Source organism: Chlamydotis macqueenii, chromosome 5 (assembly GCF_036417535.1).
Source record: "Chlamydotis macqueenii isolate bChlMac1 chromosome 5, bChlMac1.mat, whole genome shotgun sequence".
Classification (NCBI taxonomy): domain Eukaryota; kingdom Metazoa; phylum Chordata; class Aves; order Otidiformes; family Otididae; genus Chlamydotis; species Chlamydotis macqueenii.
Genome location: NC_141560.1, coordinates 10,223,641 through 10,295,543, shown reverse-complemented (window position 1 = coordinate 10,295,543; position 71,903 = coordinate 10,223,641). Strand labels below are relative to the sequence as shown.

Genomic DNA, 71,903 nt, shown 5'->3' with positions numbered 1-71,903 from the left:
AGCAATGAAACCACAGGCACTGGCTCCTTAGGCCAACCTGCTCCCACTCAGAGGGGGACCCAGTCCACCTGTCTTCTCAGCCACATAAAACCCAGACATCTGATCTAAGGTGGCCACCATGGCTTCCTGGAGATAGCCTGCCAGGGGGCTATTAGCTGATCTGTTTTAGAGCTCTTAGGATGGGATAACTGCTCTGTGGGACAGCTTACAACTCTCCTGGCTGCTTATTCACCCCATTTACTAAAGAGGGTAAATTCCTCTAAATGAAGCTCAGCAAAATACTTAGAGCACTCTGAATCCACCTAACTGTTCAAAGCAGACGGAGGGCAAATTTAGCCCATCATCCCACAACACAGCAGCCCTTGCTTGGTGGGGAAACCCTCTGATCCTTCCTCTCATCCCAGCCCTTGCAGGGAGCCCAGGAGGTGACAGGGGCTCCCCAGTGCTCAGTGAGGGCTTTCTGGAGCTAGAAGACCAGAGAAACAGCACAGACTGAAGGAAATCAGGCTGTATTAATTTATCCTGGGATCTCGGCTCTCCCTAAATCTGTAGTCTGTACAGTTAGCCGCAGCCTGCCTGCACGTTCATATAAATCAAACCCGAATGAAATGTTGACAGAAGAGCCGAGTTTCGTGCACTAATTCAAGAAGCAGCCTGGGTGAAGGGATGTCAAGCTACAGTGCCTCAGTGCTTCCTTCCTCCAGCTCCCCGTTTCACCCAGCTCCCCCATTCCAGCAGCAAACTGGAGCACAGCCAGCCTCCCATTACACAGGGCAGGGTGTTCTAGGGCGACGTGTCAACCCAGGCTGCAGGCCAAGGCTCACATGGAAGAAATGTAAAACCCCCGTCCCCAACGTGCGCTTGCTTTGTGTGGGCGAGGAGCTGTCGTGCATGACGTGCACGACGCACACGTGAGATGCCAAGCAGACAGGCCAGCGCTGTGGAGAGGGTCAGTGCTATTTCAATGGCTGCAAGATGTTCTAATTATAGTGTTGGGAAAGCTGGGAGCTGCCAGATTCAATACGGGAATAATGTGGCACAGGAGCTGCAAAGACACTTGTTGTTTTGTTCTTGGTTGCTTAACTCAGGGACAAAGCCTTTGAGGAAGGAAAAGCAACTTTGAGGCTATAATTGAGTCCCAGGAATTCTGAAAATATATATAATTAGACACAGAAAAAAAAATTCAAGGCAGCCTCGTGTTTATTGCACTGGCTCCATCTCCTGTGCTTTTGGCACTGTGGTTTTTCAGCTGAGCTTCAGCCAGTTGACAGGGCTGTTAAATAACCTTCACCAGGATAAACAGCTGAGGAAGCCCTGCAGCTCACTCGAGCACAGTGCCTCTGGTGGGTGTTGCTCTTCGAGAGAGTTCAGGCAAGTGCATGGCTTTATATATACAGAGATATTCCTCTCCACTCCCTGCTCCATACTCTGCCCTGCCTCACTGTAAAATTTTTGCAGGGTTGCTCTTTGGTGTTATGGGATTTATAGCAGCATTTCCCACAGTTTTTATGCTCTGATTATTCGTGGAGTGCTCTCCCTGGATAGTTGTGAGCTACACAGCCTGCAGAAGCCTTCGCTTGAAGCCTCTCAGAGCAGTCACCTGCCCCAGGTAGCAAGGGATTTGGTGGGAGGTGGGATGATCAGACCTCTCCAGCACTCAGCTTCGCTGCTGGCTTGCTGAGTGGCCCTGGCTGAATCCCTTTGCAACCTGATGCCTCAGTTTCCCCTTCTAACAGATGGCAAAAGCAGCACAGAGCCAGCTGGGTGAAACACTCTTAGGCTTTGATGAGCACAGCCATCCGCAATGGGAAACGCATTCCTCGCTGTCACTAACAATCCATCTCCTGGGACTGCTGCCCACTCCTTGCCTGCACCAGCTTTCCCCATGCCTTAGTGGTCCAGGGTCTCCCTAATTGCTTTAGAGATCACCATGCCCCTACCTCGTACCCCCACCTCCCCTGTGCTTCAGCCGCTTTTCCTCCAGCTCTCTTTTTCAGAAGCTCAGTAGGGCATATGACCTCCCTTTTCTTTCTTTTTTCCCCCAGAGATTGCTCCCCTTTAGATGTCAGCTGCTGTTTTCAGTCCGGCAGCCTGGCACACTCTCTCCTGTCAGGGAGCTGCCTGCTCCTCCTGGGCAGCTCTGAGCCCAGCGGTACCAAAGGGCTGGCTACACCCTGGGCGCATCAGGTGTCAGATCCATCAGTGATTTTCCCCAGCTATTCCCACCTAGGAGAATACTTTTTTTTTTCTGTAGTAATGCAAACATTCTCACTATGCACTGTAATTATTTCCTTTTTTTCAAAATTCAAGCAATAGGAAGGAGCCGGGAACCAGCATCTGAATTAATGGCAAAGCACTGAAGAAGCATTAAGGACACATTTTGATCTATTTACTCTAAACCTATTCCTCAATCAGGGATCAATCATGTAAAATCAGAGACATTGTAAACAATACGCTGTAAATACAGCTAAAATCAAATGCACTGATAAACTTTAATTTTGTCTAAGAGTGGATTTAGTCAAATCCAGACCAAATTTGTTCCAGGTGTAACTCCAGTAACAGCAGTAAACATTTCACCAGAGAGGAACTCAGCTCATTTTCTCTTCCTTACTGACAAACAATTTATGGAAACTGCAAAACTGCTGATGCAAGCACAAGTACAAGAGAGGGTGCAAATGCACAGCAATCCCCTCTCAGTGGTCACCATGGCTAGAGTGCTTTTTTCCACTCTATTTACAAATTATTAAACATATTGACCACAGCTTCATGTTTTGAAATCAAGAAGACAAAGAATCCACTTTTATTACTTTATTAACCTTTTTTAATTTAACCTGGTAATAAAACTACTCAACTGTGTGGCAAAATCTCGATTAAAATTTGCCTTAGCTCCAGGAGCCACACAGGCAAATGGTCCAGTAGTTATCTAAGTTGGTTTCCCAGTAAAAGCTTTGCTCTGCTATCGGATTCTGTTATGCGGTACATAGATCCCTGCGTTACAGCCAGCATCATTTCAGGAGGTAGTAAGAAAGCTTTCGGGCTTTCCCAGTGATTGCTTTGCTTTTCTTTCACAGCAATTACAGTCCCTTCATTTAATTTCAATGGAAACTTTAGTGTTTTAGACTTGCCCATGTAGCTGAATGCTCATCTCTGGATCTTATTTCCAGTCCTCAGGAGGACCGGTTTTGATGACCTAGTCTGATTACAGCATCTTTGACAGCTTTAAAGGAATTTGCTCGGGGGAAAGAGACAGCTGCTGCTCTGATGAAGGATTTTTCTGAGCAGGCCTCCCAAGCTAGACATGTCAGTATGAGATGTTGCCTACGTTTTTCATCACGGCCAACAGGTACGTCTAAAAAAAGGTTTTGTGTTCTTGCCTGCATAGGCTAGTGTGGAGGGAGCTTCTGTCATAAAACTGCTTAACCTGCTTCTGTCAGAACGCTGCGGCTTCTTGGCTTCTCTTCCCTTCTATTGTATATTCAGCCTCTCTGGAAACTTTGGGCCAAATCTGTAGTGTGGTGTAAACTGGCATTGCTGCTTCAGAGGAGCTGCAATAAAATCTGTTAACAAGCTTTTTAGAATTGGATCAGTGTAAAAGCAATATGACAACCTGTTCCTCTAGAGCTTGTTTTGCTATTAATGTTGACCACAGGGTAGACAACATTTTGGATCCCAAACAACCCACTTTACCTCCAGAAAGGAGGTCTGACCTGCTTAACGTTGTGTGGATCAGGAAAGCTCTATGTTTCCTTCCTAGTGTATTCCCAAACCCAGGAACTAACCTCCGCTTTGCTCCTATAAAGCACCCAGAGTGAATGGCTCATTATTCAGGCAGGAATGTTCTGCAATAAAAGGTTTTCACAAGAACCTGGATTTGCAAAGTTTTACATATGTATCCTGGAACAGCTACTTTACTTTTGGGGGAGCAAATAAAGAGAAGATTTCAGATAGGAGGGGTTTGGCTGCACATGCCTAGAGGCAGAGCTACTACTGCTGGGCAGAGCCAAGAGCTGGGGGAATTCATCCCCAAGACATTTCCAGCCTTGGTTTTGTAAAAGAGACTCTTGTGTAAGCAGGTGGCTCAAAGGACTGAGGACTGCTTGGTACACTGAAGTGTAAGCTTCTCTCCAGGGCCAGCCCATTTCCACTACTTCATGCTGCCCCAAAATCCAACTCTGAACTGACAAGAAAAGGTGACAACCACCAGTTCCACCTGCTCCAAATTCTCCAAATTCCTTTTCTCTTTCCTCTTCTATGTTGCTTATTTATGTTGCACTTCCCCAGAGGAAAAAAAAAAATGAACCAGTGCCATTTTGCTGCCTCACAGATGTTTGATTACTCTTTCATAAATGTGAAGGACATGAAGGTCACGTTTCTGAAATAGCAGTGGGGAGCACAAAACAGAGAGTGTATCATGGCAATGCAAACCCACCAGCCTTGATTAGGCTGGTGCTTGTTCTCCTTCTCCAACACTGATGCTGCTTCACACTAGGTCCTCCTGAGAGATATGACAGAGTCATGGCTGCCGGACTTGCCTTCCTATGGATTTGTTTGAGGAAATTATCTCCTCCTCTAGTCTCAGATGTGGTTTTTGTACATGCTTTAGCTGAGGGATATGTTTCGCATCCAAGGAAAATAAGCAGGCTTGAAGAAAGCTTGTCTTTCTTGTTATACCCACCTATCTGAAACAGCAGAGGCACTCAGCACCTGGTTCACCCATTGCTCTCTGGCAGCAGGATGCAGCCAAGTCTGCAGCGTTTCCTGCCACCATGACAGATTCCAGGCAAAGTCACCCAGCAGACCCTGAAGGAACCCAGGCTGGAGGAGCAGGTAAGGAGTAGGCTGGCTACTGGGCTTAGAAATGGGAACCAGGTGTCTTTGTGCAGAGATGGGTGGATGTGAGGAAAATTCATTTAAAGAGAACAAGTGTGAAGCAGACAGATTCTTCACTTCTTCACAAACAGAGTATATTATTCAGAAGATTTTGCTGTGCATCACTGCATTGGGAGTGCCAAAATGCTGGAAATTCACCAGTTGTAATAAGCTAGTGATAGCAGACCAGGCAGTAGGAATGTGACAGATGAAATTACTTGGTCTTTTGGCAGAAGCCAGTAGAGCTATAGCTCAAGAGAGCAGAGTGCCAACCTTACAGTCAGACTGTGCCCCTCAAAATAATGTTACTTTAACCAGAGGAAAATATAAATTATTTTTCTAGTCAGATGAGAAACTTGATATCTGTGTTTTGTGATTAACAGCACTTTGCCCCAATCTTTGTATTTCACATTACTTTACTTAACCAAAGAGAAAATGTCACTGCACATGCACTAACAAATTTCCATTCACTGCAATATTGTTTCAGGGGTGTAAGTAGAGAGGCAGCTTGACCCAAAGTACCCTTATAGAGATAAGTTTTGCTCATTTAAAGGACATCTATCAGTCCCATAGATGTGAATAGCAGAGGTGAAATCCTGTCTGAATTCCGCATGAAGAGCTATGCATTGGAGTCAGTGGCATGCCTGGTTGTGGACTGGGGAACAACCAGGTATCCTTTTCCTTTCTTTTAGAAATGTTGCACAAAAGACTTGTAAAGAAAATTTATCAGTGAAATTGAAGGCAACTTTTCTCTAAAGAAGTCATATTGCATCCCTTGCTAATAACTTTTTGATTTGGACTTTCAAATATGTCCATAAAAGAAGTTGACACTATTTCTCAGCTCTGGCACAGTCCATGCAGAAAGTGACAAAGCTTGCCAAAACCAAGGGTGTCAGGAAAAGGTGTTTCAGTTCTACAGCCTCAAGGCAGCCATAGAAGCAGGCGAGGTCTTCTTCTGGGAAAGAGGAGTGGTGCCATCACCTTTTCATCATTTTCACTTTAGAACTGGAAAAAGCCTTTTGGCCCAGTGTGTCCCAAGAGGAATCTATTTTTTTCCAGCTCTCCAATACACAGGGAGAAATGCTAACACTAGGTAGAGAACAGAAGAGTACTCCAGTGTCAATACTTCTCCCAGAAATGCTTGCTGGAGCAGGTATAACACATGAAAGAGAGAATGCAGGACACTGAATCAGCTCTCTGTACCCAGAGGTTTTGCCTCTGTCAGGAAACAGCCACATAGCCAGAATCATACGATAGTCCAAGAGCCCAGTTTCAATTCTCCTCCGTTCACACCCTACTAATTCATCATCTTCATAGCTGTCCTGTGAAGCTTACTCCTTGCCTTTGCATTTGTCTAGCTTTAAAAGAAAAGGCAATGTAATTTCCATTGTTTCATTGAGGAGACTGATTGAAAGGCTCATACATTTGAGATGATGAAAAATATGCTGATGAAAATGTGCCACATCAGAAAAAGTGCATTTGTTGAAGCAGAGATGATTCTGACCAACATATTAATTTAAGCTGAGAGGTTTCCTAGTCCAGGACCAAATTTCTGATAAGAATGAAGGAGCGAGAAGTGGGGCGGGGGGGGGGGGGCGATAAAGGGCGGTAACTGTTACAGGGCAGCTAGTAACAAGCTGCCTCCTAGGTGCATCACATTTGAAGGATCTGATCTAAACCTGCCAGGGATCAGAGCTGGACCCCAGTTCCACACTCTCCAGTAAAAGCCAAACCTGCTTTCAGCTGCCCCACTGTAAGACACAAATTGTCTTGGTGTGAGCAGGACCCTCCGACACTCCTGCAGGCATGCCAAAGGATGCTTTGCTTTGCAACGAAATCATAACTTAAATCTTCAGCTTGTCTGTGCAAAACATAACTGTCTTTCAACCTGACATCTGTATATCCTGATGTCCGCAACCATTCTTTCATGTGCTGCCTGAATTTTTCCTTGCTCCATTTCCTTGTCTCAGCTTAAATTGAGATGCAATTGAATATAGGCTCCAGGAGCATTTGTTCAGTTTTGGAAATTGTACCAATTACTCTTTGTTAAACCTGCTTGTTTCACTCTGAAAACACCAGCCTCCAGGGCTTGCAAAGGTGGAGGAGAGAGATACGCTAATTACAAGAAATTAAATCCAGAACAAATATCGGCATTAATAGACTTAACATTAATGTAAAGTGGCTGCCAATCACAGTGGGATTTGCCAATTGCTTTTTATGTTCTTCATAACCCAGCATTGCCATCCAAACTCTTTCACGCATATTTTACTCATTGGGGCTTTTCTCGCACTTCAATCTGCTCTTTTCTCCATTTTGTCTGTTCTTTAATGTCATTAATCTAACCTAATCCCCTTCCAAGGTGACTCCAAATGGAGCTCAAGAGCATTTACATCAGTGCTTTCAAATCATCTTATGCAGCGATACCTGCATCTAGGTGATTTACGGTTCCCTTGGCTTCTTCCCTTCCCATTGCCATTAGTCCCACTTGCTGCTTTTCTCAGGACCAGTTTGGTTTAATGGCTACCAGGTTTCTAAAATCTGCTAAGGACAGACAGCGGTTCGCAGAAGTCAACAGGACCTTTTTTTATCTGGGATTTAGACAAGACCATTAATTCCCTTTTTAGGCTATAGCCAGCAGTCATCCTATCTTGAATTCTCCTCAGGTCAAAACTCACCTGGGGAAATGAGGAATCATTACAGAAAACCCCAATCAACATAAAAGGGAGCACAAAGTGATTACTGCTAAAATGTAATTCCTGAAGATAATTCTGTTTTGGCTGTTTCTGAGGGTTTTCCTTTTCATGCGTTTTTTGCCTCCCTTTCTTTCTTATGCCAGCTCAGCCATCCCCTTGCTGCCAGTGAGTTCACCCTTTTCATTCATCTCATGGCTAGTGGGAGCCCTTCCATCAACAGTAGCCTGGATACTTTACGCAGAGATTCCTGTTCCACTCCTTTTTGTTCCTAAAATATGACGAGTGAATGATAAGAATGAGCTCATTCACTCCAGCCCCATCCATCTTCTATATCCCACATCACCAGGACTGGCTGATGTGGAAACAGTGAGCCAACAGCAGATATTAGCATTTGGTTACTTGGTAACTCTTATTCAATCAATACACACTTTACATTTTAGATCCCAGTGGCAGAGTGAGCAGAACGAATTAGAAAACCTCAGGTGGAATAAACCTATGGCTTATGGGACATTTCTAAAATAAAAATGCATGCTGAATCACAAATAATAGCTTGGCTGTAATCTCGCGAGTCTAATTATGAAATGGATGTGGAATCATTCTGTAATTATTTAGAAAGTTCATTTCAGCAGCCCAGAAATTCTATGTTTACTGTATATCGTTACAAGTACTATGTGGTGGTTTGTAGCATTTTTTCGCAAAGATGCATGAATAAAAAACTGAGAGAGATCCATGCCTTTTATAAGTCAATGGATTCATGCCAGGGATGAATTGAAACCAGGTTCTTCCACAGAGTTAAATAATTTCTAGCCCATCACGATAGAGCAGAAATCAAAGCCGGAATGTTCTCACCACAATGCAAAACCTTACTGCACGTTCTGCTCCATTTTGATGTCCTTGCGTTAGAGAAGAACTCAGTTCAAAACCAGTAGAAACCCCTGCATGCTGTGTGTTTGAAACTGGTGCCACAGCTCCCTGAAGATGATCATGACTCAGAAGTACCTGCTGTGTCCACAAATAAAGCCAGGGCTCTGCATTCAGAAACAAATTCTATTGTGCTGGATCAGATGGCTGCATGTGATATTACCACGCCTAATCTGATTTTTGCGAACAGTAGCAATCCAGGTCTGCAGTTCCTGCATAGATGGCCCCAGGTCTGCCTGCCTGTATCAAAAGGGAGCTTACAGATCTGTGTGAATGTGAAAACTCCAAGCACAGGCTACTAATACCTAACGGGCAAAGAGAAGGTCTCACTGGGAGAATAGACTTGTGCGTCCTTCATGGAGCACCACAAGGACCGTCGATGTACTTTGCACTGAACACTGCCCTTCCTTGGGGCAAACACGCCTGGCTACACAGCTCTTTGGGCATCACAGGAATTAATTAATATACAGAAAGGAAAACTGATTGCTTTCAGCCTAGCTGGCTACACATACCAAGTGTTATCAGACCATCTGCCTATCCATTGCTCTCTTTATGCTTTGCTGTCGATCTTTCTTTTTCACCAACTCCACAAAAAAGCCCCATTTTAGAGTGACCATCAGATGCGAGATTAACTGTGACCCCTCTGATCATGGAATACACATGGAAACGCACACTCCAAAGGGCTGATTTTTGTCTTGAGGTTGGAATTCATACAGTGCTTTCCTCCCTGGAAGGTCTGAGGAGCAGAAACGGTGCTGTATGATACCTCATGGGTGTCCCACACCTTTCAGCAGTAAATCTGTTTCTCCAGAGTCAGAAAAAGGAAGAAGGCACACAGCTAATTATGCTCTGTGGGTCAATTTGCCTTTTAATTTCCCAATGTATTCCCTGACTGGTGGAAAATCACTCTTGGCAAACAAAAACCTTACCTTGCTGCCAAAAGGTGCGTCTCTAAATTATTAATCAAGAGCACACAGAACCACGAAAGGTGGAATATTGAACAAAGGCTCAATTGACACTCTGGAAGTTGAAGAAGATGTGGAAGACTCCCTTCTAATTTATTTATTCCTTTTCTGTTCTGTTACCCTGATATGCTGCTTCCAGTTACCACTGCACCCTGCACTGTATGGTATTACGTGATTTTGTTTTCAGATTGTTGGAGATAAAGTTACTTCATTATTAATATATATTCACTGTGCATATCCATAAATATTGAATATATACGTGTGTGTAAACCTACTGGAAGTGTTAATAGTTAAGATAAACTAAGTCCATTATCGCAATGAGTGACTATTTCTATGACCCTATTTGCAATAAAACCAGATTCAATGATATGAGAAAATTGCTAGGTTTCAAAATAATTGAACGAGGCCAGATGAATCCTCACAAAGGCATCATTTACAAAGTACTTTGCTTGTCAAAAATATTTATTCCCGCAGAAGGAAATGGAAAAAGAGTTCATATGGTTACATAGCTATCCTCTGAGCGTAAAATTGTTTTATCATGTTATGTTTATTTCCTAGACATCTTCCATTGGGGTATTGCAGGAAAATACTGGCTGTGCAGTTAGTTCCTTTGTGTGGACTGTTCATATTTATTCACTGGGAAGTCAATCATGTTTTGTTCAGGCTTGTTTTGTTTTTCTGCTGAGCAAACACTTAAGCAACCTTTTTCTTCTAAAAGCTTATTTGCATATACAATGTGCACCATTCAAAGTCTGCACTACACAGATAGTTGAGATGTTTTTGCTTTCCCTCCTACGTACCTTGGGAAGTAGCAGAGTTCTTCCTGAAAATTCTGGCGTTGCTCATTAAGACTGTAGTATATTATTTGTGCTTAAGTACTCCATCCGTAGTTGCAGATATTTTTAGCTTTTCTGCTATTGAAAGCCTGGATAGATTTTTACTATTAACTGCTCACAGAGAAATGCTGCTAAGCAATCTACAGACAAAGAATTACTCCCAGCAATTATCCGCTGAATAAATCTGAATAATGAGTACGTTCACAAAAGTCACTATCTATTTGTGAACAATTAGCTGAAAGAAATAGAGGTGACAATCATCAGCTAAATAATTCATTTATTAATTCTTTGTCCAGCTTTGCTTCTGACATGTGTTGGATGAAAAGAGATCAAAGCTTAGATAAAAAAATACTTTTAAAAAAGGGCAATCTTAAAGGAAATTATTCTAGCTTCCAAAGCAGAAATTATCCCACTATTGTAACTATTATTTATTACCAGTGATTTCAGAGGCTAGTGAAGTTATTTTCCTGGAATCTCTCACTTCATGCATTAAACTGCTTTTTATTCCTAATGTATATCCAATTTCAGGTTGTTAAACTGCAATCAAAAGCACTTAGTAGGAATGGATCTGTCCCTGTTATGAGATTTGAACTCCTGACATCTTTATCCACTGGAACTTGAGTGCCCAGGTAACTACTAATTATTCAAGCATTTACAACCATTACTATCAATATAATTAACACATCGTGGCATAAAAGTGAGAATGGCACTATTAAATGATCATTCCTAGCACTGGGATAGCAATCTTTCACGAAAACATTTATAAGCTACCTAATTATTTTCAAGCAAAAGAACAAAAAAAAAATTGTTTACATTTAAGGGGAATCTCTAGAACTGAAAAAAAACCTGGTTTCTAGCATTGAAAATGATAAATGTCGTCTCCATATGTCCATTTCTTGAATACAACAAACACCCTTGACTTTTCTGCAGGGTTTTTTTTTAAAGAAAATACGCAAAAGTTTCTGATCAATTGTTTAGAAAAATGTGAGATGTTTGTTTCAATAAAACCAGATTCCATGAAAAAGACAGGAATAAGGTTTTTCATTCAGCTCTAAAAGCTCATGAGCCCACTGCTGCTCTCTGCAGGAACAAGAGGCTGCACAAGAACTTCTTACGTGCCTTGCTGGATGATGTTAGTAAAAATAAATGAGACAATTTACATGAAGAAAGTCAAAGCTAAATGAAGACTGAAGTTTGACTTCCCTCTTCCCACTTCCATCAGTTTTGCTGGCCAAAGTGGGCAAGTAAATTCCTTCTTATATTAATTAGTAGCAAGTGATTATCACAATAGGAGGAAGGAGGAACCAGAGGAGAAGCTAGGACCATGGTTTGGAAGGCTTTGTCACTTTTTTGTCTAGGGTATAGTATGAACAAAATTTTGAAGAATGACTTTTCCCCACCAAAAGCTCAGCTTAGATATCCTAAAATATCTGCTGTGAAACACTTGCAGGACACACCAGAGAGGAGATTTTGAGAGCATTTCACAAGCCCTGCAGCTGTGAGCCAGTTGCAGCATGAGGAAAAGCCCTCCATCACCCCAATGCACAGGAAAGAGAAGGTAAGATGCCTCTCTCCAGGTGGCTTTTAGATACAGTGCACCCAAGTGAAGAGCCCCAGGCCATCAAAATGTGGCCTTCTCCATGTTGCCACTGCTTTCAGTGCTGGAAAAGGAAAGGCTTGAGAACACAGACCTGTGCCGAGGCTGAACTGCAGGAGGGCAGCAAGGCTCAAAGGGAGCCTCCCCTGTGCTGGCCCAGTTTTCTCTGGGGAAGGAGCCTGACCCTTTCCATCTACTCATTCACCTCCCAGATCCCTGAAAAGATTAAAATAGTGAAGCCCACAGAGCTGTGTGCCCTCTGGTTCCCAGTGCAAATGTAAGCGTCTTGCAACCCTCACTCCACTGCGTAGGTGCAAAACGAGAGCCAGTCTGAGCATGCCATGGGAGAATCTATCCAACCACCTGGAAAATAACACAGAACTGGAGTACTTTAGACATGTCACAGAAAATAAATAGCTCCAGGAAAAGAACAACCAAAAAAAAAGCTCAAGCTTGTGCTTGTACAGACAGTAAACCATCATATTTCAGCAGTCATGGGAGGTATTTCTGACTGGAAATTGTATATTTGATGATGACCAGCCTTCAGCATTTGACAAGGGGCTGTTAAAGGCTCTTGAGCAGTAAATCACCTCTGTTTCTATCAATAATCTTATTATAATATCTGTGGAAATGTCTAATGTTAAAATCCCACTTTATTACTATAATAATGGATCTAATTTGTAAAACATATAAAGTGAGGTCATAACTGTACTGGAGGGAGATATATGTGATCCCACTAAATCTATATAATTTCCTGATAGCTTTACCAGCATATTTTGAACAGGAGAAGCAATCCCACTTGCAAAATTTTTGAGATGGGAATGGTTTCTGGAGAGGAGATCAACATGATCATGGAAATGCAGCAACCATGATAAAAACAGCCTCGACTTCATGTTTACACATATAAATATGTAGGTGTTTATCTGTTATTTGCTCCATTCAGCCCCTTTCCAGTTGCCAGGAAAGCCCTGCTTTCCAGCTGCATAATCAGTATTATCACTGTGTGCTATTTTTGGCTGCTGAGTACATTTCAAGTAACGTCATCCTTCCCAAGCCAAGGCTGGCGTGAAGGGTGAAAACTCTTCTTTCCACTCCTCTGCCATTCGCTGCTGCTCCCATCTGCTCAGTGGCACTGCCTGCTCAGTCCTCGCTGCACAGAGATCTCCAGACAGTTTTCCCTGGCCCTTCTTGTTTTCTTGAGCAAGTGGCTATTCAACCAGAGCTTCGTGTGGCTTCATGTTGACATCCAGAGTACATGTCCCAGATATGTCCATCCCCACCTTCTGATCCTGGTGCAGAGGAGCTGCCGGTAAGTCCTCTCTTGATGGGAAATTGAGTCCTCCTGTCCAGCGCCCAAATCTTTTCACAAATGGTTTCTTTTTAAAGGCATACAGTTTCCCAACTAGCACTTCGGTCTGTTTCCAGCTATTGTCACAGTGTGTTAACACCAGGTTTCTGTCTGAGAGGAGAATGTATCATTTCTTCTGACACTGTGTAGCTTTGATTTCCATAAGTTATTAAAGTCTAGCAAATATTGTAAATGCTTCTTCCTTTTTAAGGTCTTCCTTGGCTAGGTGCTACCCAGCCAGCTGGTTGTTTAATGTTTTTCTCTTCTAGTGCGATGTTTCTGTGAAGTGTTTGGAAAAGCTCCTATGGACAAAAGTTACACTTGGAGTTATAAATCTCTTCAAATATAAGGTTCAGTTTCCTTGGCTGTGCCACAAGAGGAGCCCTCCCAGCTAAAGCTGTAAACACCACTAGTCCGAGCTGGGCATCTTCTGCTGTGTCTCCCTAAACCGGTTTCATTTTACACAGAGAGATTAAATATTCATTATACCAGAAAGTGTGTGCATGTATGTGTGTGGCTATAGCAGAGTGATTAGGGTACTCACCTGGTAGATGAGAGACCCTGTTCCCTGTGACTGCTCCAATTAATATTTAAGTATTTCATATTAAGTATTCATTGGAGCAAGAGTAGGAGCAGACTTCTCCCACCCCCAAGGGAGCACCCAAACACCAGGTTGTAAAGTCATTCATTCCTTTCTTTCTTTAGCTCAATGAATATTTAATTATTTGAGGCCAAACAAGACGGCTTCAGTGGCAGAGACTGAGATTCCTTGCTCCTACATGTGCATCACGTGCTCCAGTCGTAAGGGCATGCATGTAAGCGATGTGGACTTATATTCCCTTGAACTTTGAAAGAAGTTGAATCCAGATTTCCCATACCCTGGACGGGTCTCACAGCTTCTGAGCTGCTGAAAAAAAACCACAGAGCTCCAACCTACACTGTCCTCGGTCATGAGACAGAGGTAGTATGGATGCTTTTATGAACCCAAGCTCAGAGAAATTATCCTTACCAGTGATAAGTTAAGCCAAAATCTGTTTTATAAATCCCTCGGGAGAAGATATCAGAGCTGATGAACTGCCTCTCCTCATGGCAGTTCCTGCTGGCAATGTCGCATGCTTTTCTGAGATTATCCAGAGCGTGATGCGTAGGGAAACTTACTTATCCTCTGTGCTCTGGGGTCTGACACCCCCAAATTGTAGTTAATGGGACTTAATCCTGCTACTGCAGCCCAAAGAGTGCATGTGTAAAATGGTGATTGTGGGGAAAGTATCCAATGACAAAAAGTGTAGGACAAGGGTGTTTGAGTCTAAAAATGGGCAAAAGTAGCAGGCATTGAGGAGCAGAAAGATTAAAGCAGGAAAAAAAAACGGAGGAAGGAGTATGTGATCTCTGAATGGGGAAATGACACATGAGGGGAAAAAAGGAGCTGGGACAGTGACCAGAAGGAGCAAACAAACCATCTAAGAAATAATATTGTTTATTTAGCAAAGGAAGGAAAGGAAGTGGGGAAAGGAGTAGCGAATACGACTTTGATATTAAAGTAAAAATAAAATGTGGAGAATCTCTGCCACCTATTAGGTCTTTGAAAAGTTGAAAATTTGCCATCTACTCTCCACTTTCAGAGGACAGTGGGTGTCTCTGAACCAAGATGCTTTGGATCCCCTTCGGGGGTTTGACTGTGGGAGCATTCCTACATGGAAGAGGGATTTATTACTGTTATTGCAGCTCTATTTCTTGTCATTTGTCAGAATCCACAGCAATCTGATTCCATTATCAACGACTGAGTGTGGCTTCCAAGCAAAAAACAGAGCAACAACATAATTGTGATATCAAAGTGCAAACAAATTACCTTCTTGTACCCATCAGGACAGTGTCCAAAGCAAAGACTGCTGCATAGTCTCAGTTGTTGAAATGGAAACACTGCATTCAGAAGGCAGCTGCTTAGCTCGCAAGAACATTTCAAAGGTGTTCCCAATGATATGGTTCATCTATTTCATAACACATTTGTGTTTGTCTGCCCTAGGGCTGTTCAGCAGCCACCTTCAATAATTGTTCACTCCAATTTAGAGAAATCCTTTCTGAACACTTTGCTGTCTGTTACATTAATGAACCTTTTTGCTGAGAAGATATCTTTAGAATACTGAAGATCTATGACAATGAAGGAATATCCATATTGTCTTGCTATAAATATTACAGCAGTCTGACTATAAATGTAAAACCAGGTGTGTTTCGTATCATGTCCTTCGAGGGACATGGTAACATAGCCACAAAAGCTCAAAGCTTCACCCAGAGACATCACTCCAGTTTGAACGGCCATGTGTTTTGTGTTTTGATCAACTCTTTAGACAGATGACAGTAGCTATCCTCCTTCAATACTGAGGAAAAGGCCACCTGTAGACCAAGCTGTGGGGGAAAAGCGGAAAGCAGAGAGAAGGGTTCGATTTCGTGAGCCAGAAGAAGTCATTGAACATGGTATGCTCAAGCTATTAAGACTTTTGGCATGACCTTTCTAGCTTTTAACATCTACCCTGTCTGTCCACATTAGCTTTCCCATTCTGATAATGGTATTTATGATTTCATGTTCAGCAGGGAGCAGAGGACAGATAATTTTTACTCCATGCTCTGCACAATTGCATGTGGTCCATTTGCCTGCCTGCCCAGGGAGGAGACAAGCTCTCGCGTCATGTTTCATCGGCCTCAGGACTGTTCTCATGGTGAACTCCTGAGTCAGCCCCACAGGGATCATTGTAGACCATAGGTTTGGCTGAGCCCCAGGTCTACCCCAGAACAATGCTTCCACTCATAGAAAAGGATCTCAGACCCAATTTAAACATGCTTATGTCATTGTGGGTAACTAGGATGTAATGGCGGGGAGGGAGCCAACTGTTTCGTGTTTCTGAGCAGCATGCATGCCACGGGATACAATAGCAAAGGTCTGAGCCTAGCTGGCCCACTGGGGTTAAAAGCAGCCAGGATGTAACCATTTCTGCCACCGAGGGCACCCAGGGAATGATACAGCTAACATAACCTCTGGCCTTTCATTCATGAGTCAGTACAACAGTTTGCAGGTAGGTCAGCTGGGAATCACCTTAAGCAAAGGTCTAGCACAAGGATGCAGTTTGCACTTCTGCACGTTCTATATACAATTCTTAACCAAATAAGAACTGTCATTTCATTCTGACATTCACAAACTGACCTGACTAAGAAAAATTATGTTTATTGGTAGGGAACTAAAATTATATGGTTTTGCTACACGTCAGTCAGTAAAAACACAGGTGAGAGAATGGTAAAATTTCTGTGTCAGCTACCTGTTTGTACTGCTACTCAGCTTCTGAAAACAAGGCTTGGCATCTGCTGATGTGTCTGTAAACAGATTTCTCATTGATTTTGCAATATGTTTTTTGTGGAACCTCCTGATGCAGGAAGGAAAAGCTGTTTCTTGACATGGCATGGGCTTTCCCATCAAAACTGAACTCCTGGGAAGGCTCAGTGAGTCTTAAATTCTTCAAAGCTCGTCTGACTGCTGAAGAGCAGAATTTTGATGAGAGCTAAAAACTCCTTCAGCTCCCTGCCGGAGTCCATGCCCCCACATCCGCACTGGTAATCCTGCAGTCACTCCAGCTTGGAGGTCCATGTCTCACTGGCTCTGATTTCAGCCCAGCCATGATTGAGCTCCAGGGAGCTGCAAGGACAGAGAAGAGTCTGATTCTTTTCCATGAAGAAATGTCTCAACCCATAATTAGTATTCCATGTTGCAAAGAGTCTGTGATTTATATGTTTTGCTGTTTGTCTACACAATGTTTTTGACATAGAGGCTGGTAAGATAAAGGTTGCTGGCACTGCTTAAATTTTTCCATTCTCTGGACTTTTCATCCTGGATTGTGTCTGGGCCCTGGCTGCCAAGCAGACACAGTTCCAGGATATTGTTGGATGAAAGCAGCATCTGACAGTGGGCTTTGCTTTCTTAACTTATGTTCTTCTCTCAGCCTGCTGGTCCATCTCTTTTCCCTTCCAGTAATAATGTGGATTAGGGAGGTCTTTTTTTTTGCAAGAGCTGACTCCTGACCTCCCTGTAACAGAGGCAATCTCTGTGTCTGACCCTCCTCATACAATAATTTTTTCTCACTTTTCTGAAGTGCACCTACGTCTGCATGCTTGCATGTAGTGGGTAGATCCTCATCTGATACAAATCTGTACAGCCAAAAGCTGCATAAGGGGTGGCCCAGCATCCATAAACCATCAGGCAATTTCAGAGACACCGCTTGATGGTTGCTTTCTTATTCATCTGCTGCAAAGAGGCCTTTCCAGGCATGTAAGAACATTTTCATTCTGTTTTCTAGCCATTTCCTGCTGTGACTACGTGGTGGGTAAGTTGAAATTTCACATTACAACTCTGAGCCGTCCATGGCACTAACCTGAGTCTGCTTTGCGGCTGCTGGGATGCACTGTGCAAATATATCCTTTGTCTGCAAAGCATTTTGTACTGTCAGTGGCTGTTGCTTTTTCTTCTCAGCATACGAAGCACGAGGTCTTGATGAGGTCTAGTGCAGCATTTTAAACAAGACATCTAGTAAGACAAATAGTGGAAACAAAAATTAAATCCCTGAAGCTATTTTTAATTTAAATATGATTAAAATATTTTATGGCAATAGAGTAGGTACAGGTTTTTCACTAAGAGATGCAGAGAAAGCACCCCAAGCGAAACAATAGTTCTCCCTGCTGACTTTCATATGTGGGGAAGAGACAATTCATTTACATGCTGGCAGCAGGGTAGAAATAATAAAAATAATCTGGTTTTTATTTTTTGTTTGTAAGGATGTTCGAGGCCAGCCAGCCTCACAGACCCTCAAGCAAATGTGTGTATCTGGGTGTTCTTACAATAGGGATCATTTCTAGAGGCCCTGGCCAACACCCAGTCCTTGCTGTATGCAACGCAGTACGGGGAGAGGGGTACATACACACATGTATGTATACACACAGGCAGAGACGTAGTGTTGGGAGGCCAAAAGGAAGCAAATGTCCCCACATCCCCCAGCTGTTGCTATTGCCCAGGGAGAGGGGGATTGTATGCTCATGCCAATGGCCACATCAGCTAAGGAAATGATTGGGCTAGGAACAAGGTACTATAGGCAGGAAGGAGCCAGGTGGAAAAGGAAAGACCAGATATCCCTCAGGTGACAGTGGTAACGTGTGTCCAAGGCACACAGTGTGTGAACCAAAATCTCCTGTATCCTGGTCCAGTGCTTTTCCCAGACAAGTTGCTTTTTCCTTTGACTGAGCACATGGCTAGGGCTGAGTGTGCTGTTCCAACAAACAATTTAAGTAGCAAATTTAAGCATTAATTTTGTATTTGTAATCTACAAAAGAGCAAACTTGTATTTAAGCACATACTGGTACCAATGTGCTGAAGATGTTGTGAGCATAGCTCATCACTATTTCATGGGTGGCATTATACTTCCATTTTTTTTTCTTTCTGTTCCTGGACTGAACAAACTCCTATATTGAGAGGATATATGAAAAAGCCAAGTTTGCATTTGAAATCACTCCGAAATTTCACATGGAAAGTAACTTCTGTAAGATTGAAAAAGGCCATAAGCACCTCATAGAAAAAGGCTGATGTGAAAAGCTGTTTAGCTTCCACAGAAAAGTTTCACTATTACCAGGCCTTGTTCTTTGAAAGGCAGGCGGTCACCCAGTCGAGAACTATATCATGAGGGGTGGGAGATCACATAAGGGAAATACCAGCTTCCAAATCAAAGTCTGCAAAAGCAGAAGGCAGTGAGTAATTCCCTGGACAAATACCTTCAAATATACCATTCATAGAATAATATCAAATAAACAAATTTATAAAAATTGAAGTCTGCTTATGCATAATTTGCAAACAGAAAGAAGGGCTGAATTCAAATGAATAAATTGTTTGCTGCAAATAATTCACTCAGATCTATTATGGGACATTGATTTGGTTTCTGGTTAGCTATAAAAATGACTGCCTATTAACATTTTACCTTTTCCCCATACACTTTTTGATACAGTATTATGTGTTTCCTGCTTGGTTTTATGACTTTTACCTTCCTCTCTGTACATCTGTATGACAGTTTAATTGACTGCTGTGTATTCCAGGGCTGGCAGTAGAAGCTAATTTAAATATGTTACAGCTAATGTTGGCCCTTTACCCATAATAATACACAGCACATTTTTATCTCCTTATTGATTATGTGCATATGGCAGGAAAATAGCTGCACACTACGGGTTTTTATTCCGGCATGAATTTGGTTTTATACTACATGTTTAATACTGAATGTGCTTTATAAAATAATACTGATTGTGCAATGGCCAGGCAGTCAAACAGAGCAGCCAGATCTGAATCAAACTGGATCCCTGAGGCCCGTGGATGGGTACACAGGTGCCAGGGCTGGGGCACCACTTCGGCGGAGCTGGATGGATGTCAGCGAGCTAAATGTAGCCCATTCGTTTCCACATGAGTACTGTGCCTGACCCAGGGCAATTTAAACAGCCTTGAACTATATTTTAAAGGCAAGAAAAATGTTTAGTGTCCTTCTGCTTAAGAGCAAGTGCAGAGGATGTTCCAGTGTAGTTAGCACACCTAGCACTTAGAGGGGTTAAACCTGGCAGAGTTTTCTAAATATGCCTCTCAGTTAATACAGCCACATCTCGGTTCTTACTGTAAATAGCAGGAGCCCCAAACAAGCTGAGTTACCAGGGAAAGGACAGAAATCTAGATCTTCTCTCTTTTATGGAACATTTGTGAGCTTTAAATAATTAGATGAGGTAGATTAATATTCTCCTAGCATTTAACCCAACATTTAGCTTAAAGGTATGCTGGAGGGAAAGTTGAGATCATGCATTAGCTATGGCAATCCTGTTCTTATTGTATATAATTAAACTCTTTAAATGCTCCATTAGATGAGATCTTTTATACTCACCACCCTCCATCGGGAGGTGTGACTCACTATCACTTAACTGATGCCTGCAGAAGTTCTCACACCAGAGCCCCGTGTTCCCTGCTGTTCCTAGAAAAGTGGGACAAAGGCATCAGCAGGGGGTCAAATTTGGGAAGTGTTTAAGATGACACTAAAATAATGCTGCTTTCTTTTTTCTCCTCATCACCGTTCAGTAGATGACAGGTCATCCTCTGGATTGCCTGTGCTCCTGTGGCTCTCATTTTGTGCAGTGCTGATCCTGGCAGTGAGTCTCTACTACACGAGCATGAAGCAAGATGTCAAAGTCCTGGAGGAATTTCAATCCCGACTTGTTATCTTCTTTCTTCAGATAAGACACATTGCTCAGAAATGCTGGACTTGGTTTATGAGGCAGTAGCCATGTCCTCCATCCTGACAGACATCTCAGAGCACTGCAGCCAGCACACGGCAACACAAAGCTCCCAGTCCACTCCAGCCACATGCAGGGAATACATGGGCATCCACCTCAAAGAGGAAGAAAACCACCTCTGTTCTGCACTTCCCAGCAGCCACTTGCTCTCCTTTCTTTTTTCTTTTTTTTTTTATTTTTTCACATTGCTTGGCAGTCATAATAGTACCTAGAGGTCCCACCAGACTCATGCTCCATCATCCTGAACAGCAAACAAGTATCTGAATTTTGTCCCCCAAAGAGCTTATAAACTGCTGACATGAGAAGCAGAAATAGAGAGAGAAATACATTGATCTGTGCAGGCAGCAGCAAGCTCTGAATAAAAGTCTCCTGAGTCTCAGGTCAAGACTTTAAATACTAAACCATCTTTCTCCTCAAGTCTCCTAAGAGCTATTCTGCAAATATTAAAATAAATGTGAACTATTGCACGAACACTGCTCTGGTGGCCAAAGACAAGCTGCTATATTTATGCACCTGAAATGATTATTAGTAAAATCCTGGCCAATGGCTTTCTTGTTTCCCTTCGTAAGTTTTTTGTCCTCTATGGGCAAAAGCTGTTTCTTAATGTTTCACTTGACTCCCAGGTGTGAAAAAGAACATGAAAACTCATTTAAACAGTAAACAGTTATTTGCCTAACATAATAAATATCAGCACTGAATCCCAGGCTAATTATCAAATCAGTATTTTAATCCTCTGGGTTTGATCCCGTTCATAAAGCCCACCACCTGAGTTTACAAGATTTATGACAGTGCTTGTATCCACTCGGAGGTTATGCATTTATGCCTTTGTTGTTTATTTTTGTTTATGAAGGCGTGGGAGGCAAAGCCCCCTTATCCATCCATTGCCCCACCACAGCATGCACCTCTCTGAAGGGAATCCTTTTCATGGAGATCATGCAATAAATGTGGAATGGTGCTCTGGGTGTCTGAGAGGAGAATAAGTGAGAGCAAGCTTATGAGCTTCAGCTGTGTTTTCTTCCTAGACAAAACCATCACAAACAGCTTTTTAGGCCCTAGGTTCTTGTCAAGTAGCACCTGAGTTTGTTTGGTATGATAAGATTGACATCACAACCTGTAAGAGCTGAAGAAAAGGAAAAATAAAAAAAAAAAAGAGAAAGAAAACACTGCAGAGAAGATGGAAAAGATGCCTGCAAGACCTTGGCTTGAATTCCTCTGGCGTTGCAACCCACCAAAAAGAAAAGATGGTGATTTATTTTTAATTGAGTTTATCTTTTAAAAAGAGAGCCATATCTCTCTGTCCCAACAACCTTTTTCCAAGCAACCTAAGGACTTTAAGCAGGCAGAGGATAAACAGAAGCACGTTATTCATCCTTCTCTGGAGAGCAGAGTGGGCAGTGACTTGAGTCATTGAGAATGAGTCAAAAAGATTGCAGGGACAGAAAGAAGTTACTTCAGTTGGTTATTCTTATGTTCTTCCTAAGTTGTCAAACGCCACAGCAATTGCATTCAACACGCTGCCAGTCTGGGAAGCAGAGGCTGCTGCAGGAGGAGCATTCAGTTCAGGGGCTCTGTGCAAATGGCTCGGGTACCCCAACTCAGAGGGTGAGTTTCACCGCTGCTTCCCTTCCTCGCCCCTGTCTCAGCCCTGCTGATTAGGCAATAAAGAAGAAAGGTTTTAAACTTGTGTGCTGGTGAATCGCTGATGAAAATGCTTGGATTGGTGCATACATGGGGTAAGAGGGTCATTACAAATTCTCTTTTGATTTTTTGATGTTTATGATCTTTTTAATGTTCACGTTGAAAGTTTTTTTGGCAAATTAGTGGTATCCCTTTTTTGGCTCTGGACTGACACATTCTCCCAGCACATATCAACTCGCCCCTTCAAAACAGGAGCCTTTTCTGAAGGGACACCACAAGTCGTAGCATATTGCAATAAGGAAGTGAAGCCTGAGCTGACAAGAGCTGAACAATCTCAAAGAGCGAGAGCAGTAGAGTGAACCCTTTCACTATGTTAGAAACCTGGGTTTGGTAACTTTAAAACAAACCAAAGGGTTAAGGTAAAACTGGAACCCCTCTTAGGACTGTGAGGGAGGATGCGGAGGCAGCGTAAAGTCTGTATGCGTGCTCACCTCCCTGCACAGGTCCCCAGCAGACAGGCGTGGGACCACCTTTCACCCGGGGTCTGCTTTAAACGGAAAATGTCCACGTTCTCCTTGCTGGAGCCCAGCTTTATCAGTGTGAGTGAGAACAGCTATCGCATCCAGGCTGTCAGGGAAATTAAACAGAGGAACGGCTATTCTTGGCTTCTGCCTAGGCTCTGGCTGAGACAGTTTTGGACACGGGCAAAGGTAGCACTTGATTTGTCTGTTGAGATCTCACCATGGCCTTGAAAGACTTCCCGGGTCAAGATTGTTTACTCCAGTCCATCAGACATGTGGCAAGCTGCAGAAAACTAAAACAAATTTGCTACAAATCCAGAATTTTTGAAATAAATAAAAGCTAAAAGCCACCCCTGGGAGGGTGGTGGAGTGAAGAAACTGAAGCTGAGAAAGCCAATGCGTCTGTGCGAGTGAATGAAACAGGTCAATAACAAGGCTGGGCACAGGAGCAAAAATCCTAACTCCTGGGCCTACATTTAATTACTGCTGCACAGCTTCACTGTGGACTTACCTACTTTGTTTCCTGCTCACACTGAAGCTCTTTTCCCATTCACCCATCCTGCTTACACACACACACCCTGCATCCACCCACCCATCCATCCTTTTCCCGCTTTGGCCCTTCTTTCTGTTCTCTAACCATCACAGATCTATCCTCACTGCTGTAAGCTGGATGGGATTTCTCCTTGTTCAATTCTCTTTTTCTAGATGTGACATCTTTGTGAATACGTCAGTTTGGAAAAGCTGATAGGAGCTCTAAAGTTACCCAAAATCAGCCAGAGAGGGTAATATTTCCCTTGCTGGCCATGCTGGGTAATATTTCCCTTTAGTACAACTCCAGCGAATTGCCCATAAAGAGGTAAAAAAGGAGGAATATATAATTTATTACAAATGGTCGAGATGCTTACCTGAATCCACGCTGGTGCCAGTGTGCTGAAGCACTTTAGAAGTCAAGAGTCCTGAAACCAACAAGCTCTGAGCAATCATTTAATCCAGCTTGGAAATAATCATGTTTTAGCTTTAAAAGACTGAAAGAGGAGTGATGGGGAACAGGGCTCTTGCAGCAATTTTTGAAGCAGACAGCGAGTTGGTGGGCTTCCCAGGAGCAGTATCTGGGGTGACAAGAGTCAAAGGGCCAGAAGAGAGTAGGATGAGGTCTATGCATGAAAATGGGCTAGTGAGAGGGCCTAAGGGTACAAGTGCTGCCTAATATCCCTTATGCAATGGGTATTAAATTAATGCACAATGGGAACCAGCAGACCACAACAGTATGGGATAAGCGTTGTTTTGACAGCGTTCAGTACATTCCTGCAGCGGGAATGGCGGGCAGCTGCCAACACCCTCTCAGGCAGGCTCAGCACTTCAACAGCACCTGATTGCGCTAGCAGGCAGACCCATACTCATACGAGACGAGGAGACAGAAAAGGACACAATGAGATGACACTAGATTTTTTTTACATCAACCTTTTAATGCACTCAGCAGTAGCAGTGGTAAAAGGCAGTCTCAAAGACTAGTTCTAGTCCCACTCCCTCCCTCTATCTCTCCAATCCGCTAGTCTGGAAACAACAGAGCAGGAGAAGCCCATAGCAGCAATTTTAGTTGTCATTTCTGCCTTTTGCCAGCTGATCTCAAGGAATAACTCAGGAACCTCTAAGATAATAGTGTGGACTTGTTTCTTACTGATTTCTCATTCCAGGATATTGGGGACTTTAGACCCATCCCTGAAGATAAATGTTGATTTTACAAAAAGAAAATTAACCAGTTGGCATTTAGAAAATGAACCTGCCCATGCTGCCTGTGGTCCCCCTCTACATTTGGTAACAAGCTGCCTTTCAGCTGCATGCTGACATGGGAGCATCTTCTCCTTGCCTGCTATGGTATTAGGGTTCACTGCTGGAAAATGGTACCAAAAGGGCTCAGGCAGCTTGGGATGGCTGGCCATAACCTTGACCATACAAGTTGCGGCATGGAGATGGGGAATGAGTACACAAACTAAGATGCTAACCCTGACTTTGAGAACTATTTTTTATCTTGCATTACAACAATTTAAATTCACCTTCAAAAAACAGGCACAGAAATATTGACTTTTCAAATAATTTATTTCTATATATCACCAAATCATAAAAAGCCAATGCACTGTCCAGCAAAAGCATCAATATATAAAACACGTTAGCTCATTATCAGTAACGTTAGAGTGTGTCACTTATACTGAACCCAGTCCAGCTCCTACTAAAGCCAAAGGAAACTTTGTGAATGACTCTATTAGCAGAAGGATTGGAATCAGAATTTTTATTTGCTAGGTGTTTACAAAGGGCTATATTAAAATGCTAGTAAAAAGCTTCCCTTTTGAGACTGTATCAAAACAATAATAAAACTCACTCCAGTTCTGTTTCTGTCAGATGCATGCAGTTAAAGCTCCAAATTAGCAGTCATTACACTGCAAAAGACCATACAAATCAAGAGAGATAATATTCCAAACAGACCAGGCTCTGCCCCCAGCTTGTGTGGACTGGCGTGGCTCACAAAGCCAAGTCACATGCACCGGCAAAGGATCTGCCCCTCTACTCCTTTCAACAGTTGAAGAAATTATGCAAGAGCGTTCAGTTTTGTCCCCAAATACCCATGATGCGGGGACCTCTTTAGCAGCATAACATAACGGTCAGTCTAGACTCATACAAAGCTTTTCCCATATGGCTATAAGAAGAGACAGTAGCTCACAAATGCGTAAGTCACAGGACATACATTTCAGAGAGGCTGAAATGCTTTCAGGCTCTGCACTGACTTATAAGCAAGAAAGATAAGCTTCAGGTCTTTGCAGGTGGTACCACACAAAAAAAAACCCAAACCTTTTAAAACTATGGGTGTTAATGAGCTCCTTTCGAAAAGGGCTGGTCTACAAAGATTTAGGAACAGTCTTTCCTTCCCCACACCAGCCACAAGCTGCACAGGGCAAAGGGCCGGCTGTAGGGCAGCTGGATCCGCCAACGTGGAAAGAAAAGGTTTCCAAAGCAGCCCCTCCAAAGCTGGTGTCAATGCCAACACTTTCACACTAGATATCCACACAGCTGACTTAGGTGGTTCTCTCCAGAAGCCGAGTTCAGGCAAACACGTACTTCCAGTTGATGCTCTTCAGTTCGTGAAGCCACACAAGCAGGCTGGCAGCCAAGGCCGAAAGCGGCATCAGTGCTGCCAGCACAGGCACTGCCACACTGGGTCCCTCACATCACAGCCTGAAAGCCAGAATCCCTCATAGCAAACGCACTAACAGTTCTCCTCACTGCCTATTTCTATTCTGATTTATGCCACCCTCCTGTCCTCCTCAGCAGCCTTTGTCCCCAGTAGGAAGAGATATGAGAAATAAGGCCTGATCAGCTTGATGGTGACAAAGCCCTCTGTGAAGTTTGCAGGAATGTTTTTGCAGATGAAAGGATCCAGGGGAAGGAGATGTTAGTGGAGCTGTTGATTTTTGTTGCTGTTCTTTTGTTTTATTCATAAACCTTCAAGAGCCTCTTAGGAGCGTACTTCAGATCACAATATATTGATTCCTCAATTGTGTAGCCTGGGCTGAAAAATAGCAATGGTTTTATTCAGAGAGTACCTGACCGGAATGGCTCTGATGCCATCAGTCTGCACTAGCTGTGGGCCACAATTCAGTGGTCCTTCCCCTGGAAGGGTCATGTTCAGCACAGAGCTTCTCAGCATCATTTAGCAAAAGGTCTGCTTGCAACTCCAGAAGACTGGTTTAATAAGGAGACTGTCAGTGCCTTTTGAAGTCAAACATTGAACACTGTTTTAATAATGACAGTTAAAACTGTTGCAGCAGCCTGGGATGTGGAACGGGTTAACTGACACAACCAAGATCCAGTGTGTTGCAGGAAGATGTGCTGTATTTCAGACACAAACTATTGGACTTCACAGTGTTAACAGGGAAAAGTAATTCTGTCTGCTGCAGGAGTGTGGGAGTGAAGAGCTCTGGACTGTGTTATGTGGGATACCATGACAGACAATTTTCAAACATCTCCCTGCCTTAAAATCTATGGTTTAATGTAGCACTCTTCTAACTCCACCAGGTTCCTCAAGGGGCTGCTGGTATCAGCCTTGGGAACCTCCTAGAGCAACATGTCACCCGAATCAGGCCTGGTTTATGTAAAGGGAAGGGTTTGACATCGTACCCTAGAGAACCCACGTGATAACAGGGAAAATCTGCCTAAGAAACTTTTTCTTATTTGTTTTGACAAAAGGTAAAGTTTTCCATAGGAGCTGCAATTTTTTGCACATTCATAAACACTCTTCAGAATCTGTATACAAACTGGAGTCAAACTTGCTCAGATCTGCAAGGGGAAAGTAAGGAGGAGATAAAGTGTAGTTTGGTCACAGGACTCATTTCTATGAGAAATTACCCAAGATGTCAACAGTAACAATGCATCCTCATTCCCACCTCCTGGTGAGTTGTTTCAACCCTCACTTTGCAACATAGTCAAGCAGAAAGAGGGAACAAAAACTACTCAAATTAGGTTTCCACGATATACAAATAATTCAAGCTATTTCAGTGAGCAGGTCTTGCTGCCAAGTACTTTATCTCCTTGATAAACACCAGAGCCACCAGGATAAAACGTTGTTATTTAGGAATTTCAAGCCAAATAGAAGAGCTCCCACAGGAGGATTTGAGGGGGATCCAGGATAACACCATGGTAGCAGCATTGGCTTGTGTCTCCCAAGGCAGAGGGGGAGATTAAACCTGCGCCTCGCAGTTACCTGCCAGTGAGGAGGGCTGGGGAAGGACCGTTACAGGCATTTTAACAAGTAGCTCATTACTTTCTGCCACCTCTGTGAAACACAATGTTTCAGGTAACATATAACCTTTCATGTCTAACAAATCACAGTTGCTGGCTTTTTGTTTTGGTGAGAAAATAAAAATTAAACAAAATAAGTTCATTATTTGACCAACAAAAAGGGCTTTTCACACAGCCCTTCTTGGGTGCCTATGCTCAGTTTTTAAGAACGAGGATCTGACAGGAAGCTACTTAGTGTTAAATCCTAAATCCTTTTGCTATCTATGAAAACAGGATTCAGGCACTCACATGGATTCAGTTCGTTTGACTATTGTGTGCAATAACAGTACAAGCAGTTATAGCAGCCATGAGAGGTAGAAAAGTTCAAGCACTCAGGTGAATACATTCATGTTAATCTGTTTGCCATAGCAGTTCAATTACACTCTTTGGCATGGACAAAAGAAACTAAAGAGGAAGCATCGCTATGTAAATACTCTTCCCAACACCAGAATGGAAAAACACTATCAATTAGATGCCTTCACTGAAATAAGCAGTACTTGCTGTATATTAAGTGAATTGCTGTCTAACCTCTCAGAAACAAATGTTAAGTTTTCTGAGAGAGTGCAGTTGGGTTTTTCCCTTCTACATGAGGAGTACATCAAAGTGCTGTCTTCTATGCAGTTGTTAGCTTCAAAAATTATTGAGTGGAATTTTATCACTTCAAAAAAAAATTAAAAACTTTAAGGTCTATATCTGTTAATACTAAAATACAGCTCAGGTTAGTTTTCCTCTTTCTTACGGAGGACAAAAATAGAAACACACACTTCAAGGCATTAGGATCGTGAACAGAAATAATTCTAAAACTATTTCAATGCTCATGCGGCTCTATAACCATTTTCTTACTGCATGCAGGTGTGGAAACTCGCCAGGCAAAACCCGCCTCTCTCCCCAGATTGCCTAAGCATAAGGGAAGGACATTTGCGGCCTCCAAAGCAAATATTCCAATGAGATAAAAATAGGCTATTTCAATCAGCAAAGGAAATGGTCTGAGGCACAAATTTAGGATCTGGATACAGACAGGATTCCCATCAAGGATGTTCACACCCAGGCCACTGATTTAAAAGAAAAGACAAAAGTTTTGTCAAAATCCAGATTGGTTTGTCACAAAATACTGTAAGTCTTTGCCAGTATGAATTACTGTCTGGATTTTCATTAAATTTATCATTTAAATAGCAAAAGTGATTTTACATGCAATGTGTTTAAGGTGGGGGGGCTTTGGAGAAGGGAGGTGATAAAAGCCACATTCACCCAAACACCAGGTTTGTATGTACTTTCTTGCATTGAACATTTCACAGCTGACATCCATTCTGAATTTACACATCTGATATAGCATTTTCTGAGATGCATCATGTAGATTGATGTGTGATTTGAGGTTGTGCAGAAAAATAGATTAGGGGAAAAGTACTCCTCACTCATGCAATACAACTGTAACGTGTGTGCTCCTCTTCCTTGCAGCTCTGCTTCCATCCTGAGTACTACATAGGTTAAATCAGCAGCGTTCTGTGTTGGTGAGGGAAGGCCTTGAGGGAAATGTGACTCTGTTCCTAACAGATCTAATACAGGCTAACATCAGATCATGACCCAGAGACAGGGCAGGAGTTAAAACATCTGCAAACCCACATTAGAAACCCATCTCAGCCCTTTGGACGTTGTGCACCGGCCAGTGCTTTCCTACTCCACTCACATCGCATCCACATCCACCTCTGGATATCACAACCTATGTATCATTGCACAGATCCTAACACTAAGTAAGAAGGCGGCAGTGTAGAAAGTTAAGGCAACCTAACAACTACTCCAGCCTAATCTGCCTGTTAAAAGAAGAGCCTAGAACCACATGACAGAAGAGCAGTGGAATTCTTTCTGGCATATATCTGTGTACATTGTATGTACACACATACACAGGTACACCACCTCCCTGACACTGAATGCTTTCACGACAAGGTCTGTATACTCAAGCATCCATCACTGGTTACTGTAACAACCAATTTTACAAGGGACTATAGAAACATTGCCATAGCACGCATGTCTCCTTCAGGTTTTTTAGGTAAATCATCATGCTCTTATTTTTGTGACTCCTACTGAAAGTTCACAGCTGAAAGATGCCTCATGATGCAGTGGGATAAGAAGCTATGAGCATTCGTGCCCTCACGAGGAAATTCTGTTCTAAAAATGGCTTCAGTGTTTCTCCATTATAAAGATAATAATAAACAGCATTGATCTAAAAGCTCAGATAACACTTGTTAGCTCAGATTTTTCTAACCCAATGTGGACTGCTGGCAGGGAATTGGCAGGGAAATTAACCACAGATGGTAGCCAGGACGTGGGGAATAGATTCGCTGTAACAGAATAATTGTGTGGCAACACCCCAGTGCCTCAGAAAGCAGCATCCAGTTGCTTCCGACCAAGTAAGGCTCTCTCTGCATTACTAGCAACTGCCAAAACAAAGACTGTGGTTTTAGCATCACAGAGAAAATGGTGACTAACGAACTGCATCCCACATTCTCCACCAGAATGGCTCACAGCTTTGCCATGGGCAGCAGCAGGAGGGGCTGCATCGGTAAAGACCACAATGCTTTTTCCCTTGCCACCATGCGACGACAAATAAATACAAGTATAAATACCACACAGGGTTCTAGTTCTTAAATATACCCATTGCAAGAGTGTTCCTAGAGGCCTACTTTTGGAGACAGTAAATTAAAGAAGGCATGGATATATCACAGAAATGCAACATTTGATTCAGAGAAACTCCTACTGCAGCCACACTCAGCGCTGATTGGCAATGGATGACTAAAAGCAGAGGTCAGAAATGTACGAAAGAGAGACGTGTGACAGAGAGAGCATAGCTATGCATGTATGTAGGTGTGTACAAATAATATCGCTATTCTAACACATTTTCAGCCTGGCATCACCGGGTTGGCCTGAGTGTCCAAACTTTAGGAGAAGAGGTTGCAGAAAGCTAAATGCAAACAAAAAAGCCCAAGTGGGTCCAATAATTGCTTATTGCATGATACCCTTCTTCTCCTCAAGCCAACCAGAGAGCTTCTTACTAAACACTCTGCCTTCTCACCTGCCCAGGGGCTTCCTTCAAAACTAGGTTTGCTTTAAGCATCACTGATGCTTGCAAGCTGGGTGCCAGCCCCACTGCACCTGGTCAAGTGAGGGAAGATGAGGAAAACAGAGTGGGATGCATGAGGGACTCAGGAAAAAGCCTCAAACTCTTTTCAATTTACATGCCAACTCCAACAGCCAAGATGCCTGCATTCACAGGAACAGAAATTCAACTGGGGTTAGAAGAATTCACCCAGGTAAATGAATTAGAGAGTGTAAGCTTTGATGCCAAAGTTAGCAGATGAGTCTATACACACATTTGTGTTGGGCCAGACTTCCCAAAGACTGAAATGAAGTATTTCATTCCTATGGACTTTTACTTTGGTGTGGGATCCTGGCTGCCCCAGGTGCTTTAAATCAGTAAAAATCACTTTTTACTGATTGAGGTGCAGAACAATGAAGATAGTGTCAGGAAGATAGTGTCAGGAAGATAGTGTCAGGGTGACAAATGCTAGTGAAAATGCTAACCACAAAAGTCAACAAGAGTAGAAACCCCAGGACCAGTGTTTGCTCCTTCTCATGGAAGTGGAAAGGAGGAAAAGACCTCAAGATAGGAGAAAAGAGAGGCAGAAAAGAGCATCAGTTCTGGACAGCCTCACTGATGAGCAGCATCTTCATCTTCTTCTTCTTCAGAACGAGAGACAAGGCTTGAACCCTGGTATCTCAGAGCAAGCATGAGGAGGAGACACTTGCTGTCCTTTGCCTCCTGGTTCTTCAACCCCCTGGCAAGACCAGGAATGGTGGTCCCAACCCACATGTTACTTCAGCCTAAGCCTGACTTGGCACATACGTAAAATATATCATACAAAGCAGCAACACAGTTCCACATAAAGAGTGGAACCACCACCATTACATCCACTGATGTAATTTGTGGGAAGAGACACCACTGCTGAATCTTAAATTCAAAGTGTGACTGGAAGGAGAAGTAGTGTCTTTTACAGTGAGAGAAACAACTGGGGAAATACAGGAAACAGGCTGACTTTCAGGACCCAAGCTCTTCTTCAGGGTATGAAGGGGAAGGTCATGCCCTGGCAAAGGGCTTAGGTATCTGCAAGAGTGTATGTCTGATTAGACCAAATGGATTTTTAAAAGTACCCCAACAGTCGTGGTATCTGAATTTTAAATTTGTATTAACTAACTTGATCTCCGATTCCCGCTTCAGGAATTTCTCCTCTGATGTCAGTTCACAACAACAACAAAAAAAAAGCCACTGCTGTAAAACTTCCAAAGGAATTGCATTCCCTTGTGAGTAGAAATCATGCCAAAAAAATTATCTTCTACAGACAGCTGTGGCCAACTGGGGCTACAAGTGATGTTCACAGGGCTGGCTCACTGCTTAGAGCCTGTGCAGGGTTTTTAGCCCTAAACCTATGAGAACAATTTGGCTGTTAAATGTAATGTCAGATTTTATGCTCTAAAGTTCTTACTAATTCAGGGATTCCTCATGACTTCAAATTCTGTTTCAAGCAAATGCTTAAGCTGGTACTTAACTCTAAGCATTAGATGGTCCCCAGAAGACAACAGTAAATCTGTATGGCTATGCTAGGCTAGCCCCAGGCTTGAGCTCTGGCGGGGTAGAAGCTTGCTGTCTTCTCTCCCCTCCTTCCTGTTTACCAGGCAATACAGTTGTGCATGGTTTGCACTCGTGTTGCAATAAATTCTGTCCCAACTCAAACACAGCTGCCACTGGCAGTGTCAGTGTACTCCCCAAAAAAAATCTCCTTCAGCCTAAACTTAACTGCTTGCTTAAGTTTTCTGCTGAATTGAGGTCTTCTGTGTAATATGTACTTGTGAATATCTGCCTAATTCCAGCACAACTCTACTTCTCTGCCACGCAAATCTCACATTCATCTTAGTGAATCTTCTTAATTATCAGATCTACTTCTCATCTGATTCATCCACCTGATTTGTTGAAGCACTGTCCGAGCAAAACTGAAAGCAACAACGAAGTCACTAGTGAGCTTTGAGAAAATAACAGTTCTTCTCCCTTTTCACAGCAAAATTCATCAGCCCTGGAACTCCTGCCCACAAATGGGGAGAATGGACCCATTCAACACTGAACTACCTATAAAATAACTCAGCTGTTTCAGCTCCTTGTCATGTTTATAGATATATAGAGACACCTACAATGCAAATGTTTACAGTAATTTTGCATACCCTATATGAAATAAATATCACAAGCAAATTCTAATACTCAAAACTGAATAGTATACAATGTTAGGGACCAAATTACATTTATAAATGCACAAGCATAAATACTGCCTATTCAGCCTAATTTCTTAGTACCAAGCTTCAGTAATTGCTAGCTACACTATATTTCAGGAGTTGTAATACGTTAGTCATGCCAAAATCTAAGAAGAAAAAAAACCACAAAAATTCTCTGCCATCCTTCCATATGATACACAGTTTTCGACAGATTCTGCAATAATATAGTGATTTCACAAAATTAAGCAACACTGTCCAATATTAAACATCAAGCCTGGAACACAGGTCTTTATGTTCTAAATGAACTCAAAATCAGAGCAGGAGCAACAGGTTTGTCAGCACTGCATCCATACATAGCAAAAGCAGAGACAGTGAGAGCCTGCACCCGGACCAGAGCTGCACTTATGCAGAATAAAGTGAGAATAGAGGCAGATTTACTGGCAAAAGGGAGGAGAGGGAGAGAAGAGGAACTTGACACAGCCTCGGTTACAAAGGTTGTTGCAGAATACTTTGAAGAACTAGCCTGGACTCTGTAGCCTGGTCCTGTCAGCTCAGTTCTCAGAAATGGCCCCTGCCTTAAAAGCCGCAAGAGCACGTTACAGATTGTGCCTGCACAGGGCAGAAAGTTTGCTGTGCCAATAGCACACAGGGCCATTCGTTCTCTGCATCCTAATGTAAGTATTTCTGCAAAAAATTTCTCATGGAGGAGGTGGGTGATTCACAAGTACATCTCTTTTCAGGAAAGAAAAGATCTCACACACTCCATACACAGACTCAACTTCAGCTCACGCTACGAATAATAAAATCTGATCCTGCCCTGGAAATTTGCTTACACTTTAGATCATGCCACTTTTCTCATCTTGCAAAGAGGTTCGTGAAGAGGATCTTCCTAGCAACAGCTCCTTCTCATGGATCAGACTATCTAGGAGGTCCTCCTGTCTGTAGTTGTGATAAACCTTCAGGAAAGCCAGAATAGTAATTCCCAGCCAAGTCAGCCAAGCAGCCCAGAGACCAAACTAGAGAAGAAAAGAAATAATAATGAGGTCAGTACTGTATTGTAATAACAAAGTCAACTGTCCAGGTGAATATCAAAATCTCAGCCAGACCAAAACCCATGGAGGCACACCAAGTGACACCAATAAGGTCCTGGCCCCACAGTTTCTCAACTCTCTCAAGCTATTTTTATTAAAAGGAAGAACTCTTTATGGGCTGCAAAAACTGAAGCAAAAATGTACTAGGTATAGTAACAAAAAAAGAAATCTGTATAATCCTGGTGCATCCATTGAAGTTCCCATATCTGACATTCTGACTGGCCCAAAATTCTTTGAATTATTCCACTTTTGTTACTTTAGAGCTGCAATATGTTTTAAGACATTTTTCCAAAACTTTCTTCCCAAGTCCTTCAGGTGTCCCACTACCCCGGAGAAGTATAAATTTTAAGGTATTTCTATTCAAAATATTGTTGAGAAAATCTTACCAATTGCACTGGGGTAACTGGTTCACATTAGCATGAACTCAGAGATCAAGAGAAACCCACTCTAAACCATCCAAGTTCTTGGTGGCTCCTTTATAACTGTCTGGCATGAGATACCCATGCTTAATGGCTCAGATCTGCCATAGTTTCCATCACTGACTTGTCAGTCTCTCTTGCTTAACTTTGTTGAAATCATCACACTTTGATTGGTACAGGAACTTGAATGTCGACCTCTCTGCCTCAGAGGAGGCTCATTTGTAGTAAGGCTTTCTGGCAGAAATTCCATTTTAATTCTATGAAGCCTTTAGCAAATAAACATTAATTGAATCCCTGTATTTCAGTTTTGACATACTGCATTTTTAATTTTTTTAAAAAAGTAACAATTTAAACACTTCCAGACAGTAACACAGCTGTTTACTCTAATAGCCAATTTAGATCAGCAAGGGCCACTATTTTTCAAAGGGAGTTTATGTTTCTGTATATCTTACACACTTTGGAAATTATCTTAAGTATTTCTGCCCATACTTACAATTATCTCAGTTCACCAGTAAAGAATATTTTTGAGTTATTCTACCAACTTCGTAAAAAAGATATATTAATTTGGCTTTATGTGACCATATCTAAAGAACTGGAAGATCACAAATTGGACCTGGCCATTTAGTTTTCATAAACTCAAAGCTATAGACTGATAATAGGTTTACTTTGCTAAAACCTGCGCCATGAGCTGGCAGATTAGGAGCAAACGGCAAAATCTGCTACAAAATACAGCCTGGTCTTGGGCTAGCATCATATAAAGGGGTCTCTTTTATGGCATACTTCTGTCCTACGTGCAGATATGTCTGAGCTGGGTGTCTAGATGCCAGTGCTGACAACAAAGGCACAAAACTAGTTTGGGTCCAAGAGGCACAGCTACCAGATGTTATTCTGAATGGCAATGAAGAGTGCTGCAACTTTTGCAGAGCTCATCCTTTGGAGAAACAATAAATTTTCCATCATGATCAGTGGCAGAGTCAGGTTTTGACATGTCCGCATTCAAAACTATCTATTTCGAATTTAAAATGAAAATGTGCCCATCACTATCATCCTGATTCAGCACTTGCTGAAGTCAGTGGAAACATTCTTATTGATTGCAGAAGAATGGTAGTTCAGCTCCAGCAATCCCAGATCAATGGGCAAATGGCAAACAAGCTGGAGTAGAACCATGACCTAGACTGACCTACCTGTGCAATAGCAAACTGGTCGTAGAAAGCAGAGTTTTCTAAGTTCAGTTCAAGATCTATATCCTGTAATTCTTCGCAGCTGCCCAAGGAAGGCGTTAGGAGGGGAAAGAAGAATATTATTTTAGAGATTCCAAACAGGCAGAGAAGACATAACATGAAGCAACATCTTACATGTGTTTCAAACAATCACAGCATGTTCTATCAAAAAATATTCAAGTTATTGAAGTAACCATATTGCTTGCCAATCTTCTCTAAAACTAGGCTGAAAGAGACATATAATTACTTTCTTTTAAAAAAAAACCCTATAATTATGTAAGTGATAACACCAATCTTTCGTAAGTGGAACAGTAATAGTTATTATGACAACAATATATTTAAAACCCTCTTCTCCCACTAACCCAAGCCTCCCACACATACACATCGGGCATCACCCCAGCTTGGTTGCTTCACCCCTCAATGAAAAAAAGTGTATGAGCCTCTGTTACCTTTTGACTTCATCAGGAAAAGCCTCAGAAGAAGGGATTGTGTGGGTGTTTTTGTTTCGGATGCTCCAGCAAGGAGACGGTACTCTGATGGTAAGATAGAGGCTGCCTACAGATTTTACAAATAACTTGGACTTTTACTCGTGTGAAAAAAATCCCAGGATTTTGAGGTTGTCTTTCTACCTCTTGGTTGATTTCTGCAGCCTCTTCGCTCTCCTTTTCAGTGCTGTCGGTCATCTTGGGTTCTTATCCGAATATTCGATTAGACAGTTTTTGTAATTGAATTTTTAACCGAATATTCGAATAATTCGATTAATCGTTGCAGCCCTAAACAGAACATTTACTATGGCATTTTACAACATATGACAATGTGCAACATAAATGTATGCTTTAAATAGTACATTTATTTAATATCATATGACATAAAATGTCACATTTCCCTCTCTCTTCATTGTTATTTTTTGATAGGAAAAATCTACCTCAACTTATCATGTTTCCTATGAAGAGTATAAGCATCGTGGGATACAGCAGACCATCTTAGGAGCTGTACATGTTGTGCACTGTAAAAAAGTATCCACCATCCGTACTTTGCACTTACAAAGTACCTTCCATTCTGCTCCGCCATGAGGCCAGCATCATTATACCCGTTTTTGGATGATGGTGCGTTGTGGGACAGGCAGGATGAGTGACTTGCCCGCTGCCACATAGGGGGTCAGTCAGGAGCCCTGACTCCCAGTCCCCTGCTCTGCTCACAAGACCACACTCTCTTCATTCTTAGAACATTTCCAAATCTAGCTCTCCTTTGGAAATAATTTTTTTAAACTAATTTATTTCTTTTACTTATGATCATGACTCTTAAAGAGACCATGAAACATGATGGAAACCATACTTTTCTTTGTGAGGAACTAAATGCCAAAAAAGTTGTATTTGCTGGTTTTGTTCCAGATGAAAAAAATCTGGATTTCCACATTACAAATGCCTTTTCTCCTTTGCTCACCTTGCATGTAATAACTACAATTTGTAACACCACTGTTCATTTGTGCATATACAAAAAAAAAAAAGGAAGAAAATATATTCTTCAATACCAACCTATTTGGCATGCTTCCTTTTTCGGTAATTGCATCACACCACATGTTAAATCCTACACTCACTATAGTGCTAGCAATAAATGTGATAAACACCACAAAGGCGCTGATCAGCAGATTCAGGAAAGCATAAAAGAAAGAGCTGCAATAAAAGAGAAGAAAAATGTAACTCATAAACAGCTGAAACACAACATCAGCAGTCTCTCTAAGCAGCATACACTGGGCACAAAGATATCAGTTTCCATTTGAAACATATCTGCTTTAATTAAGAACACCTAATACATTGAAAAGCTATGGATTATGACTTTGAGTCACATTATCTTCATTTGTAAGTGCTTTGGATGTTGATTTTTTTTTTTTTCACCATAAGAGGATGGTCTTTAAATCATAAAAACTAAGTGGCGATTGTTCATACACAGCATGGCTTTCATTAGCTGTGATGATGAAAATCACCATTGTTAAAATAAATGTCATTAGCTCAAATTATATAGTAACTGGAGCTAAAATTATTTCATGACTAAAGTGATAATTGGTACCAAAATTGCCTAGGAGAGGGAAACTAAAAATAAAACAACAAAGTACTGATAGCTATAATCATTTTAAGCAATGTAACACAAGGTATTGCCATCATAGGACACGAATCCCAGTTTTATGGGCAATTTACAGAGTAGGCCAGCTTCTCTTGGGACTTCTCTGGCTTTGGTGTCAGTATGTTATTTCTGCCAGCTGAATGTCAGTTTACCTCAGCCCCATTAAGACTGCCCAACCAGAGCCAGCCCTCGGCACATGCTGTGTTTGCAGTGGTAGCAGGTGGCAGGTAGCAGGCTTACAGTGGTCCCATAAGTTCAAGGAATTGTCCACTCATTTTCCAGCCTTGCTGCTTAACTCCCTTCCTTAATTCTAGCTAGTGAAAATTTTCTAATCCTTTTCTTATTTATCTAACCAAGCCCTTCTCCTCATGGAACTGCTCTAGGTGGCACTTAGAAACCCTCAGTATCTAAAAACTGGACATCTACTCTAGGTTGGAGAAAGACTGGTAGCTCCAGGAGGATGAATATGACAAACTTCCCACCAGTGCCACTCTCATTATGCTGAGGATAGAAAAAGTCTATTCACCTCAGAGAACAAAAACCAGTCATTTATTTTCCCTGGTGGCTCATTAAATGAAAAGCTGAGAGGCTTTTTGAGTCAGTGTTTGAATCCTGGGAAGGTTCTGGGCTGAACAATCCTAATTTGTACAGGTTATATACATATGTGACATAGAGACATATGTGACCTCAGAAGGACTTTGTTAAAATGAGATGGGGAAACAATTACCAGTGGGGTTAGGAAATTTTTTCCTGAGTTAATGTGACTTTAGAGGGTTCTGTCTAGGTTCTCTCCAAAGTGACAGTCATCCCATCCCAACACTGAAAGAAAAGAAGTGAAATAAACCATCTTCCAGAAGTGCTCTTACAGACTGTAGTGGGAGGAGGATGCCAGGACACCTCACTTCTTGATGAACATTGAGATGAATCCTGTTCTTGTCCTTTGGCTTCACTGGACTCAGTGGACTACATCAGCTCACCTCTGCCGAGTGCCGGGGTCACCCATATAGCAGAGGGAGCCGGTACAAGCATACCATAGTTTTGCATGTTCACTGCCCCTGCCCTGATTTGACACCTAGCCTGGATTTCACCCCAAGTGCTGCTAAAGCCATGTCCACTGCATGCACCTCAGCATGGTATGCTGGCCCAAGAGGCAGAAAAGAATTGAGCTGTCCACTGAATAAAAACAGAGTTGGCACCAGGATTAGTTAACGGCTCTAGAAAAGAAACAGCTACCAGGATTATTCAGTGGATCATTACCAGCCCGGGACTCTAGTCCTAACTCTACTTCCTACCCTGCAGCATAAGAGGTGCCAAGGTCCAGAATTCGACCTTCCACCAACAAAGCAGGGCTCAGCATTGCATTTGATTTGTGGTAGGCAATCACTAACCATCATCGTGTGCTGGAGATTCCCAAGACCAGGGCATCCAGGTTAAGAACAGTGTTAATTTGGATCTCTACCTCACCTATTTTTCTCTTTCAAACAGAATTTCAAGCTACACATTCCAGATTGAGCGAACACCCTGCAGTGATAAATGGTTACACTCAAAGTAGAAGTAGCTTTGCAGTCCTACTAGTGAAGCTGAGCTGAATAGTCCCACTCCCAGAGCATGGCTGGCAGCCAACACGTGCTTTTCCTTCTCCTATGGGCAACCCAAGCTCAGCCTATCCCAGAGGCAAGAGATGCTGAGACCCTTTTAAGAAGAATTTTTAGCTGTCTTAACTATCTGAGAGCAATCATTCAAAGCCATTGCACATGAAGACTGGTCACCTTGCCAGGATGCATAGGGTCCTACCCCTGACTCCCTCGGACCCTCTTACTCCAGAGCTGGCCTGGCAGCAGTGATCCTAGAGGGACAATTCTCAAGGGCTTGCCCAACAGTTTTGAACTAAATAGCCACGTTTGGAAGCAGGCCAAACATCTGACCCAAATTTCATTATTACAAGGGTTTTACTGCTGGTTTCTTCCAAAAGTTAACTAGTTCTGAACTGCAAAACTTAAAAAAGCATCTGGATTCAACTCATCCTCTATAGGTGGTATCTGATTACCTGAGAAAACCATATTCAAATGTATTAAGTCCATGATTATATTTAGATGTTCTAAGGTAAGCTTTAATATAGAAATTAGTTTTTGGTTTATACTCGCTAGTACGTTTTAGTATTAGGCAGCTTGACAGTGGTCAGAAATAGCCAGAGAGACAACATTGCTATCCAGTCCCCAATATTAACAACATCAGGGTGTTGTACAAGCCCAAATGTGGGTAACAGCCACTGACCCAAGAAATCTCCAGTTCCAAGAGACCTGGAAATGAGTGATTTACCCTTGGCACGGTTCCTAAACCATGGGAATGGCTTTCCTAGTCTAGCCAGCCACCAGTGCACGCTCATGCCTTCCCACCTCTGCGCAGCTGGATGCTTGGAGGGCCCTGGCCCCGTAGCACCTGCAGGCTGGGTTACCTGTGCCAGGGGCTCTACCCAAGGTGGCAGGAGAGGCCACCAGAGAGGCAAGCACAGAGCACAGTGTTCCCAAGGTGCTGCCTGGACCACCAAGCCTCTCAACGTTCCTGCTGGGCACCAATGCCCCTTGGTCTGTCTGTGCACAGTCACCAGCTGCCAGTGCAGCCCTGCAGCTGCTGCAAGGAGCAGTCAGTGTTGCTCTCGTGTCATAACCAAGCAATAGTTTTTCTCCACCATAGTTGCCATGTCCACCACAAAAGCAGGATAAAAACAGAGGGGGACCACCAACAGCTGTCTTCTGCCGCCTCCCACGCACAACCACGTTGTTTCAAGGTTTTTTACATACCCAGTGTATGTCTGGGGAAGGCCTCCTTTTGCAGGGACATGTTGTGGAACTATAGTCAGGAGGCACCTGTGAGTCCCAGCCCCCAGCATCGCCCAAGGGCACCCAGCACCCTCCATGCCCACCACAGCAGAGCTGGCCAGATGCTGTTCCCCAGCTGCCAAAGGGCAGCAGGCACATAGCAGTGAATCTGGCCCCTCACCCCAAATTCCTGCAGGTGAGCATCCTCTGGAGAGGGCCCTAGACACAGGTGAGGGTGTAGGTGGTGTGTGTGCAGGCAGGTGCAGGCAATGCATCGCCTCACCCCAAACCCCTCCAGGGAGCAGGATGATCCAGACGATGCCAAGCCCAGCACTTCACCCCTGGGGCTGCTCCCACTTGCCCTAGCCTGCAGGAGGGATGGGCACCCCCCTGCCCTCCCCAGGGGTACTTACTCCTCGTGCCCTTTGCAGAGGAAGAAGAGGGTTCTCCAGGCCTGCACTGTGGCCAGCAGCAGGGAGAGGAGCCCGGTGAAGATGCTGAAGCGGCAGGCGGCCTCGGGCCCCCACTCCTGCACGGTGAAGCGTTGCCTCTCCACCGTCAGGTTGGCGTTGAGCCACATGCCCTCGGTGAAGAGCAGGCACCGGCCGTGGAAGTCGTTGCCATTCTCGGAGAGCGGCACCACCACGATGAAGCTGAAGAGGAAGGCCAGGAAGTAGCAGATGCACTGAGCGAAGAGGAAATTGCTGAGCGCCATGTCCGCGGCTCCGCGCAGGCAGAGGGGGGAAGGAGGGAGGGAGGGAGGGATGTGGGAGGGAAGGATGCAGGACGGAAGGATGCAGGAGGGAAGGATGCAGGAGGGAAGGATGCAGGAGGGAGGGATGCAGGAAGGAGGGATGTGGGGTGAGAGGGAGGGAATGGAGGGATGAAGGGAGGAAGCCTGCAGCAGTCGGGGGTGGGGAGGGAGAATGCGCAGTGCAATGCAATGCAATGCCTCCTCCGGGCACGGCTGCTGCCTCTCCCGCGGCCGGAGCTGGCCCCGCCGGTGGCTTCAGGGCTTGGAGGGGGAGTGAAGAGGAAGAGCTGCTGCAAGGGATCCCTCTTTTTCGGGAAAATCTGGCCGCTAATAGACCCTGGCGCCCAGGGGGTTAAATCGGTCCCTGCCTCCCCAGCAGGGCCAGGTACCACCGGGCTCTCAGTGGGGTATCCCCCTAATGACATAGGACACTGATGTCACCCGTGTTGGTGGCTGTGACACGCCCCCCTCAGCGGCAAGGGAAAAAAAAAAAAACCACAAAAAAAAAAAAACCCAAACAACAACAACAACAAAAACCCCAGCTTAATCCTGGCTGCAGGATAACAGCAACTTTGGCCCCAGTTTCTAAAAATCTGACCACCAACCGCAGATGATGGCAATAAGAGACAGAGTGCACAGCCACCCCAGGAACTGGGTTTGTTCCTAGCCCAGCTGGTCATCCCTCATCAAGATATTGCAAGTGCAAGTTTTGTTGAGCCTTGGTTTCAGTTGGGGGCTGCCCAGGATTGGGATCACCAGCATTGTCCCCTGGCTGGCTGACAGAGTAGGAGTGAAAGAAAACAGCCCTGAGCTCCAGTTGGTCATTGAGCTGAGAACAGACCCGCACAGCAACGGTACGTGCATGGCAATGACAGTCACCGCTCCCTTGAGCCAGTCTCCTGCCCCACACCGCTCTTAAAAAGACATCAGAGCATCCCCTGAGCTCTAGGGCCCAAAACTCCATGACCAGGATGCAAGAAAGCAAAAGGTATCAGAGAGAGGGGTGTGACTTGTGCTCATCCACTTGTGAAATCTCAGTTCCTACCCCTCTAGCACAAAAATCCAGAATAAACTGACCCCAAATTAGACTTTTCCCTGCGTCACAATTCATTTTTCCTTCTAAACATGAATCCTCTTTCCAGCACAAGACACCGCAATTCATCTCCAGTTCCAGGTAAAGTCATTTCCTAATCCAATTTCCTAGTCATATCCATAGAGATCAACTGCAGGTCTCAGATCACTTCTTAATCGCAGGGCTGTTTTCGCTGATTTTAGGCACTGTGCCACTTCCTGGGTAGTGTTTCGAGGAGCAGATGAGGGACTGGAACCCTGAATATACTGCACATAGGATTTCAGGCTTATGTTTCCATTGGGCAGCAAAACAATTACTTTTTTACGCTGTTAAAAGGTACAGGTACAGTCCTGAGGCAGTCGCTGGGAAGATTCTCAAAAAAAAAAAAGATATTAATTCAGCTTCATTGTAAATCATTTGTAATGCATATTATCTTGAAATCTTGCTTTGTCTGTATAGGGAAAGTATTTTTTGTGCAAATCCTACTTCTTGAATAAAAACTTCTGTCAGTATATATGAAATGTGTCAGGCTATTTTTCCAATCCTTACCTAGCCCTGATCATCAAAAATTGTATTTCAGTTTTGCAAGATTAATTATAGAGCACTGGCCTGACCCTGTGGGGATAGACGTGCACTCCTAACAGAAAAGATTTCACTGATATTTCAGTCTGGTAGTAGGGAGGAAAGTTTATTGCTCTTAACCTTGCTTCCAAGCAGTGCTAGGTTCCCAAAGGGTTTTGTCCTTTATCTGTAAGGAAATCAGACTTGGATTGAGCTGGAAAACACTTTTCTTTGAAACTTGACACATCAGATTTGCCAGATAACATTTTCTGAAGTTAACTTGGGAGGTCAACACCAACATAAAAGCTCAGTTGTTGCTTACAATGGAGCCCACGGAAGGGGCCATCTGATGCCAAGGGCGCTTTGCCTGGGGCAAGCCCAAGGCTCAGATCTCACCACCAGCAACCACAGGGCTGGGCTGCAGGAGGGTTATTGCAGAGGTAAAACATGAGGGTTGCTTGTGGAGCATATAAAGTTGTCTTTGCTGATGAACAAACTCCAGCGAGCACGTATCGGAGAGCTTTAGAAGATACGGTTAGGCATTTGCAAATGTTAACAGACATGTGAAACAGCTGCGCTTAGCAGGCTGACAGCGACTGAGGAGCAGTACTTGGTTGGATGGGGAGACGACACACTGGAGTGAGCAGAGAGGTAGAAATCAAACCTGTCAGCCCTCACTCATTTGGCAGCTGCCTGGATTTCTCATACTCTTCTCTCAAGTAAATCCTAAAAAAAAAAAAAAATTACGTCAGACTGGAACTTGGTCTCTGAAATACACAGCTGTTTTAGTGGAGTAAATTGGATGGTGTTTTACAAAAAGGACTTAAATAGGCTTAGTTTCCTTAAAATGGTGCAACTGGGGGATACAGGCTGAAGGCAAGGTGAATGATTATTCATTCATTCTCATATCACAGAGAATGGAGGACATCAAATACACAGGTCAGGCAGAAATTTTAAAACAAAGGAAGAGATGCACATGTTTCACACCATACATAATTATTCTGTAGCATTCAGCACAGGACACTGCAGAGGCCAAAAATAAACACCAGTTCAAAAAGACATTAGAGACACTAATGGGGAAAAAAAATCCTTCAAGAGCTGCTAAACACAGAGCTGGGGAAGCAGCCTTCAGCTCAAGAAGTCCCTGAGCAGCAGGTGGCCGGGAAGGTAGAGTCACAAAATGATCACTCTGCATTTGCCAGAATCCTCCATTCTTCCCTGAACCAAGCATCTGCAGCTGGCTGTCATAGGAGATGGGATCCCAGGTGAGACGGTCCTTTAGTCTGACCTACTATGGCCATTTCAGGTTCTCGTTACAGGAGCTGACTGGCTGGCTGTCTCATCTTTACCATCCAAGTATGCAGGGCTGTTCCTTCAAAGCATCCCCCCACGCCTTGGCTTCTGTGAAGGTCTGTAGGAGCGGGTTACCACTGAAGCAGACATGTGGTCAGTGTTTGGTCCCTTTTGCACTGTGGAGGAAGCCAGTGAGGTAGTGCTTGCAATTGCCCAGGACAGAGAGATGGACATGTGATGAGAGGAGGCTGCATGTTCCTCCAGCTCTGGTGGTGCCAGCATGAGGAGCACAATACAGATGTCTTCCTACTGCAGCCCCACCACGACCAACATGACATCTCAGTCCTCCTGCCCGCAACTCAGAAGGGGCTTGCCCGCTCCAGGGCACCCTCCCAGGCTTTCTGCACAGGAATTAACTCCCATCTCCTGCAGGGAAGAAACCCCAGTGGGACCATGTGCTGACATGGGATTGAAGATGACTAGTTCAACATCAGGGAAGGTGAAGTCCAAAGTTTGTAAAATCTATTTGTTTCAAAAAAAAAAAGTCACAAAAAACCAAAAGGATCTATTGCCATTGCCACCTCAAGGATAAATCAAGATCCGATGTACCGTATTCGCCTGTATTCCCTTCAGTCCCATATCTCCTTCTAGTTGCCTGACTAATCCTCTGTAGATCAAGTAACACTATACGAGTTGGACTGATGTGGAATGACTGATGGGGACTGTGGTTTTGGCTGTGTTGCTCCACGGTCCCTCTCAAGTCATTAATTATGCCATCTGACATGAGCAGTGCTCTCAAGTTGATATTTGTGAGGAAAGAGATGAATTTCCTCTCCTCCTGATAGCTCATTAGGACATGTTTTATTATGGGAAAATTTGCTAAGGAATTAATTATTCAGGCAAAAACATTTTTGTGAGCAACTTCATTTATTTATATATTTATTTTACCTTGGATATATCATTTCTGTGGTCCAAGAAAAATAATGGCTGCATGTCTAAAAGGTGGCTAGCATCTTGATACCAGTAATGTGCTGTTTACTTCTGGAGAGGAAGCACAGAGTCACAGTGGTATCTCTACAGAAGGATGCCCAGGGAGCAATATGTCTGTATGCTAGACAGAGAAAACCAGTCCAAGTGGCTGCTTTCAAGCCAGCCCTTCAGTTACCCAAAGGCAACTTCTCCCTGATTTGCTTGAGCTCAGACAGCTGCCTCAGCCCATTTTACTAAATGGTTTACCAAATGCAGTTTGCCCATTTAATGCAGCAAACCAACTCCAGGCTCTGGAGTCTATTTTATTCAGACTTTCTGGTCTGTTTTATTATTATCTTAAGTCATTATTGTTATTCCACAAGTCTTGACCTGTGGCATTTGTCCTCTGAAACTAATAGAAAGTAGGAATCCCTCATGTCATCTTATGGTAGTTACTGCAGATCCAGTTACTCCCAGTTTTTGGGAGAGGCTTCTCATGGTAATCACTGTCTTTAAGAAGGTGTCTGCCACTAGTTCAGAGAGATTATAGACAAAGTACCCAACTGTCAGCCACCTGTCACATCTGCATTTCTTCACAGTTACTACTGCGTCATGAATCTTTCACGGCACCTCATCTGGGAACATCTTGACATTTTGCCCTTTTTTGTGTGCGTGCAAGCATTTTTTTTAAGTGTCTCCATTCTACTAGGAAAACCGTGTTGTCTGTGAGGATGTTATGGGCAGAGAAGGTGCCACACTGACAGACATTAATGGTGCAGTTATCAGGAAGCAACTGAATGTCATTAATATGTCCAGATACAATAACCTCTGTATTTTGATAACCAAAGAAAAACAAACATATTCAAACCTATTCTCATTCTAAACTGAACAAGGCCAGGCTGTAGCTAAAATATAAATTTTTGAAAAGAAAGTAAAAAAATGCTTGAGCTTTTCAGAGCATCATTAACCCTAAGCTCTGAGTGACTAACGCATGTCAGACTCCAGACAGCACCTTACAGCCTGCAAGAGCTGTAACAGCTAGCAGGGGCACAGTCCCAAAATAGCACATTACTTGCTCACTTTCCTCTCCTGTCCTCTTTTAAGGGGACAGAGGTAATGGCAAAGGTAGGACAAACTCTAGCAAGGCTCTGGTCCCAGGTTCTGCACAGGTGAAGAGCGCATTGAACAAACAAGCTTCAGGAGTGAATGTATAATTTTCTTCTGGCACCAAAAATCTGTTAGAAAAGCATGAGACAGTTAAAGATTGCTTAAAAGAATGAAAGGAATGACAGGGGGGAAAAACAACAAAAGAGTGATCAGCAAATTAGGAAGCCTCGGAGTCCGAGCAATCAAAACCTATCCCGAGGACAAATGTAGCTCTGCCCCGTGTTAGATTAAATGGGGTCATTACGTATGACATCAATACCTTACATCTGCAGCTTAAGCTGTGACTGCCAAAGGCTGCAATAGCACCAGATCCAGAAAGTCAAGCAGTCACTGAGGTCTTGCGCATCCGAACAGCACTGGATCTGCTCAAAACTCTGCGCTTCAGAGCCTGTGTTTTCTGTCCTTACCGACATCCAGCATCCAAAAGCCCTTGTGTGCATATTACAAAGTTTGTCACAGAGTTCTGCTTTATTTCATCTGTTTTTTCCTATCTGGGCAGTGACTGGGAGACACTGTTTCCCTTGACAAAATGCCTGCCCTGTGTCTCTTTCTAATGCCCCTGCCTGCTCTGTAGCATGGGAGGCACCGAGCGGAACCAGCAGACAAGGTTGTGGCCCCACCAGCCACGCAGCAGCAAAGTCCCTTGTGTTGTCCACGTCCCCTTCTCTGCTTATACCTCTTGCAGGAAGGTGTGTTTAACAGGGGCAATCCTTACGACATGGAAAAATATAGTGGCAATTTTGGGGAAGAACTTCTGAACTGTTTTATCCTCAGGACAAAGCTGCCTTTACTGGCGATTGGCCCTTTGCAGCAGTGAGCCTGGCACCCAGAGCCTGGTGTAGAGGGTGCCCAGCACTGGCAACGCTGCTGCTCTGACCCTGAGCCTTCTGAAAATGATGCTCAGATTTTTTTCCTGAAGATCACTCAAACATTTCCCAGTCCTAATATGGCTTCAAAAAAGAACTTTGGCCTTTGCTTTTTTCGTTTTCTTTCTAAAACCATTTTTATGTGCAGCCACTAACTAATTTGTATCTTAAGATCAAGTCATTTCCCTGTGAAATTCTCAAGGTCAGTAATCAAGGATCCACCATAAAGACAGCTGAAAAGAAGCAGAAAAAAAGTTTGCTTCATAAACCACATCATGCTTTGAAATGAGTTATCATCATGATTAAAAAGGTTTTAGGTTGCAAGGGGAGACATATCACAGAGTATCTCTGCTGTCCATTCTAATTAAGTTGAATCACATTTGAGAGATAAAAAGCATTTCAAACCCTTGTCCAAGTAACTGGGCGCTACAAATCAGCATATCTCAATTGATTCCAATGCCACAGCACTACTTTATACCAAAGGAGGCTCTGACCCACCTGTCTTCAGCTTTCCGGTTCCACTCACACAGACGTATATACTAAGAGCAGCTAATGGGTAGCATGCCAATTAATAGCATGTAGTTGCTTTATGTGTGACATATTGTACCATGCATTGATTTTTAATCTGCTCAAACTAGCATTTGTCATGCCAGGTGAAAGTCTGATGTGAGAAATAGCCTCTTCATTTTCCCTGACAACTATTAACACTGAGCTAGTCTTCACTGCTCGTGCCTCAGGCAACTGCTCCTGCCAAAAACAAATGTGAAGACTGAGGAAAGAGCTGGTTTGCAAAATTAAACTCTATCTCAAAAGTGAATAAATCAGGACCGAGAGGCACATCCTTAATTCCTGGAGACAGGAGGAACTTCACGGTGACTGCCTCTGATGAGGCAGTGAGTCAAAAAAGAACCCAAAACATTAAAATGAGGCTTTGCTACTGCCTGTGGATGGGACAACGCAGCTGTAATGGGGAAAACTGGACTTATACTGGTTCTGGAGCCATAGATTAAGGGTAAAGTACAATCTTGTGGCTTCTCCACCACACAATCGTGTCACAGCCCGTGACGACATGCTCTGTCAATGTGAGTAGAGTGCCACCACCAAAACACACGTCAGGCAGGTAGCTGTGAAAGCTGACAGCTAGCCCCAGTAAACATAAGACACAAAGACTTACAGGAAAATGAGGTGACTATGGCCCTCAAATTACTCCAGAACATATTGTGGCCTCATAGTCACATTGCTTATATGTGAGATAGAGACAAATGTTCCTCAGCTCAGCTCCTCAGCTGAAGGCACTGGTGCTGACCTAATTACAGCCAGCAGGAGGCATGACCCCGTACATCATCTCTCGAGGCTACTGAGAAAGAAGCGGAAATAAATTAAAAAATGGAGCCCCAGATCATCATATTCCTGGCTTGGTGCAGTTTCAACTCAGCAGATGAAACTGCATAAAGCAGGTGGTTTTGCAGACCTCCATTTCCATATTTTAGTCCAAGCCAAAAGTTCGTGCCAGCTAACACATGCTGGCTGGCCGCAGTGTATCCTGCGCATGGATGTCGAGTACACATCAGTTGCTGTCACTAGATTTAGTTATAGTGATCGACAGAAAATTGGATAGATCTATCTGGGTTTGGAAACAATCAACCCATGGACGTTCTGAAGGTCAGAAGACTCACAAATGTTTCCTGTCATTATTGCTCTCTCTTATCATCAAATGTTCAACAGTTTATTCCCCTTTTCATTAGGGTGTTATTATTATGATGTACAGGGATCAGTTCTAACATGATGCGGTGGACTTTGTACTTAAAGGTCTGTTCAGGAAGGATAACAACCACTGCTTGGGTAAATCCTGAGGTCTCCAGAAGTTACTGCTTAGCTGAGACACAGCTGTATTAGGCAGCATTATTGCCAAGGGCCTCAAAGGTTCTGTAGGATGCTATTAAAAAAAAAAAAAAACATAAAAAGGGTAAATAAAAATAGAGTAAAATAATGATTAGCAAATCGGAGATTCATATGTGAGCTCAAAATTAACTACTTTGTAGGTTCAAAGAGAGGTCCCACCTTGTGTCAGGAACACATGCATTTTACACTGATCAAAGCAGAGCTTTGAATATTTGACATAGCAGATGAAATATAGATCTGTGATTTGCAAAGTAAAAAGACAACAATAGCAATAATGGGAAATCAAAATAGATCTGTATGTCACGCTCCTGGGTGCAACCATAGTGATATCTTATCTTGTGGCAGAGATGAAAAGATAGGGAATACAAGCTCATTATTGCAACAATTCCTTTAATAAGCATGTAAAAATGAGATTTGGTGGGCTTTTTGCTGTTTCTTGTCATATTTGGCATTCATTTTCCTTGTGATTGATCAACAAATGACAAATAATGCCTTTTACTAAAGTGCACAGTATGAGCAAGATTTTCAGAGGTTCCTTCTGATGTTTGGATGTCCCACTAACACTGTCTCTACATAGACAGTATCAGACAGACCCATTCAACTCTGTCTATACTCTGAGCTTGCTATAACTAGGACAAATTTAAGAGTCTCCTGCTAGGAGGTACAGGACCTACTAGGCAGGACACGTTGCTACATGGCTTGCAGAGCAGAGGTGGACTGTGCCCAGCCTGCTTGGCAGGGGAGTTCATGTCTGTCTGCATCCTTCTCTGCTGCTGTATCCTAATGCCTACCCCTGTTCAGAATGGGCAGCTTAATGATCTTCAGAAATAACTCCTTCTAGGAAACTCCAATTGAGAATGGAAAAACGCAATGCTCTAAAAATCAATAACCTTACCTGAAAGATTTCTCTCCATTCCTTCAATAGCTACCAACCACAGTGCAACTCAACTTCTGTGGGATCTCCTACCCCTTCCCAAATGCACATGACATAGTAGAAATGAAAAAATATTGAAGGAAACACAGCAAAGAAAACAACCATTAGTGACTATGCTGTAGGAGGTCTAAAAAAATTCACTTAACATCAATTTCTTCTGCTGCAAAGACCAGAAATGTCAAAAATGACAAAAGCAAATTGATTCATGGGGCTCTTCTTTTCCTGACCAACTCCCATGTAAACTCTTGTTTTTAAGAAAATGCTCTGTACCCCCAATAAGTATAAAATTTGTGTTTAAATTAGGAAGTTTCTGCATTCTGAAAAAAAAAATGCTGTATAAATGTGAAATATTTTTATTAACATTTAATGGAGAATTGAGTGCTATATTGACACTAGAAAATGGACTGTATTATTTTCATACTGTGATATGCAAATATACTCATTGTTATTGCAGATTAGGAGATTGAAATTGCTAATGTTTTTTAATAATGTTTATTATATTTCTCTGACAAAAATACCCATTAAAATACCACTTAAAGAGCATGAAGATTGCAGACATCTGAAATTAATTCTGATATATTTTTTTAAAAGCAAGTTTTAAAAATTCAAATCTGCATTTTTCTATTTTTACAAATAGCCCACCAAATCAATATTTCAGGAGAGCGAATCAATATTTCAGTACACTGTGATATAAAGTAAAAAAAAATTGGTCTATTAACATCTTTTTATTAGCGTGTCAATTGCAGTGCACAAAATTTGCACATATGGGTAAAGAAATTGTTTCCTGAAAATGTGCAAATTGCTACTTCACTGAATGTAAATGAAGTGCTAATTGCTCTTTGCAAATAATATTTATGCAAATTATGCCCTACTATTACATAGCAGTGTGGAGTTTACATTTACATTTGTCACATTTTTTTTCTCCATCCATTTGACAGCACCTGGACATCAGGACTTGGGCTATTACTCACATTCTTTTCGAGACATTTTATGGAGACATGAATGGGTAAAGAATGGGAAAAGACCTGCAGACAGTAATATATCATGACCTAGAGGGGCAGAAGATCTAAATCTGTTCTGTTATTCTGCTTCATCACTCACTAAGCAAAGTATTTGCAATAAATGATTTATATCAAATTTGCCTTTCATTCTGTCTCCTTTTGACCTGTGATATGCTGGGAAATTCTCTAGAAATATAATTTTTAAAAACCCTCTGCTCTCCAAAATATACAGAAAACAACTCAAAGTAGCAGACACCAGCAGACACCAAGCATTAAATTCAAATGGATACATTTGGACTTTGGGTTGGTGTTTGTTTTTTTTTTTTTACTGATGTTAACCTAGTTTTAACTGTTTGTTCCTTTCTTTTTTTTTCCCCATTAATGTATCATTAATTCCTTGAAGTCAACACACCTTGTCTAGAGTTTCCCAGTCACAGGCAAGAAGAGTTCTTAATGACTCAAAGAATATCTGTTTGGAAATATTCATGAACATCTACTCTAATTTTTCATCTGGAAACCCTGAAAATTCCCTGTATGCTTATCAATATTATATTTCCTGCAATGAAATCCTTCTACACTTGATATTGTTAGTTTTCCCACCGACTTCAGTGGCATTCAGATTAGCCTTTCATAGTTTAGTTTCCTAACATTCATTCTCTGATGTAAAACACTGTTTCTTTCATTTTTATGGTGTTTTTTTATTGGCTACCAGAACTTCAAGACTTCAAAGGCTGTTGACAACTTGTTCCCAAAAAACAGAAGGCAAGAATTTAGTGGAAGGGGTTGGTTTTACTTCTTTTCAGGTTGAGTGGATGAGACACACCACCATAGCACCGAGAAGTTATATGTAATGCAATTTTTAAATAAATACTACTGGGGGAAGGGAACAAACATGCCTGGATGAGCTGGCCAGGGCTCTCACAAATGATAGGAATTAGCTTTTATTGCTCTCCAGAAGCAGGAGAGCTGCCTTCCCTGGGCACTGCCCAATGGCCTTGGTTACCCTTTCTAGCTCCACTGCTATTCCTGGCTCTCAGAGTGACCATATCACTTGCGTCCAAGGGATAAAATATCAAGCCCTTCCTCCTTTTGTAACACTGTCAGGTCATGCTGCATCTCATGGCCATTGCGTTTACCCCACCCCAGGCAGCCCTCGGGCAGCACTCTCCCAGCAATGGGTTTTCAGTGAGATTCACCTTTCATCAAGGGCAGGGCAAAGCAGTAGAACGTCACAAAGCCCTGTCTCACAGGTCAGAAGGAAAAAAAAGAAATGGGAAAAACAATGCAAAATCCCAAAGCTAGCCTTCCATTTGCTTTTAATTTTGGAAGAGTTCTTTGAAGCAGAGAGGATGTGTTAGGCACACCACCGCACAAGTGGTGGGGCTCCAGGCTTGGTGCAGGGGGCAGAATAAACGCAAGCGGGATGCAGTAGAGCATGGGGGCACAGCTGTGCAATGACCCCAGGGTACACCTACTTCTAATCCCAAAGGAAAGGCACAAGATGCCTTCAGCAGATGTGAAGATAAGCACCCGATTGAAGAGGAAGGCACACAAGCAAGGTACACCAGTTCACCAAAACAGATTACACCCTTAGGAGCTCTCATAGCTTTTCATTTTGAGCATCTCCGAAAGTTTCTCACTTTGAAAAGCTCTCCACCTCTGAGTGCTTTCACATCCAGTCACTTCTTTCTCTCAGGAGAGATGGGAAACAGCAATCTTCTTCCTTTTTTGCAGAGCTTTCCACAATGGGGTACTTGAATTTCCCTAAAGAAATATTGCCTCTTTTTCTGTGTTGGGAGTCCATGAAGTACAGCTCATGTAAGAGAAGCATAAAATCTCTTCCTCCTACCTTAGGGCTTGCTTATATGCCTCCAGGACTATCCAGTCCTCAGTTACTTCCCAGGGAAGTTCTCTAATATCCCTCAAGTTCAGCTCTGGCTTGACAACCAAAATTTCTTAGGGCTCAGGTACATCACTGAGTTCCTCTGGCTCAGTGCGTTACCTCACACCAACCGAGCTGCAGCAGCCACTTCTGTCCACACCATAAAATGTCTTAATTCAAACATCTTAAAATATTTTAATCCAAAATTTCTTGAGAGACCTTAAAGCTAATGTGGTTTATACAAAATAAATCTCCTTTCTTCTTCCTGGTGCCCTTGTTTCCAATGCTGAACGACAACTGCTGCACTTTTATCTGCATCTGGGACCACGGGTAGATGCTCTCCTCTTTAGCACCGGCTTGACTTCAATTTTTGGTAGCTGCCTCCAGCAAAATCAATCTGCACAGGTTCTTTGTAGTGACAAAGTGTAAACAGACTTCCTTGCGTCTCATCAAATCTATCTCGTATGAATACAAAAAACAGGAGAGAAAATGCTGCAGTTTAACTCACATTTGGAATGGGCTTGGCCACCCTCAAATTCCTATTTCCTTAATTTTCTCCAAAGATCCTGCCTCGCTGCTGGAGGTGGGTCCCCTGGTAATACATTCTACCTTCAACGAGTCAGACTATGTTTATGATCACATTTTTAATTACTCCAGAGAACATATGTTAATGCTTATTCATCTTCAGATCAAGGAATATTGTGAGAGTCGGGAGCCATATGGCTTCCATCTACAGAGAGGGAAAAGGTGTGTCAAATTCCTCAGTCCGTTAGCTCCCACCAAGATTAAATTTACATCCATGGCTGGGCACAGCTTTGGTACCAGCGAGAGAGGGCTGGGACCCGCATTCAGCACAGTGTGTGCATCCCTTTGATCCGCGGGGCTCTCCCAGTGTGCGTCAGGGCTGCAGGGTACCACGAGCCCCCTCTGCAGCCCCCGGCCTAGCCAGCACAGCCCTGTCTGCCCCTCGGACCTCTGGCAATAAATGCTTAAATTTGAGCATGTAATGTGTCAAATGCTCAGCAGCTGCTTAAGCACGCTGTATAAAACTCATGTTTTCTGCATGAGTGTGTCCTCTTTGGGCCAGGAAAGCAGTGTGAGAAGTGCAGAACAAGTTGCAGCCTGAGGGAGAGTCTCCGGGGTTGATAGTCCTCAGGTTTAAAGCCATGGCTTAGAAGCTTCAGAGTCAGTTTCCTCTACTCTCCATACCTAAAAGAGACTTGTCAGGGACGGTAACAGTGACACCAGAGTTTGATATTTATCAATCTACATGCACTGAATTGCACATCTTGTCCACAAAGGTAAAATCAGCATCTTCTCAACAGATGAGTAACACTGATGTGATGTTACATCTCATAACATTGGGGTAATACCACATGTAACCACATCCCCATCCATTCCTTTGTAAAAGTAATTGTTTTACTCTTGTTTTTCTTTTTTTCTGTTGAGGAAGACATAACACAAAGAGCAATCTGGGTTCAGCCCTTTCTCAGGCACCCAGAACAGAAGTGCTGGCAGGATTCCTGCCATGGGCTGATCACGTGCAAATAAAGTGGTTGTAGAGGTGTCACCAAGGGCACACTTTGATCTTCAGGTTTTTATTACTGGTGATGATATGTGAGAAGGCAAGGATGTTGCTTGCTCTCAGACCTGAGATTGAATTTCTAATGCTGGCAGTTAGGGAGGAAAAAACCCAAACATATCCTTGGGAACACACAGCATCTCATATGGCAACCCGGGGAATACAAAGGCATATTGCTATTTTTAAAGCAGGTTTTCTGATTTTAAAGCAGGTTTTCAATTTTAAGCAACTGCAGTTTAAAATATATGTATAAATGGCAATCCCTAGGGTCTGCTAATGCCAATCTCCTCCTGAATCAACAGCTTCCAAATAGTTTTGGTAGAAGGCATCAGATTCCCTGATACCTCTCACACTGGTGTAAAACCAGTCTCACAGACACAGACACACATCCCGAGGTCAAAGGAGCTGTTTGGGATCTGCAGCGCAGTCACGGAGAACAAGCTCTGACCCACAGTGCCCACGTGCGAGGGAAATACGTTTCCCAAACGCATGAATATTTTGTTATCCCATGACAAGACCTCCACTCTCATCACCCAGGAGCCAGGGGGATGCTGCCAGCTCTGCTTGCAGCGCCAGCTCTCAGCATCATCACCCCGCTGCTGCGAACCTCCAGTATGGAGACAGGAAAGGTCTCAGAGATGGGGGACCATAGAACAGGTCCACCCCAGAGTATACTCGATGGTGCTTTGTAATTAGGATTCCCAAATTTACTCTCTCTTTGCTTTCTGGGGCGCCCTGGGCAAGGTGCTCTCCCTCCCATGAATTGCCATCCACTCCCTCCAGTGCAACAGAAGAGCAACTTCGAACTGAAGCAGCCTCACGTTCTTTCTTGTTTTGTTAAAGTGATTCAGGCTTTCAGATTATCAATATTTTTTTTAGAAAGAAACCAAGAGAAGGAACTAGTTATAGAAAAGCAGTCCCCTAGTGACTCGGGCATTGCAAGGGAGGTGGTAGATGCCCAGACAGCAGTGGGATTACCTACTCCACAGAAGAGCCAGTGCTCAGTGCCGAGGGATAATTAAGCAGGCAGGAATGGGATTCCTGAAAGCTGAGAGTGTTGAGTGAGAAGCTGTCTGAATGAATGAAAAGAAAACGCCTTGCATGTCGTGGCTGTTGTGTTAATTCCTGACCACTGGGAAAATAATTACTCAGCATGGTAAAAAACCCCCGTCTGCCTGGTCGGGTCTGTGCTTGATGGATAGCACGTGTGCTGCAGAGGCTGTTTGCATCGCCTTTCTTTCCCCTGTCAGGCTGCAATCATATTGCTTTGTTTGGCTTTGCAACAGAAATTATTAACAAAAATGTGCTTCGAGGAGTGTTGCTTTGCTGATGTGACTCAGGGTCTTCAACCTAGTGATAACTTCTCCCATGTAGGATATAATTTGGAGGCCAACTCTGTCAAAACTCATCATGCAAAATTCCAAGACATTGTGTAATTAATATAATTTATTCAAATGACAAATTAGACTGCAGAATTTTATTTATTCCAGTAAAGTCTGGCTCTTTTCTCTGTTTCCATTTCTAAGCTGTAATCCTGGACATGTTTTAAAACAAAAATATATGCTTTTCATCACTGTTTGCAAACATCCACCAAAAGCCAAAGTTAGCCTTGGTTTTAGTTCTAGCACAAATGTACAAATAACTAATTTCCAAAGGAAGGTGTAGCTTTAATCAGCCTCAACCTCTAACATTTTACAGGACATTTTCCAAAAGCCACTGTCTCTTTTGTAACATTTTAAGTTTAATTTGCCTAAGCACAGAAATTTTGTTTTTTTCCCAGTGTACTTGGTGAAGCTTGGGCAGGGACCCATACTGCTCCTTTACAGGAGAGTTTGTTCTTCTCTGCCAAGTACTGCCAGGAAACGCTCACTGTGACTGGCAAGGGCCATAAACCTCAGTAAAGCATCTCTTCCCGGAGTGCTTCCTTGGCCATCAAATCAACTCCATCATTGGGCTGTCTTCCAGTATCCCAGCTGCTCTCTCCTCAACGAAACTTTTCAGAGGTTGCTTTTTCTCTTTCTTAGAGGGGAAGAAAGTGAAAGGAGGGAAAAAAAGGCTAAAAGGACTCTCAATGGCTAAGGCCCAACTCATAGAGATATGCAATAGATAATTTGCCTTATAAAATCATATTGGCCATAGATAGAAACTTTAAAAACTTACTGGACTTCTCTTTCTCTTAGCATCCTGCCTGACTGTGAGTTTTTATTTTTGCAATGACAGTACATAGCTGCACTTCACCCCACACATGGAACATTTAAAACAATTTCAGCTATGATTTCTGTTGGCTGTGCTTTATCTTGGATAGGTTTTTTAATCTCCATAGTCAACTTCTTATGGAAGAAACCAGATTACTCAAAATACAATGATGTATCAAATTAAAAATATCTCTCAATTGACACATCTGGGTGTTTTGATTGTTTTACATAAGGTAACCCTTGTTTTTGATTGTTTTGTTTGTTTTACATAAGGTAACCCAGGTAGGTAAGCGTCAATCAATCATCTGTTTTCCATGCTAAAGAGTTCCAGTTTATTGAATTGTTCCTCTATTCACCTTTTTTTTTTTAATCTATCTTCATGCTCCACAGGATGCAAGGCACAAATATAAAAAGCTTTAATGCAAAGTAAGACAGCCTTGAAGCTGGTTTTCACCCCAGATTCCTCAGCAGCATGGCAGTAAAACCCATCAGCCAGGAGACAAAGGAAGGGAAGAGATATGAACAAGAGCTTTGCCTTTCCAGAATCTCCCTCACCTTCCCCGTTTTCAGTGAAAACCTCAGCACCTTTGATTACACACAGTTTCAGAACAGAAATGTTGTGAATGGGAGCGAGTGCCCTTTCCCCACCTGCTCTAATAAGCAGCTCCGAGGGAACTACCTTTGCTAGCGGGGGACTGATTTCCTAAAGTCCCTTCTCCTACTCCTGGAAAAGCAGCAATTTTCCTCTCATCGTTCCTGCAGCAGAGTTCATATAAAAAAAATGCTCGGTAAGCTGCCTCTGGGTGAGTTTGATTTTGTACTTTTTATGGTGCTGACTGTCCATTTCAAACAAAAAAAACATTTTAGCTGAAAACATGTAACTGTTCTTTGTGTCTAGAAAACACAGTGCTACAAGTGCAGTCTTTGGTTCTAAATGTGCATCTATAAATATCTTAACTGCACGCTCAGCAACATGCTGGTGTTCCTCCCGCAGCAGCAGAAACTGCCTCGAATTTGAGCCTTGGCAGCAAGGGAAATGTGAAGTGGCTACAGAGGGGGAATGTATTCCTCTCCAGCTGACAACTCAAGGTTACTTCTGAAGTAAATAAAGTGTTGCTAAAGCGATTTCTCTCTCTTTTCGGATAATAAAGTTGCGACATGCTGCATTTGACTGCTTTTCATTACAGAAGAGCTGAAGAGGTCAGAGGGTGGGCAGGTTCAATTTGTTGTTTCGGTGTACGCGTGTCAAGCAGCTTTCTGTGATGCTGAGGGAGTTAAACTGACCTTCGATCTCCCTCAAGTGCAGACCACACAGGCAAGTCTTAGCAGAAGGCAGGCAAATTCTCCAGGCTTCCCTTTCTGCAATGTATCTTCCTATTTTCATGGGTTTTAGAAGCTGAAAAAGGGACTGAATGTCAAAATTTCAATACGCTAAGAGCCATGTAATCTTTAAAGGATGAAGAAAAGTCCTCAGAGACAAGGTCGTCTCTGCTATCACAGGACAGCCTCAACAGACTGTTCAAGCGTAGCTGAGAGCAGCTGGAGACCCCAGGCTCTGTTTCGAGCAGCTGGGCAGCAGCTGACTGATCAACACACGTCATTTACTGATGTCCAAATCTACAGAATATTTTTTTCTTTTGCTTTTTACAGGCTTTTCCTGTGAAAGAAGGAGTATATAACCCTTCAGGTTGTGGTGTGTAGTACCATCCCCTCCTAAGCAAAGAGTATTAGGAAGGAAGTAAAGGTAAATATTTATCAACGAGATCATTCAGTAGCTGCACAGAGTGACAGAGAGCACCACATGGGCAGGAAGGCCTCCCGTGAAGGAGTTTGTATCACATCTATATACTGGTAGGGAAGAAGAACAAGTAGGTTTCTCTGGTATCTGTAACATTCAGCAGGTGCCCTTCTCTGGCTTTTTTTTTCCTTTCCGGTAGATTTTGGAGTTACTAATGAAAAAGAAAATTAAAATTAGCCTGCTGAATTTATTTTGCCAACTAGGTCTAAGTACCAGCCCTCCAGGTGGGTACTGAATTGTCCTTTACAGCAACAGCAAACTGCTGCCTGCCCTCCTTGCTGGCTCTCCCAGCTTGATGTTAAGTTTCCCTGTGCTGTACCAGTATACTTAAATGACTGTTCAAAGGCACAGCTGCGCTGCTGTAATGGTTCATGGTGATCCTGCTCTCTCCACCCCATCACTACTTTTCTCCACCCCATTCTCCTTACCATTCTCCTGCTGTTTCCCTTCACTTGCCCTGGTCCTCAGAGGACCTCTTGCTGACCTCATACAACTGGCAGAAAATTAAGGTAGTTAAAAAGACAGTTAGTTTATATATATATATGTGTGTATATATATATATACACACATCAAATCTTTATCTTTGTTTTTTTTCCAGGTAAGTGAGGAGACAATGCCACAGCACTAAGCCTGGGGGTGAGGAGAGTAGGACTGGCTCTGCCAGCAGCAGCAACTCAGTACAGCCCTACTGGCAATCCATACAGAAAAGGTCCTTCATTAGGTAGGCTAAGGGAAACAGGAGTGAAAGGCAAGGCAAAGAGGTCCATAAAGACCCAAGTTGCTGGCTAGAAATACATGTCCCTCTCTCAGCAGCCAGCTGCCTTCTGCACTGCAGGTCTTCAACCATCACACATCAAAAGCCTGGTGCCGCAATGTGGCTCAGTCAGCAAGGTCTGGTGCTAACCAAAGCCAAGGCTAGAGCCCTGAAATGGGGTAACAGCACCTAATTTCCACAGCAAGGAAACAGCACAATTGCCCTCTTCTGGGAGGGCAATGAGATTTTCTGTGTAATGCAGGGGTGATGTCTCATCTGGGAGAAGAGGGTCAGAAAAGAATGCAGCTGTGAGGTCACCGCATCCCTGCATTGTGGATGCTGCTACAACTGTGGTGATGCCAGAGCCACCAAGACAGACTCTGTCTCCTCGGCTTCCCTCCCTGTGAGTCCCAACCCTCAGCTGCAGCGCTGGAGAGAGTGAAGGACTTTGCCAGTAGTAAAAGGTCAAACCAGGAATGACTATTAAATTCTTGGATAATAGTGCAATGGGGAAAAGCAGGATCACTGGAGACCAAAGATGTGGAATGAGCAATTTCTTACTGAATTTTTTAGAGTATTTCTTAGGTTGTGTGGAAAAAGCAATTAAGTGGTAGGCTTGCAGTATCTAATATTTTAAGTTTGCTTTAATAGTCCTTTACATCATTATGATCAGTGCAGTGAGGGCATAAATATCTCCATCTCTTCAACATTTTCTTCTTGACAGGTTAGTTTTCTACCCACAGAGATATTGATGAGACACTTTTGTGCTCCAGATATGTGCATTTTTCTGCATTTTCAAATAGGAACCACCATTATCTTTCCACAAGCTGAATATTTTTTATACATCATTTACTAGTGACTAATGTGTGCTTCAGCCATGGGCTCCAAGGACTGTCATTTATCTTCCATAATGACCACAAGTTCTTAAACAATCAGCAACATACTGGCTGCAAAAGACGATCACAGAAAACTCTCAGTTACAGTGAACAGAAACAGACCAAAATGTGTGTTGATATATTTCACTTTGGAAACAAAAAAAAAAAACCCTTCTTTTTCTTGTGTGAAATGAAATATAAAGTAAAATAAGGTTTTAAATAATGTAAAAATATACAGTTTAATTTTTGTTTCTGAAGTCAGTTAGTCATCTGCGAAAAAAAAGTGTAGCTTTAGGGAAAATCAAAGAAAGCTTGCAACAATAAACTCTCTAGTGTGCTGGCTACCTGTAATTTCTTATTGCCACTGAATACATTCTATATAAAGATTATAAGCAACAATACTTGTACATATATTTAAGATAATGTCACTGTGGCCACAGGACATAAAATATTAACATTATGCCAATGCTTCCATATGAAAATAACTTGGATATAGCTGTCCACAGCAAAATATGAATTCTGTTAAGAAGCCAGATTAGCCATACAGCTTTTTGAAGCACTGCATTGCAGAAGCTGACCAAGTTTGTGCCAGAGGATGCAGCCATGTCTCCTGGACGGAAGTTAATGAGCAATGAAATCTCCCCTTGGGTTAAACATGAGCAAGAGCAATGGTATTACAGGCAGAGCTCACCCTTCAGGTCACACAAGCTGAATTTTGGGAACTCGGCCCAAGCTATGCCAGTCAGTATGCTCAAAAAATAAATCCTGAGCAGTTCCTCAGGTGTTAGGAAGCTATTGGGTCCTTACGAACACGTTGTATGATTTCCAACCGTTGTCTGAGTCATTCCTAGTGACAATATGGGCCCATTTTTCACACGTTCTTAATGATTTCAAGTGCTCTATTTGACCTTGATTTTCATGGGAAGGAAGCGCAGTGCTTGTTTGGATGTCTTCTTATAAGTATTTCCTCTTCCACAGTTTTACTGGCAGCTCAACAAATAGTTTCCCTAGTGCCAAATAAGTTCCAGCTATGCAACAATTTTTCCACATGCTTTCAGATGCTATAAAACAGCTTTATCTCCATTCTGTGTCTTGGGCTTGAGTTATTTTTTAGCATCTTTGCTCCTATTAATAAAGAGCAATGGAGTGATAAATGTGTATTTTACGCAATACACATCACTATATGTGTATATTGCTGCTTCCAACAGTGCAGCCACCTCCTGCTCTACGCAGGCTCTATACATTTTCCTCCTGTAAACAGGCAAACCTAGAAAAAGCGTAAGCCCAGGGAGTCTTTCAACAGCACCAACAGTCAGGTGATGGGGCAGGCTGTCTGCAGGGAGAGACCAGAACCAAATCTAAGCAGAAACCTCTTTGCCTTCTTTGGAGACACTAGCTTTTAGTAATGTTCACAGAAATGCAGCACATACTTTCCAGTCAGGTTTGCCTATAATCAATAGTACTATAGATCATATTGACATCAGCTGGTTACATTAATGGTCACACTTTACAGGTATAAACCTGGCCAATGTGTTATTTCTGGTTTCAGGTACCTCACAGTTTGCTATCTTATCAGTTTCTAGCTAATTCCTGACACCTCTAAATCCTTGCCCTGTCCACTTTTCCCACACCTGTCTGCACAAACCTGTCCATACTAGGGAAGGGTGTCTGATAAAGACCCTGTTTTTTCCTACATGCAAAGACACCTTTCCTTGCTGCAGAGGCCCACAGCAGCACATTAGATTAACATTTTCTAAGCTGATTAGTAATTCAGAATAATTCATTTATGGGTTATATACCCACAATATCTTTAAGAGATCAAAGAGATCTTATCTTTACAGACTGAGAATTTGGAAACTGAAGATCATGGAAATTCAAGGTTCCTGAGATAAACCTTTCTCACCCTTAAAAATTACTAATCGAAAAACGTACTTGCAATGAAGCATGTTTTCATATTACAGCTTGTGAGACTGTTTGTCCAGGTATACTTCTTTTATTCCTCCAAAATACAGTCACTGATAAAGATGGATGGCTTTTGACAAGGAACATCAGTCATTTGCAGAAATCTGATGAGGCAACAGTGTGCTCAAACGGTTTTGCATGAGGCAAACAAATGCTGAGCTTGGAGAAGAATACCCTTGTCTGCATGTGTGTTTTGTAGCATCAGTAATATGTACCTTGGGAGCATTTAATCTATAGTATCAACACTATTTATGGCGTCTGGAGTTTTACATGGATAAAGTAATTACTGTGATAAATGCCAGCAATATTTTAAAATTAACACTGAAGTTCCCTTCGATTTAGAAGCAGAAGACACTTAATTGGCAAAGATGGGATTGCAGTAAATTCCTTTGCTATTTAGGGTCTGATTCTGCATAGCTGATGCACAGAAGGGTCTGTATTTTCATCCTGAAGTCAGTTGGCTTTCTTGACTTCTGAAGTGCTGGTGTGGCCACAAGACCAGGTCTGGTGACTATTTTCCCTGTTCACCTCCTGAGTGATTTCAATTTCATCTTTTCCTCCTGGTTCGGGCATCAACAAGTCTTCTGTGCCTCAGAGCATAACCTACATCTTAGCTGCCAAATGAACAGAGAAGTCCAACTCCATCTATTCCTCTTCCACTGTGGTAACATCACACAACCAATATCAGCAGAGAGGCCCAAGAAGGGTCCCCAGCTTTCTTCAAACCACTTCCAAAGCATATGAGTATAGATCTAACTCTTGTTAAAAAAAAGTTCTCACCACCTGGATGTCACCGAATGATTGGTACAAGTCGTGGGCTGACACCTAAGGCAGCTTGGAAACACCACCATCAATAAAAAAGCATAACTGAATGACACTTTCCAAAGGAACAGGTTCAGTCTCTGCCATGCACTGCGCTGGTGTTGTAACAGCTCATTTGCAGCCCAGGAGAGTTTCATCTGAGAAAGGATTACAGGATGACAGTCTAACTTTTATGTGGCACCCCAACAGATGAGAACACAGTACAAGCTGATAATACTTGCTCTGAACTGGTAAAGGAGTATCGCAAATGCTGTGCTATCAGAAAGTTATCTGAGAAGTGAAACATTCTCCAAGACCTTTGCATCACATAGCTGAGCCAGTCTAGAGGTCACTGCTGCTGAAAGAGAGCAGTCCTTGTCCCTCCTGCCTCCCTGCTTTCTCTTTCCCCTGCTCCCAGCTGTGGTGGGAGATGTGGAGGTTGGGGGCTGCCTTGGACAGAGTGACCATGAAATGATAAATTTCTCAATTCATGGTGGAGTTTGGAGGGGGAATAGTAAAACTGCTACCTTGGATTTCCGGAGGGCGGACTTTGAATTGTTCAAGAGACTAGTAGGGGGAGTCCCCTGGCATTCAGTCTTAGCGAACAAAGGGGTCCAAGAGAGCTGGTTGCTCTTCAAGCAGGGAGTTTTAAGGGTGCAGGAGCAGGCGGTCCCCCTGAGCCGCAAAATGAGCCGGCGGGGAAGAAGACCGGCGTGGATGAATAGGGAGCTATTCTTGAGGCTCCAGGAGAAAAAGAGAATCTACCGCCTGTGGAAGGAGGGACGGGCAACTGAGAATGAATACAAGGAAGTCGTTAGGATGTGTAGAGGTGAAATCAGAAAGGCAAAAGCCCAGCTTGAATTTAACCTGGCCACTGGGGTGAAAAGGAATAAGAAACTCTTTTATAAATACATTAACAGTAAGAGGAAGACAAAGGAGAATATCCACTCTTTGCTGGATGAGGCTGGGAATGTGACCACTGAGGATAAGGAAAAGGCAGAGGTTCTGAATGCCTTCTTTACGTCTGTCTTTAAAGGTCAGACCAGTTATCCTCAGGGTACTCCTTTCTCTGACCTGGTAGTCTCGGCTGGGGAGCACGCTAATCCCCCTGTGATTCTGGAAGAAACGGTCAGAGACTTACTACTCCAACTGGACTGCCACAAGTCCATGGGGCCGGATGAGATCCACCCAAGAGTGCTGAGGGAACTGGCGGAGGTGATAGCCGAGCCGCTTTCCATCATCTGTCAGCGCTCCTTGTTGACTGGTGAGGTCCCAGAAGACTGGAGGATTGCCAACGTGACTCCCATTTACAAGAAAGGTTGTAAGGAGGATCCGGGGAACTACAGGCCTGTTAGCCTGACCTCGGTTACAGGGAAGGTTATGGAACAGATAGTCTTGAGGGAGATCATGCGGCATGTGCGGGATGGCTGGGGGATCAAGCCTAGCCAGCATGGGTTCATGAAGGGCAGGTCCTGTTTGACCAACCTGATCTCCTTTTATGATCAAGTGACCCATCTGCTGGATGAGGGAAAGGCTGTTGATGTGGTCTACCTAGACTTCAGCAAAGCCTTTGACACTGTCTCCCATGGTATTCTCCTGCAGAAGCTGGCAGCCCATGGCTTGAATGGGTACACTCTTGGCTGGGTAAGGAGCTGGCTGGAGGGCCGGGCTCAGAGAGTGGTGGTGAATGGAGTTAAATCCAGCTGGCTACCGGTCACAAGTGGTGTTCCCCAGGGGTCGGTGCTGGGGCCTGTCCTCTTCAATATCTTTATTGATGATCTGGATGAGGGTATTAAGTGCACCGTCAGTAAGTTCGCAGATGACACCAAATTGGCTGGGAGTGTGGATCTGCCTGGGGGTAGATCCCTGGTAGGGATCTGGACAGGCTGGAGAGCTGGGCTGAAGCCAATAGGATGAGGTTCAACAAGACCAAGTGCCGAGTCCTGCACTTCGGCCACAACAACCCCAGGCAGCGCTATAGGCTTGGGGCGGAGTGGCTGGAGGACTGTGTGGAGGAAACGGACCTGGGGGTACTGATTGATGCTCGGCTGAGCATGAGCTGACAGTGTGCCCGCGTGGCCAAGAAGGCCAACGGCATCCTGGCTTGCATCAAAAACAGTGTTACTAGCAGGAACAGGGAGGTAATTGTCCCCCTGTACTCGGCACTGGTGAGGCCGCACCTCGAGTACTGTGTTCAGTTTTGGGCCCCTCACTGCAAGAAAGACATTGAGGCCCTGGAACGCGTTCAGAGGAGGTCTACGAAGCTGGTGAGGGATCTGGAGCACAGGCCTTATAAGGAGCGGCTGAGGGAGCTGGGATTGTTCAGTCTGGAGAAGAGGAGGCTCAGGGGAGACCTTATAGCTCTCTATAACTTCCTGAAGGGCGGTTGTAGTGAGCTAGGGGCCGGCCTTTTCTCTCGTGTAGACAGTGATAGAACTAGAGGCAATGGTTTCAAGCTGCGCCAGGGGAGATTCAGGCTGGACATTAGGAAATATTACTTCTCGGAAAGGGTAGTCAGGCACTGGAATGCACTGCCCAGGGAGGTGGTGGAGTCACCGACCATAGGGGTGTTCAAGAAATGTTTGGATGTTGTGTTGAGGGATATGATTTAGCTGACAAGTATTGGTGATGGTTGGACTGGATGATCTTTTAGGTCTTTTCCAATCTTGATAATAATTCTGTGAAATTCTGTGTTTCAGCTTCTCTCTTTGTGACTGGAGTAGTTTCCTGGTCCTTGCTGAACAGATTGAACTTAGTAATCTGGCAGAAAACTAACCCAGCAAAAAATGTTGAGTCAGCTCTTGCAAGGGTCAGGATAGGGCTGCTGCTGGAGTGCAGGTGAGGGTGAGGAGGAAAGGAAGAGAGGTGAAGGGAGAGCTCTTTTTTCAATGAAAATCAATCATTGAGTCAGCTTGACTGTGTTGTGTGATCATGCTCTCCATTGGTGAAGGAAATGTCTGTGTTTCAGAGGATGAACAAGGGATGCAAAGTGTCTTCCACCTTCATCCATTCAAATCTACTGCTAAGTCAAATGAACTACTTCTAGGCAGTAAGAATTTTTGGCACTACTCTGTTTTAGAAGTTATCTCTGCAGAAGATGCAGATATTCATGCTGGAAAGGCAGGACAGGGAACTCTCCACCACTGTTAGTTCATCTCCTTCCACAAACAGCTACAGTTGTTTAAGCTCAGAAAAAAAAAAAAAAAACCAATATTTTCTTTCTTTTGCCAAACACCTGATCCCACCTGTAAAACAGCCCTGCCCCATCCTTCAGGATCACAGCCCGTAAGCACCAACTATTCCTTGCCATCAGTGGAGTATTACTAACATACAAACTGCATTATAATATGAATACAAAATTATATACAGGGAGAATTTGCCCTTCCCCTTCTTTACCACCAATGAGTAAAAGGAGCCCGTCTTTCATAGGCATGTCAAAGAGCTACAGTTCATGCCTGGGAGAAAATTACAGGACAGCTTTTATAGCAATTTAGGAAAGGGATCCCCACTATGCAAATAAAATACATGAAACACTTTGTGACAGCCTAGCTCAGTATTTTGTAGTGAGGATGGGTGGCGGGTGGCTGTGGGGAGTCCTTCAGCTCCTGCTGAGCCATCAACAGGCTGCAGGTCTCCTGTGTCCTCCTACACGGGTGTCCTCAGGGTATGGGAGAAGGCGGGCTGCAAACAGCAGGAGAAGGAGATGACACCCATCATGTCCATCCCTTGGCATGTTACTGCCTCTCTCTCTGTGGTATGATGCCTGAGCTCAACCAAGGTGTTTAGACATTGAGTTGTTTAGTTTATGGACCATGCTTTCTATTCAGCCAGTGTACTCTGCCTCAGAACCATGCTCACAGCCCCTGTTATTGCTGATAAAGAACTGTTGATGCTGTTTCAAAATGACCAAATTTCAGGCATTGAACAGAGTCAGCAGATACCTGATATAATAATATATTCAGCTACAAGGTCTTCATTTAACCTGAACACAAACTGCAGGGCCTTTCCCTTTTTTTCCTCAGGAATTACTCCTGTTTTGCATTCCAGAACACTTGTCACCCTGGTGAATATTAATTAAAAGTTGTAATTAATTAAAATGTCAATTAATTCCTTTATTTTATTCTTCAGGGTAATCTTGTATTCTGTGCAAGAGAGAGCAGCAAGTAAGCCTACCAGAATGAAATAAAACAAATCTCAGTGTAAGCGCTGCACTGTGGATCCCAAAAGAAGTGATTGTCTGGCCAGCATTTGGTCAAGGGAGAGAGAGGGTTAGGGAGTGCATCCGTGAAGGCAGACAGACCAGCACATTGCGACAGGTTAGGGACCACCTATGGCCAGTTTATGAATTCCAGCTGTGATTTTATGAGCTCTCTGTGCATTTATGAATTGTGATTGTCATTTGCTGTAGGCTTACAGCTTATGTTAGAGAGACGGGATTGCGACTCGGTCACCATCTCTGAAATACGAGGTTGTCAGGACCATAAACAGTGAGCAGACGTGCTTTAGCAGAACAACATCTGGTTACGGCCTCAGCAGAACAATTTTTCTAAACCTAAATTCTACCAGGGTAGAAACCAAGCAGGAAATTACCACTTTGGTCACAATGACTACAAGGAAGGAAGGGGATGGAAGCTGAAACTAGTGAGGTTTTTCACTGGAGCTGAAAGCTTTTTGAGTTAATGCAAAAGTGAATGTGGGACAAAACTGCAAGAGTCAGCAGAAGTGCAGAGCTTACCATCAAGAATTTGTGCAAAGGAGCTGATTTTGGGATAGTAACAGTCTTGGTCTGTGGCAATGACTTATCCCAGGTGTTGCTGAAACAAAAAAGACATGTTGGTATATTTTCACATAGAAAAGGAAGAAAAGTGAACATTCTATCCAGAATGTCACTATGGGAATCATTATTTTTTCCTGTGTAATATGGGGATTCTTATCAATCCTTTCCACAGACACTGCAGGTAATCTTTAACTTGTTTTGGAAGAACGCTAATCACAGCATTAGCCGTGGGAGTTTTATAATATAAGGATGAAAATTCCCACACGTGTAAAATCAACATATTGGCATGTTGTTTACCTGAAATTGTTGATGTTCTAGTCTGTTATTTTTTCATTTCCTTGCAAAGTTTCTCAGAAACCATAGTTATTGTATCTTGCTTCCTCCTCTTCCTCTCCAGGGACAGTTCTTTCCAGATCAAGGCAAACAAGGAGTTTGCACTGCATCCTCACCAGACATTATGAAATACTGCTTTGTAGACCTTTCCTGTCAGCTCACGCAGATGATTCTATTGAGAGACCTGGGCTGCTTTTAAAAGTGTGCATTTGCCTTTAATAATAACTGAGTACAAAAAGCTGTGCAGTGTAAGTATAGCCTTTCTGTTTTGTGTTTTTCTACAGTATTTTTCTAAACCCAGTTACATCATCACCACAGGCAGGATTTATTTGACCAAGAGAAGAAGTCAGCAATGTGACTTCTGTATCTAAGCAAGTCACCTTGACCTTGTCTGCAGGCACAGAAGCACTTCCAAAGCATCATTCGTCTCATTCTAAGATAGATGAGATGAACCATGGCCTTAAATACTTTCTTTCCATTCACTGTAGCAGGGATCTTGTATGACCAGCTCAGAGGCAGACATAGACATTACAAGCCAGGCAGCAGGCAGCTTTTTCTATACGTCTTTGTTGAACAGAGGAAATCCAGGAAACCAGCTTCATTTTTGCTTCTAATTTTGCATCTGTATTCTCGGTTCTGCAATGGTTGGTTTTCCCATAATACAGGACATTAATTTGGGTAAAAATACATAATTATTTTTCTTTCTGCTAGTTTTGGATTTTATTAAAAAATATCAGAGATAAAAAAAAAATTAATCTGAGATTTCTAAGGAGCTTTGCCAGACCATACAAACTCTACGATATTCTGAAATCCACACTGTCCAATGACGTGGTTGCAGGTAAGCACACAGAAGTCATGTGTTAGATTTGTCCATGTATGAATTCACTCAGGAGTTACATTAATCTAACAGAGAAAAAAGAAGACATCATGACATAGTCCCAAAGACCATGACAGGAGTTCAGCCAGTGAGTTTCCCTTAGCCAGACCAGCTTTGCATGTTTCCAGATCGTAACGCTGTTCAAGGTGGGGACTTCAGACCTTTTACGTTTCAAGGAGTGAGTTGGGAGATCTGCTAAAACCAGCACTGTTGCTGAGAGGCAGGCATATGAAACTGGACTACATTAGATGCTTCCGAGTTTGAGTTTTAGTTGCTGAGCACTAGGAAACGCTGTCTTGAAAGCTCCAGCTGGGATATCCAAGGACAGCACGAGAGCCTGGATTTTGTGAGCAGCTAGTCCTGTGGATTGGCCGGTGGATCCCTTCACGTATACCCAAAGGGATAACGCACATCTCGCGTAGAAAGGAGCCGGTATTTGCAAGGTACACCACAATTTACACCAACCTGCTTGCATGCTGGATCAGGCCCTTCAGGTAGCTGGAGATTACCACAGCGCAGCTCAGACGGTGTGTTGCTTTTGCTGTCACATCCAAACAGTCCCTGTCCCCACAGGTTTTTTTCCCTGCTCTTTTGAGACAATCTACCCTGAAAATGCCCACAGAGTGGCGGGAATGAAAAGCATGAGATGGTTGTCTTGACAGGACTCTTTAAATAAGGTCAATGGACTGGAAAAGTGAGCACATGCCTCAGGCTCCTTCCTTTGGAGGGACCCAGACTGCTGCACACTCTTATCACAGTATTTGTCCAAGCTTCCTCCTGTGATAGCAAAAAATGACTGTCTAATTGGGGAGGGCAGAGCAGCAGATTAGCACACAGTACACTGAATAACATCCCAACATCTGCTGTCACAGATTTGCTGACAGCTGTTTTGGCAGAGTAGCTGGAAAATCTGATAATCCTAAACATGAAATTTCTTGTTATCTGTGCAAAGGCAAGTGCCAGTCTCTAATACGACCCTAAAGGACGATGTACAGCTTTGAGTAAATGCTACCAGCTACACCTGGATATCTCCCTCAGCACCTCCTCTGAGAATACACAGCTGGGCACAGCTGTACTGGGGCTGCCTCCCACAAGGTGACACACAGGGAGGCATTTTTGGTCCTCAAGGGATGTTTTTCATACTTCATGATTTAATTCTATTTGCAGCCTCAGAGAGGGTCCAGGTTCACTCCATCATCTCTAATGGATTGAACCCAGGAAGGACTCATGATCAGTGTGGAGACTCCATAAAATCTGTAAAGACTCTGGGATAAGTACAAAAAATTTCCCTTCACTGGGTCCTGATTCACTTGTGTGGAAAATGACCCACTGCACTCCTGTGCTCTCTGCTTAACAAACCAGTGTCTGCTCAGCCTGTAAGGGACAGTGGTGTTCAGCACAAACCTACAGCTGGGTTTATTTCGCAATGAAGACCCATGGTTGCGGGCACTCAGAGGATGCATGGGAGCAGAGATGGAAACCAGGCACAGGGCTGCATGAAGAAGACTGAATTCTGCTTCCCCCATTCTAGGTTTAGCAGAAATATGCTGATGGAGTTTACCAGGGCAGTAGTGCTGTCAAACACTCACTTTCTAAGTGCAGCCCTATGTTGAGACCCGAGTATAACATTTGGTGGCTATAACTTATTTTAACTTCAATGGTTAAGAATTAGTCATTAATGGTGAGAACTGTGAAGCTTTTCCCTTAATTATCTTTTAAAACCTGCTCTTGCTGTAAACGACACACAAACACGGATAATAGCAAGGGTCAATCCTAATAACAATTGTGCATTTTTCCAAATTGCAGTTATCTGCATGGCAGCCCACAATCGGTGCTAAGCCAGAAATGTGTGAAATCCTGAGTACCTGCATTACTTAAAAGGCCCATTAAGCACAATTCTCATTCTTGGTTTCATAGGTTAGTGAGTAGCTGCTATGCCCAAATGCTATTTCATGGCCAGATAATACGGAGGGAAAAGCAGAAGTTCCTTCTGTGTTGGGTGATCTGGGGCTTGTCTGACAATTTGAACTATGTTTAACCCTTCAAAACACAAAAATCCTAAATAAAAAGATTTAATCTCTGTGAAAAGCAGTATTAAAAATTACCAAGCACTGTTGTAGCAGGTCAGCCAGATGACTGAACAACAGGAACATTTCTACTCTTGGTGCTTTGCCAGTTAAGGACACAGCTCTGTGGCGATGTCTGTTCCCACATTGCTTTAGATTTTGGATTTGCCACTGGTGAGTCATGGTGATATTGCTCCGAATGCAACGTTAGCAAACAGGTTGATGTTTCAGTCTCTTCTCAGTTTGGTTTTAAAGACACAATTTGCATGTTACAGATCCAATGCATGCTGCTTCATAACACACCTCTTGGATGGAAACTGCCAGTGCCCTGGTAACTGGTGGCTTTGCTTTCCCAAACATCTTAGCTCCTGTCAACAAGGCAAATTTAACTGCATTGGCAATGAAAACTGCTGTCCTTATGACATTTTACATACATAAAATTAATACAAAAGAGACACCAATCCTCACATTCGAAAAAAAATGAAAAAAAAACAGGTGCCAACAGAAGCCTAAGTGCTGATTTTAGAAGTCGAATGTATGTGGCTGATGTCTTAAAGCCTGCATTTCAAAGCCAAGAAAAAATGCAAATCAATTAAAATTTCACCTGTGTCAGGTGCTTGAGTGTCTATGTTACCTTTGCATCCACAGGCACATTCCTCACTCCCTCCTTTCACTGCCAGCTCTCCACTATTCAGGGCTGAGGTGTGGAACAAAGCAATTCACATAGAAGTCTCCTTCAAAAAGCAGGGAACTGAAAAATAGAAGGGAATTTCACTTCAATATTTACATACAGAATTCCCCATCCCCAAACACACCCAAGTATCTCCCATTCATATTCATGCTTCAGCAATAGTAACACAGATCAACTCACAAGCTCCATGTGGATGCTAGTAGAGAAGGTCCTTACTGTGAGGTGGCCTATATGGTCCTC

General features: G+C 43.1%; 2 protein-coding genes across 2 annotated transcripts; one reads left to right on the top strand and one right to left on the bottom strand.

The window, feature by feature from the left end:
* The first annotated feature begins 13,033 nt into the window (after positions 1 to 13,033).
* Positions 13,034 to 22,263, top strand: C5H14orf180 (chromosome 5 C14orf180 homolog). The gene is made up of 4 exons (XM_010122707.2): positions 13,034 to 13,190; positions 15,575 to 15,701; positions 17,570 to 17,596; positions 20,365 to 22,263. Exons 1-4 carry the CDS (start codon positions 13,137 to 13,139, stop codon positions 20,565 to 20,567), a joined length of 411 nt encoding a protein of 136 aa, XP_010121009.1. The 5' UTR covers positions 13,034 to 13,136; the 3' UTR covers positions 20,568 to 22,263.
* A 2,553-nt stretch (positions 22,264 to 24,816) lies between these two features.
* TMEM179 (transmembrane protein 179) lies at positions 24,817 to 41,266 on the bottom strand. The gene is made up of 5 exons (XM_010122708.2): positions 40,965 to 41,266; positions 37,147 to 37,284; positions 35,576 to 35,654; positions 33,715 to 33,897; positions 24,817 to 26,300 (listed from the first exon to the last, which is right to left on the bottom strand). The coding sequence occupies exons 1-4, from the start codon at positions 41,264 to 41,266 to the stop codon at positions 33,718 to 33,720; spliced, it is 699 nt and encodes a 232-aa protein (XP_010121010.1). The 3' UTR covers positions 24,817 to 26,300; positions 33,715 to 33,717.
* Positions 41,267 to 71,903: the final 30,637 nt, after the last annotated feature.

Bases quoted from the DNA above. Each gene is read 5' to 3' on its own strand.
- C5H14orf180 (XM_010122707.2), top strand. From the start codon at position 13,137: ATGTCCCAGATATGTCCATCCCCACCTTCTGATCCTGGTGCAGAGGAG. The intron at 15,702-17,569 runs GTATGCTCAAGC...TCTGTTTTCTAG, and splicing joins AGAAGAAGTCATTGAACATG to CCATTTCCTGCTGTGACTAC. The intron at 17,597-20,364 runs GTAAGTTGAAAT...ATCACCGTTCAG, and splicing joins CTGCTGTGACTACGTGGTGG to TAGATGACAGGTCATCCTCT.
- TMEM179 (XM_010122708.2), bottom strand. From the start codon at position 41,266: ATGGCGCTCAGCAATTTCCTCTTCGCTCAGTGCATCTGCTACTTCCTG. The intron at 35,655-37,146 runs GTTGGTATTGAA...TTCCTTGGGCAG, and splicing joins AAAGGAAGCATGCCAAATAG to CTGCGAAGAATTACAGGATA. The intron at 33,898-35,575 runs GTAGGTCAGTCT...TTTCTTCTCTAG, and splicing joins ACCAGTTTGCTATTGCACAG to TTTGGTCTCTGGGCTGCTTG.